The sequence below is a fragment of the Tasmannia lanceolata genome, unplaced genomic scaffold (assembly GCF_043159265.1).
Source record: "Tasmannia lanceolata isolate RefF3 unplaced genomic scaffold, GAP_Taslan_0.1 ptg000035l, whole genome shotgun sequence".
Taxonomy (NCBI): Eukaryota; Viridiplantae; Streptophyta; class Magnoliopsida; order Canellales; family Winteraceae; genus Tasmannia; species Tasmannia lanceolata.
This window is the reverse complement of record NW_027518712.1, coordinates 691,881-763,969: the sequence shown is the minus strand read 5'-3', so window position 1 is coordinate 763,969 and position 72,089 is coordinate 691,881. Positions and strand designations below refer to the sequence as shown.

The window sequence follows — 72,089 nt, the reverse complement described above, 5'->3', positions numbered from 1 at the left end:
TGCTTGTAGGGAAAGTAATGCCCACCTTATTAAATGTCCCAAGGATAAGGTGATTTTACCCTATTGCCACTATGCCCTATTTGATTTTCTTTTCATTAATGAGCACCCTCACTTGATTGTTTCACCCCCCTCTTCTGCAATAAAGAGAGATAGCATCAACACTACCCTGCTTTGATAGCTGCACTAACCTGTTTCATCTTCTTTACACTGAATGACCCGCGGGTCGACATGGGCAATCTCTAGCCTCTGTAATGCACCCCCTTTTTGTATTGAACGAGGAAAATGATATGAGCACAGCCAGCTTTGATAATGGCACCAACTCGGCTCGCCTTATTCTACATTTTTTGCCTGATTGCCATGAAATTTTACCGGGGTATTCCCGAGAACACTAAAAATCTTCTGGGGAATTTGTACCCGCAAATGCGCACAACAAGATGCCCAAAACTTGAGCCTTCTTCTCATTTGGGCCCAGTCCTTTAAGAATTTTTTAGATTAATTTCAGGATATTTTGGGACTCGGAATTTGGAAATTTTATTGGATTTACGAAGTTCTTATTCGATTTGGGGGACTTTAGGGTCTGGTCAAAATGGGGTGTCTACACTTCCCCTCTTCATTTTCCACCTCAAACCCACATCCCCTGTTTTTACCATTTTTCTATTTTTATAAAAACCCATTTCATTTCATCACAAACCCATTTTAGAAAACCCACCACCATTTTCTTCCTTTTCTACCTCCACCTCTGCAAATCCGGCCGGCTAAACCCATCCACCACCTCTGCTATTTCCGCCAAAACCCACTTCGGTTTTCTCCACCAAAATCCATCTTCGATCCTCTGCTGCTATCCCATTCAAACCCATCTTCTATCAAAACCCATTTCGAAACCCAAACCATTTTCTCGGCCATCCACCTCCAAATCCATCGATCCCTTCGCCCATTTAGTTTTTTTTGTCATTTTTTATTTTTTTTCTAACATACACAGAGAGAGAGAGGAGCAGAGAGAAGAAAATCCTTCTTCTCCGGTGAGTTTTGCCGGAATCCGGCACCCGTTCCATCTTCCCCGATCCAACCTCACGTCGGACTCATCTCTTCCCCACCCCCACAAGCCACCTCCACCACCACCATCTTCACAAAACCCACCTTCATTTCCCCACCACCATTGCTAGCCACCCTCTCCATCATCACTACCGAACCCCATTTTTATTCCTCTTCCATAATTTTCAATATATCCCCAACCCCAAATCAGTGATCTCCACTCATCCCAAAAACCAACTCTCCAATTTTGTACACAGATCAGTCCACTCAAGGTCTAATTCCAGCCACCGACCCCATATTTCCCTTTGGAATTGTTGAAAAAAAAGAAAAGAAAGGAGAAGGAGGTGATTTTGCGGACTTGCGATTCGGATCACGGAGAAATCATAGCAAGAGAAGAAGGACAAAGGCAAGAAGGTAAGACTCTCCTCATTTCTTGTTTATAGTGTTATCTAGAGCCCGTCTCTTGTTTGTGTTGTTTGGTTCTTTTCATTAGTGGCTAATTTTCTAAAAGAAAATTAGTCTGTGATAAACTGATTTCTTTTGGGTTCTTTAAAACTGTTGTTCCCAAAATATTTTAAAATTTGCAAAAACATGTCCATTTTAACTCTTTCAAGTGTTCTATGATTTTAGGGTTAGCTAGTCCTCCTTGAATTTTGTTGATTACTCTCCTTTTGGGTGTTTGTTTTAGACATCTCATTGCAGAAAAGGGGTGGGATGCAGATTCTTCCTTGGTTGTGATTTATGTTTGGTTTGTTAATCTGAAGTGTGTATCCGGATAGCCTGCAGTTTGATATGAGGTCCTCTCTATTTGGTCTTTTTCTTTCCCAAAGTAAAAAATCGGTTTCATCTCTTTTGTTCATCTACTGAGAGTTTCATTTTGTGACATGGGTGTATCTGTCTAAAGGATAATGAGTATGAATTACTTAGCAACCTTGCACCAAATTGAAATCATGTATTTCACATTTGAAGAAATGCTTCACGAGGCTTGCAGAATCTGAAATTTTGGAAATACCCCTAGTTTAGTGGTTGTAGGATTCATGCCCATTTGAAACTAAACAGGGAGCTTTTATATGATTGTTGCTATTATCGCTTAGACTGTTGTCTTGTACAAGTTGTCAGATAGATGGATGTTGGTCAGTTGTTACCCCTTCTTTTCATCTGATCTGAGGAATCAAAATGGAGCTACCATCATCCAGACAAGGCGCTGATGTTGACATTATCATGTCTTAATAATCGCACGAATCCAGCTTGTCTCCTCCATTAAAACGGCGACAATTTTTTATATTTGTGTTGGGTGAAGGAGGCAAGAAGGCATTAGTGCGAAGGTTAACACATAGTGGTGTGAATGTCGAGGGATCATATTCTGCGATTTTAAACAACAAGATGGTTTGTATCATTGTTTTCTGCTTGCTAAAATTCTGTCCACGAATAATTGTAGAACCCACTTTGGTTAACCTCATCGATTTTGGAAAATTACATAGGTGGAACCCTGTTTTAGAAACTTGTAAAGCTCTAAATTGCATAACCGCAGAACAATGTTAATTCAACCATGGTTCGATAGTTGTACATGCATCGTTTGAAAGCTCAATTCTCTTCTCTTGCCTCTGTTCCATGAGCAGTAGCACTTTATTTTGCTATAATGGTGTCATAATTTCAAACTTGTTTGCTCACAAGATTCCAAAGCCCCATATGGGTTTTAAGCATTCGGAAGGATCATGGTGGACAGTAGGCTTCTTCTAGTTCTCTTACTCGATTAAATAATGTTTCCCTGTTGGATAAAATTTGATACCAAGTTGTCTATTCGAAGTTAGTTTGGGGACAAAACTGCCAATGCCTTTGATATTTGCGATCCCCGTCTTGATGATTCATGATGGTTCGACACTTGATTTTCATTTTGAAATCCTCTTTCCCTCTCCTTCGAGATCATCATTTCCTACAGGGTTTAGGGGGTCTTCTTCAGGTTCACTCTCCTCACGTTCCTAGGGATCCTACTCAGGCTTCAGGATTCCATCGATTATAGGGACATTTCCTCAGGTTTATTCTCCATTAAGAGTCATTCTCCTGACGTTCCTTGGGATACTCTTTGTGTTTCGAGATTCCATCGATCATGGGAGCGCCTCGTCGGGTCAAGGCTATGACGGAATGTATCTTGAGCCACCCCCTTCCCTTCCTGCCTTAGAGTCTTTGCAGGTTAAGGGATTTCTTCCTCTTTAGAGTCAGTCATGGAGAGTTTAGGAGTCTGTCCTACCATCCTAGGGTTTAGGAGTCTGTCCTACCCTTGTAGAGTTTAGAATTTTGTCCCATCCCTTCATAAAGTTTAGGATTCTGTCCTTCCATCTTTCAGAGTCAGTCCTTTAGCATAGGAGTCTGTCCTTACTTAGAGAGTCAATCTTTCAGGAGTTGGTCCTATCATCATAAGGGTTAGGATTCTGTCCACCCTCTCATCAAGTCATGTGATTTTTATCCGCTCTTGCAGGGTATAGGATGCTGTCCAACCCTTGCAGAGTCGTGATTCTGTCCAATTCCCCCGCAAAGCATAGGATGCTGTCCAACCTTTGCGGGATATCAGGAGTCTATCCTACCCTTATGATGATAGGATTCTGTCCTCTTGTGTCAAAAATTCAAAAACACTTCAAAAACATCTAAAAAACCAAAAATCTCAAAAATCAAGTCATTAGGAGTAGTTAGGAAATTCTAGTTCGAACTACGGATGGCTTGATCCCTAGCTGAGGGGTACGTAGGCAGCTCAGGCTTGTAGCTGGCATCCTGAGTTCAGTAACAACTTTCACAACTTTCACAACTTTCACAACTTTCACAACTTCACAACTTTCATAACTTCAAAAAACTTTCATAGCTTCAAAACCTTTCAAACCTTCCAAAAATACAAAAATTCTTCAAAATAACCTTGCAAATCATTTTCAAAATATCTTCCCATAAAGTTAGGAATCTGTCCTAGACGTTTGGGGGTGTCATAAAGTTAGGAGTCTGTCCTGATTGTGTTGCTTTGCCAAGTCTTGTCGTGTGAGTGTCCTCAGAGTTAGGAGGCCTCGAGTCGTGGTCGGTTAGACATTTAGTCGATCTGATGGCTAGACTAGAACGCATTTAGATAGCCCATGATTTTTCTTAGAACGCACAGCCTAGTCACACATAGGGTGTAGGGTCCACTTGCATTAGTTAGGGCATATAGGGAGTTCTAAAAATTACAATTCACTGAACTTAAGTAATAGCAAGAAGCCTTAAAAACTAGTCAGGTCTAGTTGATCGAGTCTAGGATAGCGGTCCTAGAGGGTTAAGCATTGTAGTTTAGCATAGGTCGATGAACTACGTTAACTCTGATTCTTTCCGAGGCCGGGATACGTAGTGCAGCCAGGATGGATGGCCATCTTGGTCCGAGTCAAGTATCGCATTAGAGTCCAGGGTTTGTCATATTGTATGTTTTGCTGTGTTTTCTTACTTTCCTGTACAGACCTTATACCTTTAGCTGTAGCATGCATGTGTTTGTCCACCAGAACTTAGACACCAATCAGGCATGACGCTCATAACCTAGCTATTCTTAGGTGGCATGTCTTTCATTTCTTTTTGTGTGTGCTTATTATTCATCTCCGAGACATGCATGATTAGATAGACGTTATCTCGGGGATATTCGTTCCCATTTCGCATGATTTTCGCCCAAAACTCTTCAAAGTTAATAATAAATGGCATAAGAGACCAGGTGCTCGCACTTGGGCGAATTGGGGGCGCCTAACCCCTTCCCCATTCGTCATCAGGCACAGACCTTTTGTATCTCTGGTTATCTGTTGCGACAGAGCACAGCATGGGATCCATGGCCTACTTCCTTGGATGTCGACTCTTTCTTTGTTTAAGGTACGCCTCGAATCCGGGCTAGTCCCCGAATCAAGAGGTATCTCACTTTACATCGCCACTCATGTTGTGAGGGGCACTCTTTCGAGAGTTCCTTGGCGGAGCTCTCCTTCACGTGGATGGTCTAGAGATTTTCTGGGGGCTCGTCCCCCCGCCTCTCTCGGATCGAGGTCCACACCCCCTTCTTCAGGAGCGAGTCTTTGATTCCTTCATCTTTTTAGAAGTATTATTAGAGAGTCTTTGACTCATTTGTCCTTATTAGGGAGTCTTTGACTCAGTTGTATTCTTTAGCAGTATTATTAAAGAGTCTTTGACTCATTTGCCCTTATTAGGGAGTCTTTTACTCATTTGTCTTTCTTGGCGGTATTATTAGCGAGTCTTTGACTCACTCGTCCTTCATTTGGTATTATTAGAGAGTCTTTGACTCATTTGTCTTTTAGGTTATATCAGTATAGAGTCTTTGACTCATTCGTCCTTTTGATAGTGTCATTAGAGAGTCTTTGACTCATTTCCCCCTTTCTTTAGTTGTTTTTAGGAGCTTCTCCTTACTGTTGTCGTCGCTTTTCTTCTTTAAAGACTAGCAGTCTCATTAGAGCTCTGCCTTTTGGGATCTTAGATCATTTCTTTATCTTTGACTTTAGCTTACCTGGTTTAGGGGTTTCCCCTGTTAGCCCTAGGGTTTGGCCCTAAGGTGTTGCTTTGTGTTCCCTTAGGTCTTTGACCAAAAGGGTGAAAACATTTAAAAATTCAAAAAACACTTTAAACTCCAAAAACATTAGAAACTTTCGAAATCCAAAAATATTGGAAAAGCTTTAAAATCTAAAAAAATATTGGAATATTTGAAAACTCAAAAACATCAGAAATTTAAGACATCAAAAACATTTGAAAACATCAAAAACCTTAAAAAAGTGTAATGTGTTGTGTTTTGGAGTAGTTTAGGAAAGTTCGTTTCAAACTATGTTGGCTTGATCCTCTTCCACGAGGTACGTAGTGCAACTTGGGATCTTTATCCCAAGTCCAGCCAAACTTTTTAAATAAATCATTTGAATTCTTTAAAAAATGCACAAAAATCTTTTAAAAACCTTGTTTTCAATAAGATCTTCCTCTCTCACGAGGTACGTAGTGCAGCTTGGGATCTTTATCCCAAGTCCAGCCAAACCTTGTAAATAAACTTTGAAAATCTTTCAAAAACCGTTAAAACCTTGTTTTAAAAAGATCTTCCTCTAGAGTTAGGAGTTTCTCATAGATAGAGAGTTTTAGAGTTAGGAGTTTCTTCTTGATATGTTATTTGATTGTTTGTTTGTTGTGTGCTTGTTTTAGAGTTAGGGGTCTGTCCTAGAGTTATAGGAACGCCTCCGTTCGGTCAGTTGGCGATCCACATCGCCGACTGATGATTAGAGTAGGATACGTTAGTCCACCCTTTGTTTTCCTCAGGAAACACAGCCTAGTTACACATAGATTGTAGGAACCACCTGCTAATCTGCATTTAGTTAGGGCATATAGGGTGTCCTAAAATCTACAATTCACTGGAATTTAAATAATCGCTCAAGAAGCTTTAACAACTAATCCGGTCTTTTAGATCGAGTCTAGGATAGAGGTCTAGGTGTCTTAAGCATCATAGCTTAGAATAGGTGCGAAGAACTACGTTGCTTTGATTCTCGTGGAGGCGGGGGATACGTAGGCTTCTTTGGATGAACATCAGACCATCTAAGGACTCCGGCTAAATCGTTTAGAGTCTTAGGATTTGTTGTGTTGTTATATTGTATATTTTGTTGTGTTTTCTTACTTTCTTGTGCAGACCTATACCTTTAGCTGTAGCATGTATGTGTTTGTTCACTAGAACTTAGACACCAGTTAGGCATGTCACTCATAACCTAGTTGTCATTAGGTGACACATTTTTTATTTTATTTTGTGTGTGCTTATTATTTTATCCCCTGGTCATGCATGATTAGGTAGACGTCTTCCCGGGGATATTTTGTTCCCATTTCACATGATTTTGCCCAAAATTCTTTGTAGTTAATGAAAATGGCATAAGAGACCAAGTGCTTGCACTCAGATGAATTGGGGGTGCTCTTCGGACCTTCTCCATTCGTAATCAGGCACGAGCCCATATATATTTCTGGTTATCCATTGCACAGAAGATTTGATTTTGGGGTTCCATGGCCTATCCATGGGATGGCGACTCTGAGTTATTTTAGGTGCGTCTTGGTTTTGAGCCTTGGCTCCTGATCAAGAGGTATCTCTTTCTTTTTATATCGCCACTCGTGCTATGGTATGAAGGTGGCACCGTTTCGAGAGTTCATTGGCAGAGCTCTCCTTCATGTGGAGATCTTAGAGGATGTAGGGACTCGTTTCCTCACCATCCTCGGATCGGGGTCCACATCAAGCTTTTCTATTCTCAAGGGCCAAAGCGAAGCCCATCTGCACGAAGCCTTCGGCGTAAGGACAAACCCTCATGTTGTCTTCACCTTTCTTAATGGGCCGAAGAGAAGACCCTCAATGAAGATAAAGAAAAAGAAAAACACTCAATGCCTCTTAATAGGCGGATTACAACATTGTAAGCTCACAATCACTCCAAGAAAATACAAATGTAAAGCCCTACGGAGTGCCTCTTGACAAGATGTAGAAATACAAGTTCAAAGAGGTTTTTGCTTTTGATTTGAAAAGTTTAAGTCAAAGAAATGGGATTTGATCTTTCTCAAAATGTTCAAAAGCTTGTTTAGATAGGTTTTAATCATGTTTGTATTTGAAAATATGACCGTTTGGGGGTAAAACTTTAAAAAACAGGGTTGAAAAAGTCAACCTGCGAAAGCCCCAATTGCTAGTTTGCCCGACCGTCGCGGTTAACCGAGCCACCGCGGTTGCTCCCCCATATCGGGCGTCCTTTTTCATTTTCAAATTCCTTACCATCGCAGTCGACCGGCCCCATGACGGTCGCCCAGCGAGGGCTACCTGTTCGCTCAAATTTTAAGCTAAAAAACTATCCGCGGTCGACCGACTCACGACGTTCGCCCGCCCAAACCCATGACAGAATGTTCTGTTTGAAACAGACACATATCCATGGTAACCCGGCTTGACTCAGTCGATCGGCCCGATAATTTTCGAGATGCCCTGGAATTCCAGGTTCCATCCCGCGGTCGTCCGGCATAGCCTGGTCGACCGGCCCTGTGTGAAATTCCATTTTTAACTTTAAAATCCAGGGGCTTTTGGGCCATGGTCTTTGGGTTTTAGTCCTAGATTTTCAAAACACATTTTTGGGTGTGTGTACGGTTTTCAAAGATGTAAAAAGTTAAGTATGAAAACCATTTGAAAACCTTTTGAAAGTGCATTTAAACATAAAATCAATAGGACTCTAAATACATTCTAAAAATGATACCTTTGAATCTTCTTGGAATATATTCGCTCCTTTGCACTTCCTTGGACTTCTTTAGCTTGGGGTGAACATCTTCAACTTGTCTTGCTCTTATGACTTGTCCTCCAATCTTCAATGCATGTTGAGGTACATGAGGTGTCACCATGGCATGCTCAACTCCAAGCTCCTTCTTGACACTTGCTAGGAACTTGTGGAATCTTCATGATGAGCTTCTTGATTTGAACATCTTCAAATGAGGATGTCTTCACTGTAGGTGCAAGCTCTTGGTTCCTATCCACAAGCCATGTGTTGTGAAGAGTTGTGTAATGGCGATTATGACATGAAATTCATGTATACAACACTACACCTCAAAGCAACACATCAGTCCATAAATGCTAATCAATTTAGTTTGCTAACATCAAAACAAGAAGGTAAGGTGAATGATTAGACCCATGAGAACCCTTGGGCTTACAAGTGTGTTTCGAATTTTTCGATCATTTTGTTCATTTATGTGATGGTTTTTTAACATGATAAGAAGATTCAAAGTACATATTGATGTGTAATGAGAATCATATCATATAGAAGCATATGCACACTATTTTTTAAAGAAGAATAGCCAAGGAGGCTTGCACAAACAATCCACATGATGATCTGTCATGATATACAGCCGAACTAAACGTCAATAGTTTAAGTAATTTATTTTAGAATGAAAGTAAAACAAAGGCTTGCACAAACAATCCACAAGAGTTGAGCAAGATTTGGGTTCCTTTTTTTTTTCTTTTCAAATTCATCTTTATCACTTTCCATTTTAATCTCTAATGTACATTGCTAGAGTGCCCATGTTTCTTTTAGTGTTTTTAAGCCACCAATGACTAAAGGGGGGTGGTGTTACCAATACGTTTAAGTGATACAAAAGGGTGCCCTTATCAATATAGTTAATTAACTCAATTAGGGTGCTATTATTATTATAGTAAGGAAAAATATAACAGTGAAATTATAGTGGTCGTTACATCTCGCCTCAGTCTCTGTATGGATTCGGCTCTCAGGGCTCCACGCCTCCACGTAAAATTTTGGACGCTCAAAGCAAAAGCCCGATTGCAACAGAAAAAACTATTATAAATGGGCTCCCAAACAGACACAACCAGGGTTAGGATTCAAATAGAATGTGACATAGATATAGGTGGATCTAATTAAAATTGGGTCCCTTATGGTGGGGGACAGTATAAAAACAATTGATAACGTCATCTTAGTTTTTATATGGGACTCGATAATAAATAGAGGGAAATGATTCCACCACGAACATGTTTTGATACATGCGTTCATGTATTTTGTCTTTTATTATTTAAAGAGCTGTAAAAGGGTTATTACGGTTCCCAAAAAGCACTTAATGGCGCGTTTGGATTGCTGGAATAGGCAATCAGAATCGGTGTTTGATTCTGACTCTGTGAATTACAGTGTTTGGCTGACCTTAATCGGTGTAATGGGTATTGCCTAGCGGAATTTTTGGTGGAATATAGGCCGGATTATGTTACCCCCCAAGAGAGGTGGTATTCTGATTCCCTTTGCAAAAACATTCTCTTTTGGTGGAGAAAATTTCTCTCCTTTATTCTCTCCCATAGTAGTAGTTTTAGGCATTGGAATTTCACTCTCCCTCTCGTTATAATTCTTCTTCCATTCTCATTTGAGATATTTTTCATCTGCTTTTATGATCTTCCTAATCTTATTTTATTCCGCTAGTTTTTTGTTTTTCTTTAAAATTCTTTTCTGTATCTGAGATTCACTTTTCTCAGGCTCTGAGTTGCATCGAAATTAAAACTTTGAAGCTCTGGTTAAAAACACAACTAGAAATTCTATCATATGGTTCTTGGCAGCTCATAGACGATACTTGTTAAAAATAGTAAAAAAAATTAAATAGTATCATCAATTGGAAGATACAAGAATGAATTTAGTTAACCGTCTTATTACCCTTACAGAGGAAGTTAGGATGTTGAATTTATCATTTTTACCATTGTTATTCCAGAATTAAATGAAATATCAAATACAAATTAAAAAAATACAAACAGATGACCGGATCCTAATCTTTCTCTTGGTTGGGGTTTTTAATTTACCAAAAGGATTCCCAACAAAAGAGCTAAGGTGGGTTTGTGAGAAGCATGAGAAAACAGAAAACATTCAGGAGAGAGAAGAGGGTTTGGGAGAGAGGAGATGCCAATACCATTCCTGATCCTAAAAACCTATCCAAACATCATAATCGAAATTGACATTCCCTTTACCGAGGGAATTGGTATGGGAATGGAATTGGATGCCCATACCAATTCTTGATTCCTGTCATCCAAACACACCCTTATGAAACAATTAAATACTAAAAGACAAGATACATGCGCGCATGTATCAAAACATGGTTGTGCTGAAATCAATTCCCCAAATAGATTGTGCAGCCAAAAAACTTCTACATAGGATGATCTTAACCCTCCAATTTGTAGAGGTTTAAAATAGACATCACGGTATAAAATGTTGGGTATATAGTATAACCCTATGTATGTTCTAATATAAGCCCAATAGGATAATGGACCGGTGTAGTGGGCTTACATGGGCTAGAGCCCATTAACCTGTTATAACCTTAATGTATCTCTATATATAGGGGCCGGAGGCAACAGTCTAGGTATTCCAAACTAGATACCTAGGGTGTATTGCTTCAAGCAACCTTTGCTTAACCTAACATAAAACAACTACAGATCAGACCGTTAAGATCATTGCATATTCAGGGCACGGCCAATCTACGAGATGATCTAACAAATGAATGGCTTAGACCATCTAATTACATGGTCCCCTCAATATTTTATTTGTGAATGAAATTATTTACTATGGGATGAGAGATTAGATCCATATTTGTTACGGGTCCATCTAAGAGAAAAGATCTTTTCTTTTAACTTGCCATTAATTTAAGGGCTAAGATCCAAGTTTGCTGCGGGGCCATCTTAAAGGCAGGATCTTTTCTACTCACTCAACCATTAATTTATGGGCTAGGATCCATTGGGGGCATCTAAGAGGGTGGATCTTTTCTATTAAATCTGCCATTAATTTAAGGGTTAGGTAGGACCATTATCAATTTACCGTTGATACTTGAGCATGTGTATATCGATTCTTGGCTAAGGTGACACTAACGTTTACCATAAGAATGGTTCACTGCCAGAGGACAAAGTGGGGGGAGAAATGAGAATATCATTCCCCTTTTGAAATTGAAATTGAAATTGAAATTGAAATTCAATAGTTCTGCTCGTTTAGGAAATTTCACCGTTTTCTTTTTGTGAACGGTGTTGCTGAAAGCTATAAAACAAACTTTTTTTTTTGATGGGTAAGCTGGGGTTAGGCAGACCCCGACCAGATATATTGATAAAAAGGAGATTACAAAGATTGAGCAAGAGCAAACCCAAGCCACAAGCGACCGGGAAACAAAAACAAGCCAAGAGCATAGCAGCACGAACAAAAACAAATCAAGAACAATGGCAAAAAAACCAACAACACGAGAACAACAAAAGAAAACAGCAAAAAAATAGAAAACCCCACAAAAAAGCAATAGCAAGCAACAAGTAAGGGAAACAAAATTTCAAAGCCCAACAGCAACCAGATGGGGACAAGAACCCAAAATCACCCAAGAGAAGAGATCCAGACCCCACTTAGGACCTGTAAGATCCGGGGATGAGCCCTTTGAAGGGGGTTCTTTGGCCCGGCAGAGAAGGGGGGGATGGGAAAGCTTTTCCTTTCTTCTTTGAAATGGTTTGCCAAGATCCTCCCTCAGATGTGGAGGGAGAGGAGACAATGCCCTTACCTGGGTCTTCTTTTGAGAGACATGCCAAATAAATCCTTCCCATCGAAAACCTCTTCCGAATTGGCTAAGGAAGCAAAACTGTTAGCTTGGGCAAACTCATCATTTCAAACTGAAAGAATATTTTCTTTGAGAACTTTAGACCCAATCATAGGATCAGATTTAGGAAGATCTGGATTTATGGGACTACTACGAACACCCTCAGCAACTCTGGAAACAGGTCTCCATTCCTTCCTAGAATGGGATGGAATGGAAGCAGGGCAATCTTCCAAGCAATGACTAAAATCCCAACAATTTGTGCAAGCCTTCGGCCTCCAATCGTAAATTATGGGTTGGATAATCTCTTTGGAGGAGGTTTTGAGTGTGATGGAGGATGGGAGGACTTGTTTAGGACTGATTTGAATGCACATTCTGGCATAATTAAGCCGAGTAGCTTCTGCTGTTTGGGTATCCATGTACAGAGGTTTACCTATCAAACTAGCGATTCTACTTAGACCATGCTGGGACCAAAACTTTAGGTGAAGCCCCGGGAGCCTTACCCAAATGAGAATGTCAGGTAATTGCTTCTTTTGCAAAGAGGAATCCGGATCCCACCTTTGAAGGATCAAGGCTCTGCCTCCATAATGTTGCCCAGCTTCTTCAAGAATTCGGGTGCAATCGGCTGCAGAAGAGAATTTGAATATGATAAAACCATGATCAAGGTAGTACATTTGTAGATTTCCGGAGATCTGCCATCTTCGCAAGAGAGATTCGCAAAGGGAGATGAAGAAGGGTCTTCTGCCAATAAAATACCCAACCAGCTTCAGATTCCAGGGTCTCATCATCATTGAAATGAAGCTTCAAATTTTCTTGTTCTTCAGCAACAGGGGTGATGAGGTCTAACTTTGTAGGCACAATACCTTGGTCATGGTTTGAGAACAAATTTTTCCATAGTTTCCCCATCCCGTATTTCTCCTAAAGAAAATCCACTATCTGTAACAAGGGTCACAAACGAAACCCTTAGCTCAGCTCTTCTTCAATCTCCCCACAAATCCCGTATTTCTCCTTCCTTCAAAACCCTAACCCCACAAAAACCTTTTGATTCTCTATCTCTCTCTCTCTCTCTCCCTATTAGACCTGGCAAATGGGTGGGTCGGGCCGGGTCAACCCGCGGGTGATGCGGGTGCGGGTCCACGGGTCGGGTGAGAAAATGACCCGCATTTTGGCGGGTCAAAATTTACATGACCCGTGCGGCCCGCGGGTGGGCCGGGTCAACCTGCGGGTCACCCGCAAATATGGGATTGTAATAATTATTTTGATTTGACAGCCTCTATTTTCCCCATAATTGTCATAACCTCCGATATGTGATTTGGTATTTTTTTCGTAATTTTAAAATTTTATAACCCTTTCTAGATAATTTTTCATTCAAAACTTTATAATTTAGCTAATTTACTTTTTGTGGTGTAATGATTACTTTTTTACATTTTCTAGGAACATTTTAGCAACATTTGGATGCGCGCATCTTTGCATACGCAAAGGCCACTTGCCGAGAAATTGCCAAAGGAGAAGCTTGATAGCAAATTCTAATAAAATAAAAACCACATTTAAATGTTATCAACACTACTGGGCACTCTCACTTTATGTATGGCCCACACCATAGGATGATCCAAACCGTCCATTAGTTGGGCCATAGCCTAAATAGGTTATGCTCCAAAAATCATTTCCATAGGATGATCCTATCCCTCCAATCTGAATGTTAGAGGGTTGATCCTAACCCTTTATAGATCGGAGGGTTAGAATCAACCGATGGAAATAATTTTGGGGCATAACCTATTTAGGGTATGGCCCATCTAATGGACGGTTTGGAACTTTGGATAATCCTACGGTGCAGGACATACCGTACTTTTTATAAAGTGAGGAGTTACTCATAAAAAACAAACAGCAGTGATGATAACATTCTCAAAAAGATTAAAAAATACTGTAAAAATGCGGGTGCCCGCGGGTTGACCCGACCCGACCCGTGTTTTTGCGGGTTGGGTCACCCGCGGGTTGGTTTTTGACGGGTCACGGAAACTTAGACCCGTGCCCGCAAATTTGCGGGTGGGCCGGGTCGACCCGCGGGCACGGGTCACTTTTGCCAGGTCTACTCCCTATTGGAGAACCCATATCAGATTCTAGTTTCCCCATTTAGGGTTTTCGTTTTCATTGCCTTAGATGGAAATTTCTCTAGCTCAGCTCTTCTTCAATCTCCCCACAAATCCCCCATTTCCCCTTCCTTCAAAACCCTAACCCCACAAAAACCTTTAGATTCTGCCGTGAACTCTCTCTCTCTCTCTTTCTCTCTCCCATTGGAGAACCCATTTCAGATTCTAGTTTCCCCATCTAGGGTTTTCGTTTTCATTGGCTTAGATGGAAATTTCTCTCTGGATATCGGACAATAAATGGCCGAAGAAGAAATAGCAGCAGGATCTACAAACCCCGTTTCTTCGGATCACAAAACTTGGAGTCGGAGTATCCAAATCGGAGGTTTCTAGCCCTTTCTCTGGGTGACGAAACCCTACCCGAATCGAACACAAAAAACAGAATGCCCGAACCAGACACTGTCGAATCTGACGGGCAGGAAGCTAATCTTAGCGTCATCGTTGAAAAGAATCCGTCTGATTGACGCGTATCTGAATTGGGTATCAAATCATAGCCTAAGTAAGTTTTTCCTTGCTTTTCTCTTACTAGAAACCCACAAACATTCATCACAAGCCTCTTCTTGTTCAGGGTTCCTCTGAATGTGTGGAATTTTTGCTGGAGATCTCGTGATGTTCCCAAATTCCACACATTCAGACGAACCCTTATGACCATTGATAATCACTACAACTTCGATTGTTCCCTTTTTCCGAGTAACAGTTTTTCTTCTTCTCTTTCTTCTTCGTACAACTTTGAAAGTTCTTTTGTTATGGGTACAGATTAGAAGGCTGTGAATGTTTTGATTCGGGTAAAAAAAAAACGAGAAAAAAAAAATCAAAACCCACCAAGCAATGCACGTCCTATTCAAAGTAATCTTGTTTATTTTTTTTAAATGTACTTCGAATTCTCCTTTGAGTCTTTGACCAACTTGGGATAGCGTTTTTCTTCTTCTCATTAATCCCTCTTGTGAGTTGTGAAAATGTAAATGAATGATGGGCTTGTTTTTTTTTTTTTTTTTTCCCGTTAATCCCTCTTATGTGTGCTTTTCTAGGGCTTTCTCTCTATGAATGTCGTGCACCGTTGAGATTGGCATGGACGACATAGATTGGATGATTGGGTGCATATATATATATATATATGAGGAAAGTGTTGGTGAGCTTAAGCTCACCAAACTTATGGTGAGCTTAAGCGCCCCAATCACACACACACACACACATATATATATATACTTATTTCTGTTGTTTCCATGTGATCGCACAATCAATGACGAACACTAACATGAAGTTGGACAAGGTTCAGAACGCCATCCAGAAAGCGCAGGAGATTGCTTCTCAGTTCTGGTATCTATCTATCCATCCTTTATCTCTTCTTTGTTCCCTCTTTTCGATTTCTTTGCAGTATTTGGTTGCTTTTCTGGTGATATGTTTTTTTCTAATTATGACTGCAATCTTTGAGCTTTGATTTTCATTCTGATTGAGTTATACCTAAGGTTATGTCAATAACTACCTGAAACTGAAATTTGGCCAGAGTCCCAAATTTCTGCCGAAATCAGCAATTTCGGCCGAAATTACTGAAATTCTGGCCGAAATTTCGGCACAAGTTTGAAATTTGTTTTTTTTATCGAATTCGGCAGAAATTTTGGTTTTGGCTATGTCCGAAACCGAAACTGAAATTTTAAACCTTGCTTGTACCTTAGTACACCCCAGGGGTTTGATGCGTGTTCCTCAATGGACTATATGCGTCAAGGGTGCGCCTCAAACACTCCTTGTGCGTTTGATGTATTTGGTGGTCATTTAACACTTTGGTTTGGCTTCCTAGCTACAAGGTATACAATTAGTTTTACCCTATTCGGCAGAAATTTAGCTAGTCCAAACCTAGTTTAGATTCTCAGGGCATGTGCAAGATCTTGTTTTAGTTAGATATACCCGGTGTATGTAATCGTGACAGACTGACTGCCTGCGGAACTTTCCTAGGTGTACTGGGTGTCTGTAATCATGGCTAATTTTGTTAGATGCCTTTATGTACATACATAGGGTTCTAGGTTTTAGGACATGAGCTTAGATCGACTTAGTCACTCACTTCCGTTCATTTTATTGTTTGATGTTTATAAATCACACTGATCTGCTGGGTGTTGGGCCTCAAACAAATCTCCCTTACCAATTTTACATAGTGAGTATGACTACATATTCACTATCCAGCAACAATCCCGATACAAGAGCTTCTAGGTTTAGGACTTGAGCTTATAATGACTTGTCAATGTTCTTTCATTCATTTTATTGTTTAATGATTTATAAATCACGCTGAAACTTACCTGCTGGTGTTTGGGCCTAGAACAGAACACCCTTACCTATTTTACAAAGCGAGTACTATCCAGCCACTATCCCGGTAGATACTCATTGCCAGGGTTTTGATGAATGGATCTCAAAGGACTATATGCCTCAAGGGTAAACCTCAGACACTCGTTGTGTGTTTCATGTATTGGGAAATCACTCAATGTTTTGGTTTGGGTCACGGGGCCATTGTATCCAGCGTTGTTTGCATGGCCTATGGCCCGTGACTTAGTCTTTCAATTTATGTTTTGTAGTGGTAAGCTAGAAAAGCATTGACAGCTAGTTTTTGTGGGCGATATCTTGTCCAATGTGGAATCATGGCCCAGGCACGGACCTAGTCATCAAACTTGGGGCCCGTGACACTAGTCATCAGGTATATTATTAGCAATACCCATTCTGAAATAACTGTAGCTAGTTTACAACTTATTTTTATGCTTGGGCAAGCAGAAGGACGTGTTTTAGTTATCAGAATTCACACTACCTTGGGTACTACTAGAACGTCCTAGGTCTTAACTTTCTATAATGCATCTAAATGTGACCTGCTTTTGCAAGCTTAGACACGAGACACCTCTTACACTCATAATTTGGATTGAATACACCTCTTACACGCACTAATTGTAACTAGTTTACAACTTATTTTTATGCTTGGGCAAGCGGAAGGATGGGTTTAGTTATCAGAATTCACACGCGACCTTAGGACGTCCTAGTCTTAACTTTCTATAATGTATCCAAATGTGACCTGCTTTTGCAAGCTGAGACACGTAGGATCTTCCACCATAATTTGGATTGAATACACCTCTTACACGCATTAACTGACATTATTGACATGGCATACTGGTGGGCTGCCTGCGGTACTTTTCCTAGTGTTGTGTGTGTAATCTTCACTAATTTTGTTAGAAACATTTATGTACAGAGGTAGGCTTATAGGGTTAGGACATTAGCCAATAATGAGCTGTCACCCACTTTCATTCATTTTGTTGTTTGATGATTCAGAAGGGTCACTGATCTATTTGTTTCAAGAGGTAATGCGTTTGTACTGCAATGGTCATTGGATAATGACTATAGCTGTTTGTGGTTCTACTCCATAAAATTGGCATATGTGCTCTCCTCTAGGCCCAACATGACGTAGATCAACCCTCGCAGGGAAGCTCTGGACCCTGAGCTTCAACATGGCATCAAAGGTTTTTTAAGCTTGACTCATGTAGGCTCCGCCATTGGTCTTTACAAGCATCCAAATGCACATCAACATGAGTGCTAAGAGGCTGCAAGGTCTCATTCCAACACAGCATCGAACAGTAGTTGTGCAACGGGAGAGGGGGTTCGATTCTCAAACACAACTAGGTGAATTTTCTGGCAGCAAGATCCAATCTGCTATGAGGGAAAATGAAACGCTTTTTAAAAGTAATTGAGCTGCATCAAATTAACCAATTCAGATATGGACTTGGTGATATTGTTGCCAAGGAGAATTTAAACCCATATGACAATGGTTTGATTCTTAAACACAACTAGGTGAATTTTCTGGCAGCAAGATCCAATCTCCTATGAGGGAAAACAAAACACTTTTTAAAGGTAATTGAGCTGCATCAAATTAACCAATTCTGATATGCACTAGGTGATATTGTTGCCGAGCAGAATTTAAACCCCAATGACAATTCCCTGATGTTATCAAATGGTTGAATCACCAAATAATAGGGGTTTATATTTCTGGGTCAAGAAATATTTTGGAACCTTAGCTAGTCCACTCGGATCAAACCTGTAATAGAGGTTTCCTATTCGACCTATGGAATTCTTTACAGAACCAGAGATGCTCGATTGAATCTTGGATTCACAGAAAGAAATAACTCAATTCCTTCATAAACCAATTTAGGTATAAATTTACATAAAAGTCATCAAGTCTGGTATCTAATCTACTCCCAATGAATTAGAATGGTCAGAAAAGAAAAACACAACTGCCGACATCTCTGGATCTCATTAATGGCAATACAAATCAATGAAAAATTCTAATCATGGGATGAAAAGAAACCAACCGGATTCATTCAATGGATCTTGTTTGCAACAAGAGAAAAGGTAAGAGGAATCAGGGGAAGGAGGTACGCTCGATACCTGCTTCTGATCTCCTAAAGAGAGGGTCCTTATCACAGCAGTGAGCTCCTCCTCCCCCCCTTCCCCTCCAGGACCTCCCATCTTCCCCCCCTCCCCCTCCCCCCTTCTCCTCCCTCTCCTCCTCCTCCTCCCCTCCGCCTCCGCCTCCGCCTCCCCCTCTCCCCTCTCCCCTCCCTCGTCCTCATCCTCGTCCTCCTCCTCCTCCTCCTAAATTGCTTATTGATATTTATACTTACCTAAAGGCAACTGAAATCACTAACTTGCACTTCACTAACTTGTTGCTGAAATGACAAAGATGGCCCTGCTTTAGCTCACTGAGCAACCTGTCTCTGAGCTCCAAGTCTAGTAGCTCTGCGTCACAACAACAACGGATGTTGGTATTTATTTTGGTTGCTTCTTGTCATATTTGTTTTATTTAAACTGAAAAGATTGCTTAGTTCCCGATGAAAATATTGCATTGCATTTTGAACATAGCAACCATAATTTTGATAAATTTGGTGAATAAAAGGATCTTTCATTTAAATTTTAATTTTATAAGAAATTCCCAGGAATAAATTTTAACTTTCTGTGCGCGTGCTTGCGTGTGTGCATTTATTGAACGTGTTACATTAATATCCTTAGCTGTTAAAATTTCTAGCAGTTGTCTTTTGTTGCTTACTTTCTTCTTTCTGTTTTTGAGACTAACAGGTCTTGAATTTAATACATGAAAGGATTTAACTTTTCATCACAATGATTTGTTGGTTTGTGAACATTTTTTGGTCATTCTGTTTTTTCTGATTGATAGTGATTGTGGCGACCGCATCCATGAATTACTGGTTATATCAAAAGAGCTCATGAAAAATATTCTATTCAAACTGATGCTTGTAGGAATCATTTTAGCGAATCAAACTTTATTGAGTTTGCCGGTGTCAAGGAACTTCATTCAATTGGGATTTTTTATTCCGCTTGGTTTTGATTAAATTTTGAATTCTTTATTTCTAACAACTAGAAATTTGTTTCTATGTAGTTGCACCTGTAACAGGTAATGTATTGGTGAAAGATTTGACCCTTAAGGTTGACCCAAGATCTAATCTGTTCGTAACTGGTAATTTTTTGGTCAATAGTCATGATGCAGCCTCCATTCATTCCTTATTAATGTTTATTTAAGAGTTAAGCTGGCGGCTCTACTTTATATAGTTTTTGATAACTGCAGATTATGGTTTGAACAATAGAATAGGACCATCTTGAGATATGTTGTAAAGCAATTAGATTCACTCTCTGTTTCCTTATTCTATTTCAAGGTACAGTTCTCAGAAATTAGTCTTCATGAGAGAGTTCCTAAGATATTGGGGAAGTAGTGGGATTTCATTGGCATTTGGAGGCTTCCCATAACACTTAAAGATGAGAGCTTAGTTGTTCTTTGTATTTCTTGTTTTGTGATAGGCAAAATAGTCATCCCATGATCAATAGTAAAATATGCATGTCAACTATCCTTCTATATGAATATTTATATCCATGCCATTGTGCACTTCCCTAACTGTAGTTCTTAGATAATATAATATTTTATTGAATTCACAATATTAAATTGGGTAGCAAAAGTATCCCTTTTTCTAGTTGCATTTGTATAGCATTAATTCCATTTTATGGGCTAATGGTATCTGTATTCACTCCATGTTGAGTTGCTTGGAATTTTCACTTACCTAAGTGGTTATCTAGAAGCTTATGATTTGTGGACACGGACACGAGTGTCCTGTGTCGACACGGACAAGGAGTGTCGGACACGGTGAACTCTCAAAATTTAGAAACGGGGACACGCCTAAAATAGAAAGTACATATAATCATGATTTTTGGACACATTCGTGTGCCGAGTTTCGACACAGACATGAGGTATCGAACATGGCAACCACTAAAAATCTAGAAACAGTGTCACACATACACATACATATATATAAAGTGAATGACACTTCTAGCAGTACACTTAAAAGTGTCTAAAGGAGTGTCGACATGTGTGGACACGGGTGTCGTGTCGGACACGACATGACACGCGTGTCTGCAATAAATTCGAAGTGTCGGCCAAATCATAGTCTAGAAGTTATATGGAATTGAATCTGGTGTGGATATGGACTAATTGGAGAGATCATGATCTTATGACTATACAGGAAATATAAGTTGTCTCTTTGTTAAAGTAGTTCAGACATTTCACAGGACAAATTACTAGTTAGAAGAATTACTCTCCATATATTAGAATTGTTATCATATCATACTACATGGTTGTTCTTGTCATTTTACCTGTATAGTCATAAATCATGAGTTAGTATCTTGGATTATTTTTTTCAAGTTGAAAACCATTGTAACTTGGAACTTTGGTTGTGTGTGCTCTATTTTTGCGTCATTGAAAAACATGAAAGACATGATAGAAAAGGTGTCCAGCTAGGCCCCACCTCTTATATAGATGCAATTGTCCTGTACCTCACCAAAGTGTCCAGTTAGCCCCCTCCATGTAACTCAAACGTAATTTTCTCTCATAATGCTTTTGAAGAGATACCCATCCTTCACCAAATAGTTATTAACCGCTCCATGCTGACACTGTGCCCATATCGTAGAACAATCCGTGTCCTCTGCATAAAACTTTTAACATCATGTTAAACATGATAACTTTGGCAAACATACAGCTCAATAACTCAAAGCTTATGCTCAAAGAATCAACCAATCTATTGTGACATCATGACTTATGTTGATATCATGGTGTGAAATAACCAATTACTCCAAAAGCTTAAGATGTTAGAGTTGGTGTCTTTTAATTATTTATACTTCAACACCCCCCTCATGTGTGACCCCTCTTTTTTTTGTTTTGTCCTTACACGTGGACTTTTAGTATCGCGGAGTTGTGAGTATTGAACCGAGAACATATTGCAGTATTGAACCGAGAACATATTGCTTTGATACCATGAGAAACAACCGATTACTCCAAAAGCTTAAGCTGCTAGAGTTGGTGTTATTTAATCATTTATGGGTTCCTTCCATAAATGATTAAGCTGCTCTGATACCATGGTTTCCTGCCATGTCTAATGATGAAGGTGAACTCCTCCTACAGGTAAGCCACCCATCAAGCATGTCGGCTTCTCAATTTATGTTTTCCATTGATGCGCTTTAATTTCTCATGATCTGAAAAATAAAATGAACTCCTGTTGGCCTCCAATGACGAAGAGCCTGAAAAATGGCATAGAGAGTATCGAGTATTGACCCAAGTGTCATTCAACTTTTCACTGATGAAAGTTATAAGACAACCCTTCGGCTCAATATCGCTCCAATTCTCTTGTTAAATGCATCACAATCCGCCTCAGTGACCTTCTTGAAGACCGGTCAACACAAAACAAAAAAAAATTGTTTCCATCCCCTTCGAAACACATAAGAATCAATATGCATACTGAAACCAAAACCTAAGTGTAGATATTATAAAAATTATTGAAGTAACACAATTCATACTGTGTATAGTTACATACTATATTTATAATATTATAATTTTTGTATTTTTATTATAAAAATATTTTACTATTAAAAATATTTTACTATTAGGAAAACTTATTTATTGTTATACATAAAATTTTTGTTGCATTTTCTTACCATTTTATATCTTTATTTAGTGTTTTATTGTTATAATATACAAGCATGTGTTACATAATTATATTAATATAAATTACATGTAAAATGCGGTGTATACATTATGCATACATATACATATGAAATAATAGTATTACATATGAAATAATGGTATTGGTATGTAATTATTATACATGTGCGATAATGCATGTCACTCGGTGTTCAATGTTGTTAAACCATTATGGGTAATTTATTTGCTTTTGCGATGATTTTTCCATGTGTATTTATGCTTATTCTAGCACCTCCTAATGTTTCATCTTAAATGTCCATAATTTGCCTATGTTTCCATATTTTTCTCCGATCTTACAGGATTTTCACCAAAATTTTCATCTGAAACCGGCATGTTTCCATTTCCGTCATAGCTAAAACGCATACAAAAACCGAAACTGAAACCTTGTTGTCAGCTTTTCCTTCGTTAACTAAAACTTCTTTGCCTCTTTTGCCCACTAAAGTACCATCTCTTAGACAATCAGTGATCAATGCAATGATGGAATATAAATTTATGATGGTCTGCCTATAGAAAGTGGCTAAACCATGAAAGCAACAGATATGTTGAATGGTTGTAGGCATAGTTCATGTAAGGATACAAAAATCGAAACCTGAAACCTTGTTGTTAGCTTTTTCTTCGTTAACTAATTCTTTGCCTCTTTTGCCCACTAAAGTACCATCTCTTAGACAATCAGTGATCAATGCAATGATGGAATAGAAATTTATGATGGTCTGCCTATAGAAAGTGGCTAAACCATGAAAGCAACAGATATGTTGAATGGTTGTAGGTATAGTTCATGTAAGGATAGCCTCGACCTTCTCTTGATCTATCATGATGCCTGAAGTTGTACTACATATCCCAGAATGACTACATGTCAATAAGCTGCACTTCTTAAACTTCCTAATAAAGGGCATGTAGATCTGGTTCATCAATCTCATGAGCACACCAGGGGCTTTAGATAGCCCACCATACCGTCAAAGTACACCATATCATGGACGCTGGACAGTCCTATGATTGTATCGCCTAGGCGTCCAGAGGTGCTACATCACACCATTATGCGGTAACGTTTAGCAACTGTTGCCGTATTTCCCTTCTTGAACCATGCAACCTTGAATGGCCTAGGGTGCATCTCTATCTTTACTTGGAGCTTGGGTTTTCGGATACAATATTCTCACAATTCCTCCAATCAATAATCATGGACCCTGGACAGACCTATGATTGTATCGCCTAGGCGTCCAGAGGTGCTACATCACACTATTCTTCATCCTTGTAGTATCCACTAATAGAAATTGAAGCTAGAAACATTTAGCAACTGTTACCTTATTTCCTTTCTTGAACCATACAAGATTGTATGGCCTAGGGTGCATCTCTATCTTTACTTGGAGCTTGGGATTTCGGATACAATATTCTTCACAAATCCTCCAATCAATCTCCCTCTTTTGATAGTGAGAGTGAAAGATGTTCGTATGCAACCAATCTCCCTCTTTTGAGGCCTTACAAGAATCATACTCTTTCGGATGACCAATGTCTCACTATCCTCTTGCACTGTTTTCATTTTCCAATATTCTCATTCTTATGTATGATGCTTATTTTGGGTTTCCATTCTGCAGGTTCATCGATTAGCACTTTGTGTTTTTTGACAAAGAGAATGGGATTTTTGTAGCTGAAGCCAGCTTCCAGATCATAATCTTCTGACTGTGGTGTACCTTAAGGCCTCAAGCTATTTTGCCAATGGTTCTATAGATTTTTACAGCTATGTAATGGGACTATTCTCATTTTTTTTAAATCGAATTTGGTTTTGATGTTTCTTTCATTTATTTAGGTGTCAAGCTTTGATTGAGGTATGATATGCGTAAGAAATAGAACGGGTTTGTTGCACTGGATAAAGCTTTAAGCCTGAATCTAAAGTGAAGGACCTGGTTGGTAAACTCTTTGCACTTTCTCCTTTCAGATTATCAAATGTTCAACAGGATTTTGATCAAAATATTATCGCTTTTGATTAGAAATCTATTAAATCGCCAATCTTTCTCTTCTTTTTTAGAAACGTTCAGACAATGGAAATGGGTTTCTGATGGACACATGGAAGATACTAGATAAGAAGATGATGGATGTTATAGACTCCAAATCAAATTGAGATCACCTTTTGATCAGACAATCCTAAGAGGGCCTTGATCCACCAAACCACCATTTACATTCTCTTAAAAATCTCTTTCCGCAATCTGCTCATCCTTCAGCATTGATTTTTACATTATGGACTCTGTGATGGTGCGTAATTTATATTGTTTGACGCGTCCTATGAAAATGACAGCTTTTCCACCAGGTAGAGAATTGCAAATACAGAACATCGAACTACTTTTAAAGATATTTGGGTTACAATCTCTTACTATCATTACATTCTTTAAACCAAATAGAATTATTGTCAAGTGCTGCGTGTGTGTGTGTGTGTGTGACATTTCCCTATCTAAAATTTTCATTCAGCCAATCCTAGCATCCATAAAGCTCATCACAACTCACAGCCATTCCACCAGCTTTTATTTGTTTTATTCATGAAACATTGAGATTTGAGAATGGGTTTGTTATGCAATGCATCTATTGATTGAAAAGTTTCCTTTTCACCATTTTTTGTTTGTTTATTCATTGAATATTGAGAATGGGTTTGATATGCAGATAAGCAAGAGGTGGCGGTCCCAAGTTCAAAAAAAAATGGGGCAGATAAATCCCCAAAATCCTGTCGTGATTTTAGGAAAGTGATCTGAGTCATTTTTTTGGGGCGGAAATCATGTCCAAATAAAAACGAAAAAAACGGTAAGAACCTAGGAACTTTTCCAAAAACCCATGTATTGCACTATCCTCTTGCTTTGTTTTCATTTTCCAATATTCTCATTCTTATTTCTGATTCTTATCTTGGGTTTCCATTCTGCAGGTTCATCGATTGGCATTGTGTGTTTTTTGACAAAGAGAATGGGGTTTTTGTAGCTGAAGTCAGCTTCCAGATCATAATATTTCAACTGTATATCTTAAGGCCTGGAGGTATTTTGCCTATGGTTCCATAGATTTTTACAGCTATGTAATGGGATTATTATCATTTTTTTGAATCGAATTTGGTTTTCTTGTTTCTTTCATTTATTTAGGTGTCAAGCTTTGATTGAGGTATGATATGGGTAAGAAAAAGAACGGGTTTGTTGCACTGGATAAAGCTTTAAGCCCTGAATCTAAAGTGAAGGACCTGGTTGGTAAACTCTTTGTACTTTCTCCTTTCAAATTATCAAATGTTCAACATGATTATGATCAAAATATTATCGCTTTTAATTAGAAATCCATTAAATCGCCAATCTTTCTCTTCTTTTTTAGAAACGTTCAGACAATAGAGATGGGTTTCTGATGGACACAAAGAAGATGATGGATACGAAGATGATGGATGTTTGGCTCCAAATCCAATTGAGATGACCTTTTGATCAGACAATCCTAGCAGGGCCTTGATCCACCGAACCACCATTTACATTCACCCAAGATCAGCTAAAAATCTCTTTCTGCAAACTGCCCATCCTTTAGCCTTGATTTGGACATTATGGATTTTGTGATGGTGCGTAATTTATATTGTTTGATGCATCCTATGAAAATGAGAGCTTTTCCACCAGGTAGAACTATAAATACAGAACAACGAGCTATTTTTAAAGGTATTTGGGTGACAATCTCTTATTATCATTACATTCTTTAAACCAAATAGAATTATTGTCAAGTGCTAATTTGATGGATATATATAAGAAATGACATTTCCCTATCCAAAATTTTCATTCAGCCTATCCTAGAATCAATAAAGTTCATCACAACTCACAGCCTTTCCACCAACTTTTGTTTGTTTATTCATGAAATATTGAGAATGGGTTTGTTTTGCAATGCATCTGTTGATTGAAAACTTTCCTTTCCACCATCTTTTGTTTGTTTATTCATTGAATATTGAGAATGGGTTTGATATGCGGATATAAGGGTGTCAATTTTGTCTCGGGCTCGGAAGCTCACTCGAGCTCGGCTCGAATCCTTAACGAGCCGAGCCGAGCCGGCTCTCCAGGCTCGTTAAGCTTAACGAGCCGAGCCCGATTTAGGCCAGGCTCGGCTCGGGTCGGGTCGGGTCGTTAAGGCTCGTTAAGAATTTAATATATTTAAATATATATATTATATATTAATATATACACTAAAAGGGTTGTCTAGGGAGTAAAAGGGGGAGGCAAAATATGCCACTTCATTTTAGGAACCCCATTTGTTACTTGGACCACCCCCATAGTGTAAAAAAAGTAGTGAAATTACACTATATAGGGCTGTCCAGGGAAGATGAGGGGTGTAAAGCTCGGTAAGGCTCGCGAGCCTGACCGAGCCTGACCGAGCCGAGCCGAGCCGAGCCTGATTCGAGCCCGAGCTGAGCCCGAGCCGAGCTTTTGAGCTTAACGAGCCGAGCCGAGCCTGGCCAAGCTCGGCTCGGCTCGGCTCGTTTACACCCCTATGCGGATACACAAGAGGTGGCGGTCCCAAGTTAAAAAAAGGGGGCTGATAAGTCCCCAAAATCCTGTCGTGATTTTAAGTGATCTGGGTCAGTTTTTTTGGCGGATATCACGTCCCAATAAAAATGCAGAAAACGGTAAGAACCTATAAACTTTTCCTCAAATTCCATGTATTGCAGTATCCTCTTACGTTGTTTTCATTTTCCAACATTCTTATTCTTATTTCTGATGCTTATTTTGGGTTTCCATTCATTGTTTTTTTTTTTGACAATGAGAATGAGATTTTTGTAGATGAAGCCAGCTTCTAGATCATAATCTTCGAACTGTGTACCTTAAGGCCTGAAGGTATTTTGCCTATGGTTCCTTTGATTTTTACAGATATGTAATGGGATTATTTGCGTGTTTTTAAAATCGAATTTGGTTTCGATGTTTCTTTCATTTATTTAGGTGTCAAGCTTTGATTAAGGTATGATATGGGTTAGAAATAGAACGGGTTTGTTGCACTAGATAAAGCTTTAAGCCCTGAATCTAAAGTGAAGGACCTGGTTGGTAAATTCTTTGTTCTTTCTCCTTTCAAATTATCAAATGTTCAAAAGGATTTTGATAAAAAATTATCGCTTTTGATTAGAAATCCATTAAATCGTCAATTTCTCTCTTATTTTTTAGAAACGTTCAGACAATGGAGATGGGTTTCTGATGGACTAAAACAAGATGATGGATGTTAGGCTCCAAATCCAATTGAGGTCACCTTTTGATTAGACAATCCTAGGAGGGCCTTGATCCACCAAACCACCATTTACATTCTCCGAAGAAAAGGTAAAAATCTCTTTCAGCAATCTGCTCATCCTTCTGCCTTGATTTGGACATTATGGATTCTGTGATGGTGCGTAATATATATTGTTTGATGTGTCCTATGAAAATGACAGCTTTTCCACCAGGTAGCTTTTCCACCGGGTCGAGAACTGCAAATACAGAACAATGAACTGTTTTTATAGGTATTTGGGTTACAATCTCTTACTATCATTACATTCTTTAAACCAAATAGAATTATTGTCAAGTGCTAATTTGATATATATATATATATATATATATATAAGAAAATGACATTTCCCTATCTAAAATTTTCATTCAGCCTATCCTAGAATCAATAAAGCTCATCACAACTCACCTTTACACTAGCTTTCGTTTGTTTATTCATAAAATATTGAGAGTTTGTTATGCAATGCATCTGTTCATTGAAAAGTTTCCTTTCCACCATCTTTTGTTTATTTATTCATTATATATTGAGAATGGGTTTGATATGTGGATACACAAGAGGTGGCAGTCCCAAGTTAAAAAGAAGGGGGCAGATAAATCCCAAAAATCCCGTCGTGATTTTAAAAAAGTGATCTGAGTCAATTTTTTGGTTGGAAATCACGTCCCATTAAAAACGCGGAAAACGGTAAGAACCTAGAAACTTTCCCAAAAACCCATGTATTGTTGTACTATCCTCTTGCACTGTTTTCTTTTTTCAATATTCTCTTTCTTATTTCTGATGCTTATTTTGGGTTTCCATTCTGCATGTTCATCGATTGGCATTGTCTGTTTTTTGACAAAGAGAATGCGATTTTTGTAGCTGAAGCCAGCTTTCAGATCATAATCTCCCGACTGTGTACCTTAAGGCCTGGAGTTATTTTGCCTATGGTTCCATAGCTTAGTTATAAATTCCGTTCCGGTCGCCGTTCCGTTTTGGCTACTGGAACGGAACGCTCCGGTGTTTCGGCTGTTTCGTTCGGCGTTCCGGTCGAAACTTTCCGTTCCGGTCGAAAAAATAGTTAAAAATATGAAAAAAATCCAAAAAAATTAGAAATTGTTAGAAAAATATAACAAACACTTAAATGAACTAAAAGACATATTTATTACTTAAAAACCAAAGTTTAATACAACTAAGACATAAAAAAGTAGAACATAGAAGAACAAAAGCCAAATACATAGTGCCAGCCACATCTCATATCATCTCTAAATCTAAATCAAAATGGTGGTGAATCTGGTTGAGGATCATCATACTCAACCGACTGGTAGCCCTCATCATCGCCGTCACCACCACCTCTTGGAGGAGTGTCCTCAAGGTTTGCGTCCTCGTCCTCGTCCTCGTCATTGACCGCATCAACTCTAGAAGGCGCTTCAATATTTTCCCATCCAATGTCGTCTGGTGTCAGAATGACATCTTCATCTTCCGCAACCCAATCCATCATAACATCTAGGTGATCTATACTCAGTGGGTCGCTAGTGGTAAAAGATCTTCTGTTTAAGTCCCTGAAAAGAATGTCCAACATAAATTAATAAGTAATACTTAAAATTTAAAGGCACGTGGTGAAATATGAGAAAATTAATTCCAATTCAATTAAGTAGTATACCTTTCTCGAAACTTGAGGTTGTAATGGACAAATACCAAGTCATTCAACCTCTGGTGCTCCAACCTGTTTCTTTTTGCCGAGTGGATGTGCTCGAAAGTGCTCAAGTTCCTTTCACATCCAGTAGCACTGCAGGTTTGGCTAAGAATTCTGACGACGAAACTTTGTAAGTCCGGGACGTCATTTCCAAACTGGTTCCACCATGCAACTGTAAAGGAAACAATAATAGTTAAGCATTTACTTGTGGAAATTTTAAATAAAATATACTTAATTAAATGAACAAACCAATATACCTGGTCCCAATCCGCCTCGGTTGCGGATTGCCATCTTCATTGCAAACATGCCAGTGGACTCCCGATAGTTCTCAATCTTACTGGTGATGGTGTCCTGTGTAACTTCATCAGGTACTAGTCGATTAATACATTCAATCAAACCTCGGGTGACTTCATGATGCTTGGAGAATGTAGGACTGAAAAAGAGAGCAGGGTTAAGAAAGTATCCTACTGCATGGAGGGGACTGTGAAGCTGTTTGTCCCATCTTTGGTCAATAATCCTCCAGATGGGAGCATAATCTGACTTCTTGTTCTTTAGCCTAGCCTTGATGTTTTCTTTGGCCCTATCTATGGCCTCATATATGTAACCCATTGCTGGTTTGTCTTGCCGGTCTACCAAACGCAGCACCCTCACCAATGGCTCGCTGATGTTTAGAATATGCTTGCAGTTGTCCCAAAATTGTTTATCCAACACTGTACTCACGATCTCTTCACTCAATCCATGTCGAATGTACCTACTAGCAGCATACTCATCAGACACGAACATCTGTTGTAGGGCTTTCCTATGAAGCACCAGACTTTGTATACTAATGGAATTTGTAGCAAATCTAGTCCACGCAAGACGACACAAGTCCCTCCCACCCGTGAATTTCTGTCTCATCAAGTTCAATAGAGCTGCGTGGTTGTAGATAAACCTTGTAATCTTCCGAGCCCTGTCAATTGTGCTTCCTATGAGAGGAAAAACATCTGGTTTGCCCAAGTGCTCTAAAATCAAGTCTAAACAATGGGCTGCACACGGAGTCCAGAAGAATGTGGTATATTTGATTTCTAACTTCTTCCCAGCAGCTTTATAACTTGGCTCACTATCAGTTATAAACTGCACCACATTTTTCGGACCTACCTCCAAAACAATCTCATCAAAAATTGCAAACAATGCCTCAGCATTCTTCACTACGCCAGATGCATTAACAGATTTAAGGAAAACTACTCCTTTAGGACAGTACACCAAAAAGTTAATTAAGGCACGTTGTTTGGTGTTTGTCCATCCATCGGCCATAATGGTAGGCCACTAGTTTTCCATGAATTCTTAACTTCTCCCAAGTAGTTGTTTACATCTTCTACAGTTTTTTTCAATATCCCCTCCCCTGTAAATCGTGAAAAGAAGGCGCCTTATAACCTGAGCCTACTGCATTTATGGCAGCAGCATCAAACATTGGCTGCCAATATGGTGAATTAGCAACATTGAAAGACAGGTTGGCATCATAGCAAAGCATGCCAACTGCCATATTTGCCCGATCAAGTGTTTCTTTTGTTGTCAAAGCACTCTTAATGCTTGGCTGGGATCCAGGGGTTGTTCGTGGTGCAAAGAAATCTCTTAACCCCCCTACAAGACCCTTCTTTTACCTCTTTGCCCCACTCGGTTCTACAACAACTGCTTTCTCCTTATTCCTAGGCTGAGGTGGTCCCATCGGTTCGTCGTCTTCATCCCCCTTCCCCTCCTCCACATCTTCTTCTGGTGCGGCATAAAAACTACCCACCTTTGCCCTTGATACACTTTTCGTAGCCCTTTCTTTTCTCATTTCGCCTAACATTTGTGTCATTCTCCATTTTACATCAGCATTGATTTTTTACATTGCGCTACATCAACAGGAACATCCGCTAGATGTTCTTTAAACCTGGTTATACCTCCACCCTTTATGATTTTTTCACAAAAGGTGCATTTAACACAGTTTTTTTGACCTGGAATTACTAGGCCATAAGCCCATGCCGGGTTATCCGATCTAGTGGGTGCGGAACCAACCAATAGATGAGGCTCCTCCAGAAGAACTCATTTTTTAAGTTGAAATGGAGAGAGAGAATAAGGAATGAAAGAAAATTAAATCAAATAAAGCTTTAACTTTTCTTACGCCTTTTGGATGAGGGAATAAGTGAAGTAGATATAGTTGTATGTAGTGTAGTGTAGGAGATAAAAGAGTTGTAGTTGTAGGAGAAGATTTGAAGAGGAAATGAGTTGTGAAAAAACAATGGTTAGAGGGCTATTTATAGCTTTTGGGGTGAAAAATGACGCAAAATGCCCTCCTAACAGCTATAAAACGGTCATAAAATAACGGTAGAAGTGTAAAAAACAGTCCCCAACAGCTATAATGGCATTTCTGTAATTTTTGAGATTTTTATTTTATTTTTTTCAATTTGTTTTGCAAAAAGACGAAAAATGGCCTCCTAACAACTATAAAACGGTCACAAAATGAGGGCAAATGTGTAAAATACACTCCCCAACAGCCATAAATGAATTTATGTAATTTTTTGGATTTTTTTTCGAATTTTTTTGGAAAAAGATGAAAAATGTCCTCCCAACAACTATAAAACGGTAATAAAACGAGGGCAAATCTGTAAAATACACTCCCCAACGGCTTAATGGCATTTTAGTAATTTGTTTATTCATTGAATATTGAGAATGGGTTCGATATGCAGATGCACAAGAAGTGACGGTCCCAACTTAAAAAAAAAGGGGGCAGATAAATCCTCAACATCCCGTCTTGATTTTTGGAAAGTGATCTGGGTCAATTTTTTGGTTGGAAATCACGTCCCAATAAAAACGCAGAAAACGGTAAGAACCTAGAAACTTTCCCAAAAACCCATGTATTGCACTATCCTCTTGCACTGTTTTCATTTTCCAATATTCTCATTCTTATTTATGATGCTTAGTTTGGGTTTCCATTCTGCAGGTTCATCGATTAGCACTTTGTGTTTTTTGACAAAGAGAATGGGATTTTTGTAGCTGAAGTCAGCTTCCAGATCATAATCTTCTGACTGTGGTGTACCTTAAGGCCTCAAGCTATTTTGCCAAAGGCTCTATAGATTTTTACAGCTATGTAATAGGATTATTCTCAATTATTAAAAATCGAATTTGGTTTTGATGTTTCTTTCATTTATTTAGGTGTCAAGCTTTGATTGAGGTATGATATGGGTAAGAAATAGAATGGGTTTGTTGAACTAGATAAAGCTTTAAGCCTGAATCTAAAGTGAAGGACCTGGTTGGTAAACTCTTTGCACTTTCTCTTTTCAAATTATCAAATGTTCAACAGGATTTTGATCAAAATATTATCGCTTTTGATTAGAAATCTATTAAATCGCCAATCTTTCTCTTCTTTTTTAGAAACGTTCAGACAATGGAAATGGGTTTCTGATGGACACAAGGAAGATACTAGATAAGAAGATGATGGATGTTAGACTCCAAATCAAATTGAGATCACCTTTTGATCAGACAATCCTAAGCGGGCCTTAATCCACCAAACCACCATTTACATTCTCTTAAAAAGAGGTAAAAATCTCTTTCCGCAATCTGCTCATCCTTCAGCCTCGATTTTTACATTATGGACTCTGTGATGGTGCGTAATTTATATTGTTTGATGCGTCCTATGAAAATGACAGCTTTTCCACCAGGTAGAGAATTGCAAATACAGAACATCGAACTGCTTTTAAAGATATTTGGGTTACAATCTCTTATTATCATTACATTATTTAAACCAAATAGAATTATTGTCAAGTGCTGTGTGTGTGACATTTCCCTATCTAAAATTTTCATTCAGCCAATCCTAGCATCCATAAAGCTCATCACAACTCACTTCCATTCCACCAGCTTTTATTTGTTTATTCATGAAACATTGAGATTTGAGAATGGGTTTGTTATGCAATGCATCTGTTGATTGAAAAGTTTCCTTTTCACCATCTTTTGTTTGTTTATTCATTTAATATTGAGAATGGGTTTGATATGCAGATACACAAGAGGTGGCGGTCCCAAGTTAAAAAAAAATAGGGCAGATAAATTCCTAAAATCCCGTCGTGATTTTAGGAAAGTGATCTGAGTCATTTTTTTGGGGCGGAAATCACGTCCCAATAAAAACGCCGAAAATGGTAAGACCCTAGAAACTTTCCCAAAAAACCATGTATTGCACTATCCTCTTGCTTTGTTTTCATTTTCCAATATTCTCATTCTTATTTCTGATGCTTATTTTGGGTTTCCATTCTGCAGGTTCATCGTTTGGCATTGGGTGTTTTTTGACAAAGTGAATGGGGTTTTTGTAGCTGAAGTCAGCTTCCAGATCATAATCTTTCAACTGTATATCTTAAGGCCTGGAGGTATTTTGCCTATGGTTCCATAGATTTTTACAGCTATGTAATGTGATTGTTCTCATTTTTTAAATCGAATTTGGTTTTCTTTTTTCTTTCATTTATTTAGGTGTCAAGCTTTGATTCAGGTATGATATGGGTAAGAATTAGAACGGGTTTGTTGCACTGGATAAAGCTTTAAGCCCTGAATCTAAAGTGAAGGACCTGGTTGGTAAACTCTTTGTACTTTCTCCTTTCAAATTATCAAATGTTCAACATGATTTTGATCAAAATATTATCGCTTTTGATTAGAAATCCATTAAATCGCCAATCTTTCTCTACTTTTTTAGAAACGTTCAGACAATAGAGATGGGTTTATGATGGACACAAAGAAGATGATGGATACGAAGATGATGGATGTTTGGCTCCAAATCCAATTGAGATGACCTTTTGATCAGACAATCCCAGCAGGGCCTTGATCCACCAAACCACCATTTACATTCACCCAAGATCAGGTAAAAATCTCTTTCTGCAATCTGCCCATCCTTTAGCCTTGATTTGGACATTATGGATTTTGTGATGGTGCGTAATTTATATTGTTTGATGCATCCTATAAAAATGAGAGGTTTTCCACCAGGTAGAGAGCTGTAAATACAGAACAACGAGCTATTTTTAAAGGTATTTGGGTGACAATCTCTTATTATCATTACATTCTTTAAACCAAATAGAATTATTGTCAAGTGCTAATTTGATGGATATATATAAGAAATGACATTTCCCTATCTAAAATTTTCATTCAACCTATCCTAGAATCCATAAAGTTCATCACAACTCATAGCCTTTCCACCAACTTTTGTTTGTTTATTCATGAAATATTGAGAATGGGTTTGTTTTGCAATGCATCTCTTTATTGAAAACTTTCCTTTCCACCATCTTTTGTTTGTTTATTCATTGAATATTTAGAATGGGTTTGATATGCAGATACTCAAGAGGTGGCAGTCCCAAGTTAAAAAAAGGGGGCCGATGAATCCCCAAAATCCTGTCGTGATTTTAAGTGATCTGGGTCAATTTTTTGGGCGGATATCACGTCCCAATAAAAATGCAGAAAACGGTAAGAACCTAGAAACTTTTCCTAAAAACCCATGTATTGCAGTATCCTCTTGCACTGTTTTCATTTTCCAACATTCTTATTCTTATTTCTGATGCTTATTTTGGGTTTCCATTCATTGTGTGTTTTTTGACAAAGAGAATGGGATTTTTGTAGATGAAGCCAGGTTCTAGATCATAATCTTCCAACTGTGTACCTTAAGGCCTGAAGGTATTTTGCCTATGGTACCATAGATTTTTACACCTATGTAATGGGATTATTCAAATGTCTTTAAAATCGAATTTGGTTTCGATGTTTCTTTCATTTATTTAGGTGTCAAGCTTTGATTAAGGTATGATATGGGTTAGAAATAGAACGGGTTTGTTGCACTAGATAAAGCTTTAAGCCCTGAATCTAAAGTGAAGGACTTGGTTGGTAAATTCTTTGTTCTTTCTCCTTTCAAATTATCAAATGTTCAAAAGGATTTTGATAAAAAATTATCGCTTTTGATTAGAAATCCATTAAATCGCCAATTTCTCTCTTATTTTTTAGAAACGTTCAGACAAAGGAGATGGGTTTCTGATGGACAAAAACAAGATGATGGATACGAAGATGATGGATGTTAGGCTCCAAATCCAATTGAGGTCATCTTTTGATCAGACAATCTTAGGAGGGCCTTGATGCACCAAACCACCATTTACATTCTCCCAAGAACAGGTAAAAATCTCTTTTAGCAATCTGCTCATCCTTCTGCCTTGATTTGGACATTATGGATTCTGTGATGGTGCGTAATATATATTGTTTGATGTGTCCTATGAAAATGACAGCTTTTCCACCAGGTAGCTTTTCCACCAGGTCGAGAACTGCAAATACAGAACAATGAACTGTTTTTGTAGGTATTTGGGTTACAATCTCTTACTATCATTACATTCTTTAAACCAAATAGAATTATTGTCAAATGCTAATTTGGTTGATATATATATATATAAATATATATATAAGAAAATGACATTTCCCTATCTAAAATTTTCATTCAGCCTATCTTAGAATCCATAAAGCTCATCACAACTCACACCTTTACACTAGCTTTCGTTTGTTTGTTCATAAAATATTGAGAGTTTGTTATGCAATGCATCTGTTCATTGAAAAGTTTCCTTTCCACCATCTTTTGTTTATTTATTCATTGAATATTGAGAATGGGTTTGATATGTGTGTAAGCCCAAGGGTCTATCCTCATACCTTGTTTTGATGATTCTAAACTAAATTGATTATGTTTTTGAATACTAATCAATTTGCCTTGAAGTGTTGTGTTAAGATAGGTTAATCATGGAAGGAACCAACACACCACTTGGTCATGCTTGATGATGAACGAAACAAAGGACAAAGGAGCTAGAGCATACTTGGAAGAACCACATCGTGAAGGATCAACCAAGGTGAAGCTCAACACCATCATCTCAAGCAAGCACACAAATGGAAGATCTATGAAGACCAAGACCAAAGAGAAGTGTAGCTATACTAAAACTTGTTGTACATCATTTCTCTTTGGATTTCAAAGTCAAGGCAAGCTTTTTTAAGAAAATGTTTTTAAAAAGATTAACACTCTCATGATTAGAACTTAAATGGTTAAGTGAATGTTTTTGTGTGATGGACCAACATGTTGGGACCCTCATAACATTCCAAATTATAATAAGAATAGAGTTCCAAAACTCAAAAAATAAATCAGCAACAAAAACAGGAAAAATTGCTGAATATAGGCTTCTCTGAACTCCGAGACATCTCACGGAGCTCCGAGAAATATTCCAGGGAGTATTTTTCAAAACTCTGTTTGATTTCTCAGAACTCCGAGAAACATTCTAGAAAGTGTTCTGGTTGTTTTCTCGAAACTCCGAGAATTTCTCGGAGCTCCGAGAACGTCGCGACAGCAAAAAAATATAGCCGTTTGAACTCAAACGGCTAGTTGTTTTTGGGGTCTTTTTGATACATCCACCCTCAAACGATCATATCATTTTAAGGGCTTATAAATACACGTTCAAGAGGTTCATCTACTTCTCTTGAATGATTTGAAAAATATCCTTAAGCATTCAAAACATTTAAAACCCTTTTGGCTTAAGCTTTTATTTTCTTCTCCACCAAACTTGCCTTGCACTTGCAAATCATTAGAGTTTGGATTTAAGGGCTTTTATTTGCAATCCTTTTGTGGAGAATATTCAAGGAGCAATCATTGTGCATCAAGCCTTCAAGAGAGGCCAAGCAATCTTCTTTTCATTCATTGTAAAGGTGGCTAGAGCATCCTATTCTTAATACCCTAGGGAGTAGCGCCTAAAACTTGGCGAAGAAGGAGAGTCGGTGTAAAGGTGGCAAGGGCATCCTTATTTAATACCCTTGAGAGTGTAATCGCCTCAGAGCCGGGCATCGTGGAGGTCTCAAATAGTGGAAATCTTTGAGGACGATCTCAAGAAGAGTGGAGTAGGGCTTTGCCCGAACAACTATACATTGGTGTGTTCTTCTTTTATTCTTGCACTCTCATTTTTGTTTTTGGTTTGACATTTTCTTTTTACTGTGATATTATGTGAACTAACCAAAACTAAGCAAGAAAAGAAAAATTGAAGTAGGTTAGAACTTTTAATTTAAAAAGGGATAAATTTATTGATAAAACCAATTCACCCCCCTTTTGGTTCCATAAACCTTAATTTCAATATGCATACACAAGAGGTGGCGGTCCCAAGTTAAAAAGAAGGGGGCAGATAAATCCCCAAAATCCCGTCGTGCTTTTAAAAGAGTGATCTGAGTCAATTTTTTGGTTGGAAATCATGTCCCATTAAAAATGCGGAAAACGGTAAGAACCTAGAAACTTTCCCAAAAAACCCATGTATTGTTGCACTTTCCTCTTGCACTGTTTTCATTTTTCATTCTCATTCTTATTGCTGATGCTTATTTTGGGTTTCCATTCTGCAGGTTCATCGATTGGCATTGTGTGTTTTTTGACAAAGAGAATGGGGTTTTTTTAGCTGAGGCCTGCTTCCAAATCATAATCTTCCGACTGTGTAGCTTAAGGCCTGAAGGTATTTTGCCCATGGTTCCATAGATTTTTACTGCTATGTAATGGGATTATTCTCATTTTTTTAAAATTGGGTATGGTTTTGATGTTTCATTCATTTATTTAGGTGTCAAGATTTGATTGAGGTATGATATGGGTAAGAAATAGAATGAGTTTGTTGCACTGGACAAAGCTTTGAGCCCTGAATCGAAGGTGAAGGACCTAGTTGGTATACTCTTTGTACTTTCTCCTTTGAAATTATCAAATGTTAAACATGATTTTGATAAAAAATTATCGCTTTTGATTAGAAATCCATTAAATTGCCAATCTTTCTCTTCTTTTTTAGAAACGTTCAGGCAATGGAGAAGGGTTTCTGATGGACACAAAGAAGATGATGGATGTTAGGCTCCAAATCCAATTGAGATCACCTTTTGATTAGACAATCCTAGGAGGACCTGGATCCACCAAACCACCATTTACATTCTCCCAAGAACATGTAAAAATCTCTGTCCGCAATCTGCTCATCCTTCAGCCTTGGTTTGGACATTATTGATTCTGTGATGGTGCGTAATTTATATTGTTTGATTTGTCCTACGAAAATGAAAGCTTTTCCACCAGATAGGGAACTGCAAATATTGTTTGATAGATTTTACAGCTATGTAAAGGGATTATTCTCATTTTTTAAAATCGAATTTGTTTTTGTTGTTTCTTTCATTTATTTTGGGGTCAAGCTTTGGTTGAGGTATGATATGGGCAAGAAATAGAACGGGTTTGTTGCACTGGATAAAGCTTTAATCCCTAAATCTAAAGTGAAGGTCCTGGTTGGTAAAGTCTTTGTACTTTCTCCTTTCAGATTAACAAATGTTGAACAGGATTTTGAGAAAAAAAATTCGCTTTTGATTAGAAATCTATGATACAATGTCGCCTCGGATATATAAGTCGCCTAAAATACAAAGTCGCCTCGATTACAATGTCGCCTTGGATACAATGTCGCCTTTGGATACCACTTTGCCTTCTGATATAATGTAGCCTCGGATACAATGTCCCCTCGAATATAACGTCACCTCGATAATATTGTGCCTTCAATGTCGCCTCAAATACAATGTTGCCTCGGATATAATGTCGCCTTGGATATAACAATTCCTCGGGTACAATATAGCCTCGGATACAATGTCGCCTTCGGATACCACGATGTCTGCGGATATAACGTCGCCTCGGATACAATATCACCTCAGATATAATGTCGCATCGATAATATGCTGCCTTCAATGTCGCCTCAAATACAATCGTGACTCGAATACAATGTTGCCTCAGATACAATGTCGCCTCGGATACAATGTCACCTCGGATATAAAAATTCCTCGGATACAATAAAGCTTCGGATACAATGTTGCCTTGGATACAATATTGCCTTCGGATAATATGTCTCCTTTGATAAAATTATGCCTTCGGATATAACATCGCCTCGATAATATGTTGCCTTCAATGTCCCCTCAAATACAATGTTGCCTCGAATACACTGTTGCCTCCTATAGAATGTCGCCTCAGATAGAACAATTCTTCGGATACAATATAGCCTCGGATACAATGTTGCCTCGGAAACAATGTTGCCTTCCGATACCACGATGCCATCGGATATAGCGTCGCCCTTCGGATATGGCGTCGCCTTGGATACAATGTTCCATCACTGATACAATGTCGCCTTGATAATATGTTGCCTTCAATGTCGCCTCAAATACAATGTCGCCCTCGTATATAACAATTCGTCGGATACAATATAGCCTAGGATACATTGTTGCTCAGATATAACATTTCCTGGGATATAACAATTCCTTCGATACCACGATGCCTTCGGATATAGCGTCGCCTTGGATTCAATGTCGCCTCGGATATAACACTTCCTCTGATACAGTATAGCCTCAGATACAATGTTGCCTCGGATACAATGTCGCCTCGATAATATGTTGCTTTCAATGTTGCCTTGGATACAATGTTGCCTCGGATATAACAATTCCTCGAATACTATATATCCTCGGATACAATGTTACCTCAGATACAATGTCGCCTTCAGATACCACGATGCCTTCAGATACCACGATGCCTTCGGATATAATGTCGCCTCGGATACAATGTCGCCTCGGATATTACGTCGCCTTAATAGTATGTTGCTTTCAATGTTGCCTCAGATATAACTATTCCTCGGATACTATATAGCCTCGGATACAATGTTACCTCAGATACAATGTCGCCTTCGGATACCAGGATGCCTTCGGATATAATGTCGCCTCGGATACAATGTCGCCTCGGATATTACGTCGCCTCGATAATATGTTGCTTTCAATGTTGCCTCGGATAAAATGTTGCCTCGAGTATAACAATTCCTCGGACACTATAGCCTCGGATACAATGTTACCTCAGATAGAATGTCGCCTCGAATATAACACCGTGTCGATAATATGTTGCCTTCAGTGTCGCCTCAAATACAATGTTTCCTCGAATATAATGTCTCATCGGATACAATGTCGCCTCGGATATAACAATTCCTCGGATACTATATAGCCTCAGATACAATGTCGCCTTGGATAGAATGTCGCCTCAAATATAACATCGCGTCGATAATATATTGCCTTCAGTGTCGCCTCAAATACAATGTTTCCTCGAATACAATGTCTCCTCAGATACAATGTGATGGGGTGTAAAAACTCAAGCCTATAGCAGGCCGCCACCTGTCCTAGAGTAGGTGAACTCCAGCCTCTAGCAGGCCACCACCTGTCCTGGAGTAGGTGAACTCCAGCCTCTAGCAGGCCACCACCTGTCCTGGAGTAGGTGAACTCCAGCCTATGGCAGGCCGCCACCTGTCTCGGAGTAGGTGAACTCCAGCCTCTAACAGGCCACCACCTGTCCTGGAGTAGGTGAACTCCAGCCTATAGCAGGCTGCCATCTGCCCTTGGGTGGGCAACCCCACGCCATCAACTTTCTCTCTATAAAAGGAGGTTAAAAGCTAAAACCAAGGGTAATGAAAAAACAACCTTCCTCCTAAAAAAAAACTCTTAAACTAGCTCTGCACTCCTGCTCATATACTGACTTGAGTGTCGAAGGGCCTGTCCGGAGTAACACCCGGGTTGGTCTTCTGACCTCGTTTGCTTCTGTGCAGAACACAGCCACTTCATTTCAATCCCGCCGAACTCGACTCTTTCACTTCGGTTCCTCTGGTCATCCGGCTTAGCCCTTACGTCACTGCCGTACCTGTTACCGATTTTCGGTCTAACAGATTGGCGCCATCCGTGGGACCGCGAACTAAAAGCTGTTCAAATCCCTTTACAAAATGGCAGGACGGAGGAATGCTCGGATACCAACTGCACGGACTACCCGCGCCGTGCTACCACACAGGACTCGTAGTGAGTGAATCACCTCGCAGGTGGTGGCTACTTCTGCTACAGCTGGACAGAGCCCGGCTCGTTCAGAGCATCTCAATCCTACTCCTACTCCGGATCAAGTCCAAACCCTCTTTCAACCAATGACGGCTCTTGTTGGCCAGTACCAACAACTTATCCAGGCGCCTCCCCAAAATCCCCCAGAAGCTTCACGACCTGTACAGGAAAGGTCGCGCCCTCACGGAGAAGGGTCGGCGCGCTGCGATGAAGACCGGACTCGCCACTCAAGGCAAGTCCATCACTCATGGGCCAGGCATGCGCATACGGAGCCTCACCGCCGCCGAAGGTCGCGGTCCCACTCTCTGCGAAAGCTCCGAGCTCATGAAAACCGCACACAGCAAGAGAAGTTCCTGCCTCGTCAAAAGAGTCCGGAAAGTCAGTCCGGCTCTGCGGCGAGCCAGTCGGTGGAAAGAAACAGATCACCGGACCAGCCGGACCGCAGAGCTGATCCAATGCTTCAAAGGATGGAAGAAATGGACCACCGTATAGAAGAGCTGGCGAAAGATCATAGCCGACCTATTGTACGGGCGTTCTCAAGTAGAACTCCATTCACCGACGATGTCATGAGTGCCCTAGCAGCTAGAGGGTTAAAAATGCCAACCGTCCCGCAATATGACGGGACAACCGACCCAGTAGACCACTTGGAGACGTTCAGAGCGATGATGTTCCTCCACGGCGCATCCGATGGCTTCCTCTGCAGAGCATTCCCGACAACACTGACCGGTGCGGCCCGGGACTGGTACTCCAGAATTAAACCGAACTCCATCAGCAACTTTGAAGATTTTGGGGACGATCTGGTCCGCCATTTCATGAGCAGCCGCAGGCCAAGGAAAACAACATCCCTGATGGCCTTGCGGCAGGAGGATCACGAACCTCTCAAGGCGTTCGTTCGCCGCTTTAACAGGGAGGCACTCCAACCCTTAGGAAACAAAATCAAAATCACTTGAAAATTTTACAGCAGCAAGAAATATGAAATATAAGACTACTGTAAAAATTTTGAGAATTTTAATTGTGACCTGATGTCAGTAACAATTCTCACAAAATCTGATAATTTTCAAAGAAAACATTAAATAATATATCAAACAAAATCCAAAACTTCTCAAAACTTCATGGTAGAATGTATCAGTATCATATTAGTTTTCCACGAAATTTCATTAATTTTGGAATCTGTTTAGTATATATTTTATTTTTCTTCGTCAAAAAGATGTTTTTGAAGAGTTTTCTATTTTTAAAACACGATTTTCGAGATAATTACGACTTCGGAAAATGTCCTTTAACCTTGTTCTGATGTGATGAACACAAAAAAATTTTGAAATTCCACAAAACAAATCATCCTGAGATAGCTATTTTTCAACTTTTGTAATTTCTCAGCCATTATTTTAAATGAAATTCCACTCTTCACTCAAATTTTCAAAATCCTTCGATTCAATGTCCGATCCGATCCGATGGTTATTTTAGTCTATTTAAATAGATCAGTGTATTAAATTTTGGGACGAATCGGAATTGAAACACTCATGTAGATCATGATTTTGAGCACACACATATAATATCAAATTAAATTCAATTAAATGCTAAAAACCACACAAAAATATATAAAGAATACCAAATAATCCTGAAAAAATCTGAGAATAGTGCACCTACATGTGATGGAGATCCTCGCCGAATCTAAAAGCCGAAAATTCTGAAAAATCTCGCCGACGCTCGATCCTGCGTCCTTTCTTTCCTTTCTTTCTTTGCTTTTTTTTTATTTCCACCACGTTGATCTCGCTCCTTGTCTCTAGGGAGCGTAGATCCGAGGTATACGCTTTGTCGCACCCTTTTTTATGATGAAGAAGACCCAAAGAACACTCCAATAATTCTTGATTTCCAAATTGGATTTGATTCCAATCTTAATTTCTTGTCAATCAAGACATGTTATTCTCATTCCACATTGCTTCTTTGGAAGAAAACATTTTTAAGCAATCATTCCTCTTTTCCTTCTTTCCTTCTTTTCATTTTTTATTCTTTTTATTTTTCTTTTAACAAATATGATGTCACCATTGTGACATCATCAAGGTGGGTGCTCAGAAACGAGTTGAGCAAAGGTAATCGAGATTTGTTTGGCTTTGCAGACTACATACCCACTGTACCGGTGAGAGCTTTCCCCGGTGAGAGCTTTCCCCTAGATAAACCAATCTGCTTCCTCCGGTGAGAGCTTTCCCCTTCTCCTCCGGTCCCTCCGCCTGGTAGGCAAGGGCCCACGCCCTTCTCGTCCCTCTTTTCTCCGGTTAAACTTGCTTTTTATCCTTAATGGACCGCTTACCCCCTGACCCTGGAAAGAGGGTCTCTGCTCCGGGAGAATCTGATGAAAGATGCCGGCCAAATCATCCGAACCCAGATCCGGTGTTCTTCCAGCACTTTGAAGCTCAGAAAAAAGCCATTGAGTGCGAGATAGAATATTGGCCTGAGTCCACCATATCCTCAAGCCGCTCAATCGGTGGAAAATCCCCTTCCCTTATTCCAGAGAACTCCTTTGAATCCAGGATCTCTGGCATTCCAGAGCCAACCCATTTCAAAAAAGGCACTCGTCTGCATAAAATATTCCCTAAACCATCCCTAGCCAAGCATCAATCCAAAAGGATTTCAAAATCTGCTCCTACCTCTTCTCGGCCTGCTTCTTCAAACCCCCATCAACCGCTTAAACCTGCCCCTCCTCCTCCATCCTTTGATCTCTTCCTCCCAGCTAGATCGATGGCTGGAGATGGAATCCCAGAGGGCTCCCCTGTTTTAGATACTCCTCTTAACTCAGTTTCCAGAATTGGGAGTCCATCCCTGGTTGATTATTCTTCCCTAGATCCTATTCTTGATCCATCTATTGATGCTCCATCTATCGGCAGATCTTCCCCTCTCCCTTCCCCCAGCCCCACGCCCACCCTAAATCAAAAACTCATAGAGGCGGCAAAAATTGAAAAGCTCAAAAAATGTGCCGGAAATTCAGATGCCCTTGGCCCATCGAGAAACTTGAATACCTTCTCTTCCCCTGGTATCTATTCCCGCCCTTTGGTAAATTCAAAATCTGACTTCCCGCCAATACTATTGGACCATGAAGAAGGCTCTGGTAATCCCACAAATCAACCTTGGAAAAATCTCTTCTCCAGACAAAACCAACCTGAGAATGAAAATCCTACCCAATCAAAACTGAAATTTGTTACCCCTATAAAAGATGAGGCCGGTAAGATAAAGATTTCATTTGATATGGAGGAAGTAAACAAAGGTAGCAACAAATGGGATCATTCCCTTGTAGGTTTCTTCATGGGAAAAAGACCTTACTTCTTGACTCTCAGAGCAAATCTGGAAAGAAAATGGCGACTAAAGGGAAGTCTCCAAGTCTTTGGTCTTCGAAATAGCTTCTATCTCTTCAGCTTTAGCTGTGAGGAGGATTGCACCCACATTCTTGAAACTGAAGGTCATACTTATGCCGGAAGGCCCTTGATTCTTAGAAGATGGTCCCCCGGTATCCCTCTTGAAAAACCAGAATTATCCACTGTCCCAGTCTGGATTAAACTTCCGGGTCTCCCCCTTGAATTTTGGAACTCGGATGGCATCAGTAAAATTGGTAGTGCGATTGGCACCCCTCTTTATATGGACTCAAAAACTGCAGAATCCTCACGCCTGAGCTTTGCCCGACTCTGCGTAGAAGTAGAAGCTGGAGAGCCATTGATAGATCTTATTCCCATCCATACTCCATTTGGAATTGTTGATCAATCTGTGGAATATGAGTGGAAACCAAGTTCTTGTATCAACTGCAAATCTTTCAGCCATTCTTTGCAGAGATGCCCCAAAAATCAATCCCTTCAGCTGTCGAAACCCAATCAGATGGAATGGAAACCCGTAGGAAAGAAAGTCATTGGAGAGGCCACAGAAGAGCAAGACTTAACCCCCTGTTCTACCTCTCCTCCCCATGGATCCCCCCCGAATCAAATTTGTCAGGAAGGTAAAAAATCAACCATTCAGCTCAAAAATTCCTTTGAATCCCTCTCTGACCAGGATAGTTTGAAAGAAGCTGCCGAGCAATCTGGAGACATATTGGTTAATCCAATGGAGGAATCTCATATTTTCATCCAAGAAGCGAATGACCCCTCAGTCAAGATGATAAGCCAATCTGAAGAGACCCAAGTTATTGTCTCACCAACTCTGATCCTTCTTGAAACCGAGACATTGAACCTCAAGCCTCCCTTCGATAACTCCATTGCGAATTCATCTACTGAAATTCCTTCTCCCCATGCTAGCCCGCCGAGGATTGCCCATCCCCACCCTCAAAATCCTTCCCAATGATCAAGCTCGGTATGTGGAACATCAGGGGACTGGGAACAAAAAATAAAAGAAAAGAGGTTAAAGATTTAATCCAGAAAGAGAATCTGCCTTTCATTAGCCTCATTGAAACGCATGTTCCCCATCAGAAAATGCCTCAGTATATAGGTGAAATTTGTGGATCATGGAATCACTTTGCAAACTATAACTCCTCATCTCGAGGTAGAATCTGGATTCTGTGGAATCCTCAGAGGGTTCAAGTGAATATCATCTCTGAAAATGAACAATTTGTACATAGCCATATCAGATTCCTTCAAACAAACATTCAGTGTTATGTAACTGTTGTATATGCTCATAACAAATCCATCGACAGAAGACCCCTCTGGAGACATCTATCCCAAATTGCTACAGGTATGCATCTGCCCTGGCTCATCTTCGGAGATTTTAACATCATCAGATTTAATGATGAAAAATTGGGGGGTGTGGGTCCATCCAGAAGCGATATGGATGAGTTCAACTGTTGGATTGATAATAACTCCCTATCTGATATGAGATCCTTTGGCCAATCTCTTTCATGGAACAATCGATCCAATAATGGGAATATCAAGCTAAGACGGCTTGACAGGGCCTTGATAAACGAAGAATGGCTTTTTCTATATCCCTCCTCCTTTGCTTCATATCACCTCCCTGGTTTATCAGACCACTCCCCTATGATCACTCAAATTTCCAACCCATCCTTGAACTTGAAAAAACCTTTTAAGTTTTTCTCCATGTGGCTGAATGATCTCTCAATCTTTCCAATTGTTGAAAGAGCCTGGAACAAGGAAATAAAAGGAACCTCCCTTTTCAGAGTCTACCAAAAACTCCGTGAAGTGAAAGCTGCCCTCAGAATCTGGAATCATGAGGTTTTTGGAAGAATAGATGTCCTAGCCCCATCTCTCCGCCATCAACTTACTTCTTTACAAGCTCAAATTGCGGATTCTCCTCTGAACCAAGAGCTGAGACAGGAAGAAAGATCCCTTAAAGATGCTTATATCAAAGTGGCCACCATGGAGGAAAAGTTTTATAGGCAAAAGTCGAGGATAAATTGGCTCAACCTTGGGGATTCTAACTCATCTTATTTTCATTCAGCTGTCAGAGCCAGATCAAATCAAAATGGCATCCAAGGCACATCCACAGATGGGGGTAACATCTCTACTGACCCGGGGGAAATTGCAAAATCTATGTCCTCATACTTTGAGGATCTCCTTAATAGAGTGGATAATTCATCTAGCAGAGATCCTGATCTGACCCCCGATCCTATAAGGAAGCTTTCATCTACTGAGGCCTCATTGTTGACTAAAGACTTCTCCTCGGAAGAAATCTGGCAAGTCATCAAGGATTCTGACGGGAATAAAGCCCCTGGCCCAGACGGATACAATGGAGATTTCTTCAAATCATTTTGGTACCTTATTGGCAGTGATATAACATTAGCAATTCAATCCTTTTTTCTAAAAGGCAAAATTCTCCCTCAGCTCAATACCACTTTCATCTCCTTGATTCCTAAACATCCAGATGCTTGCTCTCCTGAGAACTATAGGCCAATCTCCCTTTGCAACTTCCTGTATAAAGTTATTTCTAAGCTGTTGGCTAACAGGCTCAAACCTCTTATGAATCAGCTCATTTCTCCCTTTCAATCTTCATTCATTTCTGGTAGATCCATTCAGGATAACATCCTGATTGCTCATGATCTTTGTCATAATTTCCATCGGAAAAACTCCAAAAAAGCTATGTGTCTAAAGATGGATTTGAAAAAAGCTTTTGATAGTGTTAATCACTCTACCCTCCTCTGTTTTTTATCAAAAATAGGGTTCCCTCCTAGATGGTGCAATTGGATACAACAGTGCATTTCCACTGCATCCTTTTCTGTTCTCATTAATGGAGCCCCTCATGGATTCTTCAGATCTTCCAATGGTTTAAGACAAGGAGATCCCCTTTCCCCCTTGTTGTTCTGTTTTGTTATGGAGATGTTATCTTGTATCCTTCATACAAGCCTTGTCCAAGGAACCATCTCCTCCCCGTTCTCTAAAGGAGATCTCACTATTTCTCATACTTTTTTTGCAGACGATGTAATGATCTATGCAGACCCGAATCCTCCAAATGCTTCAGGAATCTTACTTTGCCTTCACACCTTCAAGCTTTGCTCGGGTCTGGAATTTAATCCTACCAAGAGTGAAATCTTTTTTGCTAGTGTGGAGAATTGTATCAAAAGAACAATCTGCAACATTCTTCATATCAGAGAAGGTCATCTGCCGATTAAATATTTGGGATTACCTCTGGTATCATCAAGACTAAATTCCAGGGACTGCCAGCCAATCATTGATAAGGTGAGGAAAAAAATTTCAACCTGGACCAACCGGCACTTATCTAGATCAGGAAGAATTGAGCTGGTAAGATCTATCCTTAGCACTTATCAGATATATTGGTCAGGATCATTCCATATTCCTGCAGAAGTGCTTTTAGATATTGAAAAGATTATCCGGAACTTTATTTGGTCAGGCCCCTCTCTTGAAAAGAGATATCATCCTATCTCTTGGGATATCATTTGCATGCCAAAAAAGGAAGGAGGGCTTGGGATTCGATGTCTTAAGGATCTTAACATCGCCGGTCAAATCAAGCAACTTTGGAAAGTCATTTCTGGGGACAAATCTCCATGGGTTCAATGGTTCCACAGAAAATATATCAGAAATAGAAGCTTTTGGAATATCTCTATGCCTGGAAATCCCTCTTGGGCGGTTAGAGGCATTTTCAGGGTCAGAGCCATAGCAAGAAACCATATTTGCTATATTATTGGGCCAAATTCCAACCTTCTCTTTTGGAAAGACCCTTGGCATCCAAACGGCCCATTGGAAAATCAATCTTCTTTGAGTTCCATTTCCATTCCTGAATCTGCCACCATCTCAGATACGATATCTAATGGTTGGTGGAGCTTGATCCATCAACACCCTTATTTATCGGATCTGAAAGCCATCCTAGTCACTAGCCTATTCTCTTCTTCCACTCCATCATTTCCAGTCTGGATGCCTGAAGCTAATGGTACCTTCTCCACCAAAAGTGCATGGAACTCGATTCGATCCTCTCACCTCCCTCCAGATTGGGTTTCATCTTTGTGGTTCCCTAGTCATATTCCGAAGTTCAGCTTCACTGCTTGGCAAGCAATTCAAGATCGTCTTCCAACCAAAGATAGACTCACCTTTCTTCCTATCAATGCTGATAAGAGATGCCTGCTTTGTAATAGTGTAACAGAATCTGTTAACCACTTATTTTTTTCTTGTTCCTATTCAGCCTGGATATGGCGAATAATTCTCAAGAAAATATCCCTCCGGAAAAATCAGAGAAAATCGTTTGGCGAAGAGGAGAGTTGGATCCGGAAAAAATTCAAATTCAGAGGTCAGAGTGGTTGTCTTGCTAGAATCCTCTTCACTGCTTCTGTTTATTACATCTGGTTAGAAAGAAATTGCAGGCTTCATGATAAGATAAAAACTCACAAGAGCATTATCTTAGATAGAATCTGCCGTGCTGCAAGGAGCCGCGTTCTCTTCCTTAAACTGAATGACGAATTGAATGAAGTAAACAGTCGTATAGCCCAGATTTGGAATCTCCCCCTCTTTCATTCTCACTCAGAAGCTAGATTTTGCCAATGGGTGCTTCCTTCTCAAACTGAGTTAAAGATAAATACAGATGCTTCGATCAGTTCTGATATGATTTCTTTGGGAGGTATCCTCAGAGACAGTAATGGTAAGATCATTTCTCTCTTCTCTGTTGCCTATGACTCTGTCCCCATTCAAGAGGCCGAATTAGAAGCAATCATCAGGGGCGTTCAGTTAGCCAGAAACAATCAGGTGGAAAATTTATGGATAGAATCAGATTCTCTCAACGCAGTTCAGATTATTAGAAAGCAATGGCCTTGCCCATGGAGAAAACTCCCTGCCCTTGAAAAGCTCCATCGAGATCTAATCTCCCTAAATTCTTGGAAAATCAGCCACATTTGGAGAGAAGGTAACAGGACTGCTGATTTCCTATCTAAAAGCAATTGCATTTGTAAAGGGGATCCCATTCCCCTATCTTGTATTCCATCTGATCTTTTTGTAATTGCATTAGAGGATTCCTCTGGGACCCTCTACCCTAGATTGTAATTCCTTTTCTATTTAATATATTCTAGTCGGGGTCTGCTTAACCCCAATTTACCGAGCAAAAAAAAAAGGTGGGTGCTCAACTCATGTGGGTCAACCATGTGGGCCTCCCACCATGGTGGTTGACCCATATGGGTGAACCCACATGAGCTCCATCTTTGCGGGCTTTAGCCCAATGGGCCATTTCACACGGGTTTCGGGTTTTTCCGTAAAAAATCAATAAAATCTTTCTAAATTCAACATTCTATATATGGACACAACCCATTTGACATTTTATGGTGCATCCCCTCATACATGATCGGACCATGTTTTTTGGGAAATAACTTTCGGACCAAAATGCCCCTACTTGACTGTTAGACATCCAAATGCGACCAAAATACCCTCAGATTGGTTCACCCCTAAAGGGAAAAATTAAAAATGGAAAGTCTTTGTGATCAAACTTCAAAAATATAAACTTTTAAAATTGGGTCCTTTCGGTGAGCAATATTAAACAGAATCATTTGGTATCCCCTGAAAATACCTAAAATGCCCTCAACACTTAAAATTTCCAAATTAAGTAAAATTCTTGAGAAATTCTAAATTTAGCAGGTTTTCCAAAATTCAGGAAATCATTCATAATCTCTCAGACATATTTCGGGGATCAAAAGAATTACACAGGAAAAGACCAAATTACCCCAAGGTGCTAGAATTTGGCGAGACTAGGGAAAACCCTGAGAAATTCTAAAAATAGCAGATTTTCGAAAATTTATGAACGGACTCAAGATTTCTTAGACACAACTTAGGGACCAAATATGATATGTTTGGGAATGTCTAAAATACCCCCGAAGTGCAAGACTAAGAGAAAATCTTGAGAGATCTAAATTTAGCAGGTTTCCCAAAACTTACGAAATTACTCATAATCCATCAGCCGTACCCTCAAGATGGTTTTGGACATATGAGAAATGATTGAAATATCGATAAGATGATGAAAATGTGGAAGCCCCATGAGTTTCTAAAAATAGCAGCTTTTTCAAAATTTGTAAAATCACTCAAGATTTCTCAAATATAACTCGGGGGTCAAATGAGACACATCGGGAATGACCAAAATACCCCTGCAGTGTAAAATAGGCAAAAATGAGGGAAACCCTGAAAATTCTAAAAATAGCAGGTTTTTTTATTTGCTTGAAAACTTGAACTTTCATCTTTCAGAGGCCAAAGGAACCCCCTAGAGACCTTCAGGATTGCGAATCAACTTCAAAACTCTCATAATGAAATAAAATCTACCCTAAAATGCATGGATGCCTAATCTAATGCTGAGTACGGATATAAAAATTGATGATACTATCGAATCTTTTGCTTTTTAAAGCCTAGCAAAATGGGGGTGTCTACAGATGCCCCTCTTTGGTAGAGATGACGTAGTCATCGAATACCAAAGCAAAAGTGACAGTGCCATTCTGCGTAGCTTTGATCGACAAAGGACTCTCTAGACATAATGCAACCTAACATAATGCAAGACCCTAGATGAAATCCTAGAATTTGAACATATATCAAAATCATTTCTCTAAACACCATGAGATGGCAGTTTAGAATAACAGAGAATCGGATTTATTCTGGGTGCAAAAATCTTGCAATCCAGAACAAAAGATGATTATGATGCGGCGCCGTTTTCGAATGGGCAATGAAGGAATGGGATACCATTTTCAAACGGATTTTTGGAGGAAAAAAGGAATACCGTTTTTGAACGGTTTCCGAGGAAATGAGACGCCATTCTCAAATGGTCTTAGAGAGAATAATGGATCACTTTCGAAAGATTTTTAATGAAGACGAAGCATCATTTTTTATCGAGCTCAGACATATTTATATGGATTCAAAGGACACTAGATATCATTTCGAATGGATTCAACAAGAATGAGGCCTCGTATTTGTACAGGCCCACAAGGAATGAGATATCAGAATGAGACCCCGACTTTGTATGGTTTCCCAAAGAATGAACAACCATATTTTTATGGATCCCAAAGAAGAATAAGAGACTATTTTTTAATAGACTAAGGAAAATGAGATATCGTATTTGTACGGTGCTCAAGAGAGTAAGAGACCATTTTCGAATGGACCTGGAGAGAATGAATCAACGCATTTATACGAATTCCACGGAAATGAGACATCACATTTATATGATGTCCAAAGATAACTCAGAGATAATGGAACATCTATTTATACGAATGCCAAGGAAAATGAGACACCATATTCATATGATACTCAAAGATAACTCAGAGATAATGGAATATCGTATTTATACGAATTCCAAGGAAAAGAGACATCATATTCGTATGATGTTTAAAGAGAAAAGACCACTTTCAAATGGACTCATGGAGAATGAAATGACGTATTTATACAGATTTCCAGAAAACGAGACATCATATTCATATGATGCTCAAAGATAACTCAGGAACAATGGAATATCGTATTTATACGAATTCCAAGGAATGAGACATCACATTTATATGATGTTCAAAGAGAAAAGATCACTTTCAAATGGACTCATGGAGAATGAAATGACGTATTTATACGGATTTCCAGAAAACGAGACACCATATTCATATGATGCTCAAAGATAACTCAGGGACAATGGAATATCGTATTTATACGAATTCCAAGGAATGAGACATCACATTTATATGATGTTCAAAGAGAAAAGACCATTTTTAAATGGACTCAGGGAGAATGAAATGACGTATTTATACGGATTTCCAGAAAACGAGACACCATATTCATATGATGCTCAAGGATAACTCAGGGACAATGGAATATCGCATTTATACGAATTCCAAGGAATGAGACATCACATTTATATGATGCTCAAAGAGAAAAGACCATTTTCAAATGGACTCAGGGAGAATGAAATGACGTACTTATACGGATTTCCAGAAAACGAGACACCATATTCATATGATGCTCAAGGATAACTCAGGGACAATGGAATATCGTATTTATACGAATTCCAAGGAATAACACATCACATTTATATGATGTTCAAAGAGGAAAGACCATTTTCAAATGGACTCAGACAATGAGGCACCGTTCACAAACGGCCTCAAGGAGGATATGAGACCATTCACAAATGGACTCGAGAAATGAGGCACCGTTCACAAACGGGCTCAAGGAGGACATGAGACCATTCACAAATGGACTCGAGGAAAAGAGACACCGTTCACAAACGGGTTCAAGGAGAAGACGAGACCATTCACAAATGGACTCGAGAAAAGAGGCATCGTTCCCAAACGGGCTCAAAGAAACGAGATAGCTTTGATTGATGAATTTAACAACGAAGAATTTAGAGATTTTTCATGAACTTGAATTTGACGTAAGATTGGATTTGATGAATTTTTGATTTTTTGAACTCAATGAAATCGGGGATACCCGACAAAGATATTGGAAACTAGGAATTTGACGAATGATGAAACGGCAAACCTTAGTAACGAAGAACCGTTACTAACAAGAATGGATTAGGAACACTTTTATGAAACTTCAACAAGATTTTTCTCAAAGAGACTGCTGGTCTTGTCTTTTGGGGATTTTGATAACTGAAACCTTGAACAAGATACTTGAAATTGGTAATCTAGAACAACGGCTCTCTTGGATATAATCATGGAAAAGTGGGATTTGCCTCTTGACAGGTGTTTAGATAAATATTTCTTGACCAGGATAGTATTTAACTAACTGGAAGGAGATTCTGAATTTTAATGGTTCATCTTTTTGAGAAATTGGCTCAACCACCATTGCATCTGAGGCTCTTCCAAGCTTAAGGTGCCTTCCTAGGGTATGATCTTTTTACGGACGCTGGGCTTTCTGATGTTTCTACTTCTGAATTTTTCTGAGTTGATCTTCTTTGAAATGAGGCTGCTTGACTAGATTACCGAGCTCTTTCATACGATCGCAGGGAGCTGCCGAGGCCGGGCCTCTTTCACCAAGACAGTTGCATCATTTGGACATAAGAACGACGATTGACTCTTTCTAAAGAGAAAACTTAGATAAAAGGCACTACTCAAAGGATTGAGCAGCCCTGAAGGAGTGAACATAGAATGACAAAGATTGACTAACTACACTGACAGACACAGTAATGCTTCTGACTTAGTTAACGTTTTATTTGGTAAGTCTATCCTTTCAAGGAATGTTTTTTTCAATTGGTACACATTGGACTTTTTCCTTAAAAAAGTAATGCCTCAAGGATTTAATTACGATCCCTAAGATTGCTTAGCTTCAATGCCCCCAGTTTTGAGGATACCACTTGAATTTGCCTGAACTCCAGTTGATCTTCAGTCTTGATACCGGCTGTAGCCTTCTTATAATGATTCTCTTACCGCAAGCAAGTCACCTCCTCGGGGTTTTTAACTTAGCGGACCGTGTTAGCCTTAACTTTTGCCTGAACCACCTTTCTAGGTTTTTGATCCAGTAGGTCATCCCCTTAGCTTTTGCCTAAGCCTGCCCTTTCGGGTTTTCAACTTAGCAGGGGAATGATCTTAAATTTTGCCTAGACCGCCCTTTCAGGTTTTCAGTCTAGCAGATCTTCAAACTCCGTTCTTTTCTTATTCATCATCATTTTTTTTTTACTTATTATGTCTCGGGACCTAGGTCATTAGTTCTGAACACCGGAAGGACTTTATAGGTAAGATAGGGCTTTTCAAAGAATGGCTTAAAGCTCGACAAAGATTTCGATCGAACCTGTGAACAGGTTGCCTACGTATCCTAGGGTAGGAATCAGGTCGTGCGTAGTTCAGGGCGAATGCCCCTAGTTTGAAGATAGATTGTTTGAAGGTTAATTGATTTTTCTTTTTTTTTCTCTTTCTGGAATAATTGACTTCTCTTCTTTTGGAACTTGTCCCCTTTTTCTTTTTTTTCTTGCAACGTTTGAATTTTTTATTTTTTTATTTTTTTCACGGAATTTGACGGCATTTCCCGGTAAGAGATAATGACTCTTCTTCTTTCAAGATTCTAATATATGCTTTCGACTTTCATAGAGCGAAACTTGTTATTTGACATCCTCCATCTATGAATTTGTAACTCTTGATATCTGATGATCACTTTTCAATGCTTGCTCTTGAACTTCTTATCTTGAATTTGTTGGCTTTATGTTATGAATTTGAGAACCAAGGTCATTGATTGAAAATATGAAAGTTGTTTCCGCTCTATGCCTCTTGTATAGCATATGTCTCTCACTTTCTTCATTCTCTTGAGCTTCCTATCTATGTCTTGCCCCTGGTATCGGTTGTAGCTTTTCTAGACAATCTTCTTATTCTTGAAATAAGTTTATCAATTCTTCACACTCTTCAGAGGGTAATGTACTTTTAATCGGCATTCACTGAATCAAAGTTTCAGTGCCAATGTTTACCACTTCAATTTCATCTTTGAAAGGCTGGGACTGGCGCTCCTCCTCTTGTTCAAGTAATCACTGTAACTCAAGTGGAGTTTCGTCATTTTTGTCTTCATTTGAGGAGGGAGTCTTATTTTAAGATCAGAAGCATACTTAAGAAACAGACACCAGTGAACTTTTGGAACTGAAATTTTATTTAAAGAAAAGGCTATTACATCTGACGACCTATCCTGAACATTCTCAGGATTCACAACTCTAAATAAAAGGAAAGCAAAAGATAACTTGCCATGAACTAGGCATTGACCTTGAACCGTAAGACCGGACTCAACAATTGTACTGACCATGATGACCGACTCAACATAAAATAGTAAATGACTAAAACTTTAACTGCTGCAACTGTCTAGCTTCGGAGGCTCGGCGAAAACTGAATCATCATCATAACAAGTGCCTTTTAACTTCTGGTTCTTCTCATTCACTGCAACTGAACCTGAGCTTCTCAAACCCCAAGTGTCTAAACATCATACAGCGGCGGTACAACATGGTTTTGCATAGGATTATCAACAATATTTGGCACTTGCTGAAATGGTAGCTTGCGCTCATTGAGCAACTTCTGGATCACATGCCTCAGAGTTATACACTGATCAGTACTATGCCCCGATCCTCGATGAAAATCGCAGTGCTCTTCCGCCCTCCATGTCCTGGGGAGCGGATTAGGAGGTTCCTTAATGCGAGGTAAATAGATATCGTCGGATTCCAATCATTGCTGTAGTATGACAGATGGTGGAAACAAGAGAGGGGTGAATTCTCTATTGGGCTTTTGCTGAGCTGCAATCCCTGATTGATTATATTTGAATACCATAGGGTTCTGTAGCTCGTTGATATTTTTTGAAGTACAATTGCCTCCGCTATAAGCCCCACGTCTTGTGGCCACTTTAATTTCCTGACCTATGGAGACCGGGCTTAATGTATTTCGACCCATCATTGTGCATTGCTGGTTGCGATTATCGTGTGACTTTCTCTTCATTTGCTCAACCCACGGTTTGCGGTCATCAGGAAAGGATGGAGCTTCGCCGCTTGACAAAAGGTTTTGAGGGTCGAGGAGCCCCATGTCTATAAGGTCTTGAATATCATATTTCAAGCTGAGGCATTCATCAGTTGCATGACCATGACGTAAATGATAATCACAAAATTCTTTCATTTGGAAGGTCCCGGGACTGGGAAGAGGATTAGGAACAGGCTCTGATCCCAATAGTGTTATCATTCTTTCCTTGAGCAACCATTTCAAAGCATCAGGTCGCGAGATCGGCAAGTCAGTGAATTCTCTTTTAGGAGTTTCAGATGGCGGCTCTTGGTCATATTCAAGAATTAAGGGCCCAACAGAATCCTGCTGGTGCTGAGAGAGAGTTTCTGGTAACAACATCCTGGACTTTGGTATTTTTGTCAGCGAAGTGCTCCGAACTTTAGGACTGACAATACCAGGTTTGCATTTGTTGCTTCATCTAATGAACTTCTTCTGTTAGCGCAGCCATTTGTCTAGAGAGATTCACAATTAGCTCTTCCGAACCCATAACCATGGAGAGGCCCGTATTTTTGCCCTTAGAAACAACAGTGGTTGGACCAAATTTCTCAGTAAGTTGAGCTTTGATGAATTGATTTTCTTCCTTCAATTCCTTCACCTGTTGGACGAGCTGGGTCAAGGCTTCCATGATGTAAGAGAGTTGTGAATTTTTCATAGAGACTGCCATGAGTATGGAATGAGAGGATTGGAGACGCTTCTAAAGAAAATGGGGAATTAGCTTCTTCACTGACCACGAATAGATTCAAACCCAAGAAGCTTTCCTGGATTTTCAGCTGTGAACAGTCCTGACATGGAAACAATAAGAACGGTATATGAGCTTGACATTCAAGGAGTGTCCATTCTCAATGACTGAAAAGAAGATTACACATTTAAGCAAGTAATTGGGACAATAGAATGAATCCTAAAGGACCAAGACATGACAATGATGACAGATTCGTATAGGGGAATGCCCCTAGTTCAAGGATTATGAGAGTGAACTCTGAAGGACTTAGCAAAATATTCTTGAAAAAGGTTACCCTTAGAGTAAGAAAAGACTAAAGGTACAAGTACGATCAGATCATCAAGATTGCACAATCAAATGATTGAGACACAATTCCTGCCAATTGAGAAAGGGAATGAAGACATAATCGAATCCCACAAGAGGCGAATGATAGACACATGATCAAAAGATGAGATTGCATAGGATTACTTTCAACGGATAGATCAGGAATGACTAATCCTAGGAGATCTTTGGAAATGATGGGATTTATATCCTAACCCCAAAGGGAAAGTTTTTAATCTTCGTACATTTTAACAATGTTACCTGACGGCATCAAACCCTAATCCTAATCTAGCGGAGTGGAGAGAGGATCTCGACTCATGACTTTGTTTGTGCACCTAGGGACCGATCGTAGCCATTGGAAGATGGACCACGGCCTAATCTAGACACAAATGGGTAGGATATCCTAATCTAGGCTCACACACGTGATGCACATGTGTTCGTATACTACATGCATGTGTGGGTTAATCTAGGGGTAAGGCCAAGAGTTCCCTTAGCGCGAATCCATGTTCGATATACTGTACTAGTGTCCGGCGTATCAGTACGTGAACAAGAGATCCATTTACGTACCATAAAGGTACTAGGCTAAGAGTGGAATGCTTCTCTAGCACAGAGGCACCAGGTGATGAAATCCCAGTCAACCATGCTAGATAACACTCCGGGTTCCTAAAATAGGATTTGTGTTCATGTGAGATGCAAGGGTTTAGATGCAAGTGATGTAAGTGTGTGCAATATGTTTGCGCAATCTATGATGCCTTCAGGTTTTGCTAGATTAAGTTTGAGTATGATGCGATGAGAAAACAAAGCATATAAACTAATCTAAACAGTATATAAGAGATAGAGTTTTCATGAGCCAGTTAAAATAGATTCAAATGAGTTATCCTTTGGAATTGTAATGAAGTTAGGTGGTCCCCAGCAGAGTCGCCAAACTGTGAGACCCGATCCCGCGAGAGGGGTGGGGCGCGAGCCGCCACGCTCTCTCTTGATCTCTCGTACCCACGCGATTGGCGTGTGCATTTTTATTATTGATTTTAACTCATCTTTTATGTGAACTTGGGATCACTAAGGTAATCCGAATTCCACACAAAAGAGACTGACAGAGTCGCCACCTAGATGTGGGATCTAGGACCCATAATTAACCAGAAATCTAGACTCGTTATCTGGTTACAAGAATGGAAGGTATGGGGAATTATCCACCACATGCACCATTCCTGCCCGATAATTAGTCTTCATTTCCAAAAGTTAACTCTTTTAAATTTATTTTAAATGGCTCATTCAACTCTTTGTTAGTGTGCTAACTATGTGACATGCATCCTATGATCTAATTTCAATGTAGATTCTAAATGTGTATCTTGATTTCTTAATTTGTTTGAATTCAATCTAAGTGAAAGTTCTCCTAAAATTCTAATTTCATGGAAAGTCCTAAGTGATTTAATTAAAAATTTACAAGAAAATTAATATACAAAACCCCACAATTTGTTGTGGAGCCGACTCGCGGTTGGTATGCCATCAGACATCCAAGCTGCCTACGTACCCAAGCCTCACTGGGATCAGAGTCGACGTAGTTCGGTGCACCTAAGCTAAGCTACTTATGCCTAACTCAACTAAGACACCGATCTAGACTGGATTGACTGTTTCAACAGTTTTAAGAGAAGTTATTTAATTCAAGTTGAAGATTTTATTATCCTAGGATTTCATCTAAGACGCTATATGATCCTATCTAAGTGCAAGTTGTCCCTTCGACTAATGCAGGTTAACCTACATCCTAGGTAACTAGGCTTGTCCTAGGAAAAATTTGGGTGACTAGTGTAACTAGACCTATGGTACGGTTGCTATCCATAGCAAACGCCCATGATGAGGCTGGACTCCTAACTCTAGGACTCTCTAAAACCTAAGACTCCCTAAGACCTAGGACACGACCTGACATAAGTGTTCCTAAGTTGGGCTCTAATGGTTCTTATATCGGAAACCATAATCCAATGGTTCCGAAAGACTCGAGACAAATCGATTCATGTTCTTGAAGTTAATTAATTTCAGATTTCAAGGATTTTCGGTTTCTGGACATTTAAGGAATACCAAAGGTTCTAGGGTTCTCCAATTTCGGCCTCGAATGGCATCCAAGGAAGGGAATCGTGCGCTCTTTCCTTGTGCAATTTAATACTTAGGTTATAGCACCTTATTGCCTGGCATATCTCAGGATTTCCGTAGACAGTAACCTCGGAGCCAATAACATGCTATAGCTTAAATATTCAAATTGTCAAAGATCGGTTGCAATTGGAATACGATTATGGATGCACTGGCCATTTTACCAGAAAAATCTAAAGATCCTAAAATTTCTGTTTCAATGGATTAAAGAATTAATATGTAACAAAAATTTAAGGTTCTTTAGAAATTTTGATAATGATTTTTAATTAATTTCAATTTTGAGTGGATTTTATCAATTTTAAACCGCATGAGTGATTTTACAAGTGAATTTATTGCAAACGAATTCGAAATGGATTGAAATTTCTACAGAAACAAGATGGGAATGTATGTAGCTTACTGGAAAAGTTTTGCAGATTTTTACATTAAGCTCCTATTTAATTTTGATTTAACAATAATATGACCAGATTGTTAAAATAAGATAGAAACTACTATAAATAGAAATCTAAATACATTGAAATTTCTACAGAAATAAGATATGAGTAAACATAGCATGCTAGAAGATTTTCATGAATTTTAAAAACCATTTACTACCAATTTCGGATTTTTCAATTTTAAGACCAGATTATGGATTTACACTACAAACCTTAGGAAAAAAATTCCAAATCACTTGAAAATTTTACAGCAGCAAGAAATATGAAATGTAAGACTACTGTAAAAATTTTGAGAATTTTAATTGTGACCTGATGTCAGTAACAATTCTCACAAAATCTAAAAAGTTTCAAAGAAAATATTAAATAATATATCAAACAAAATCCAAAACTGCTCAAAACTTCATGGTAGAATGTATTAGTATCATATTATTTTTCCACGAAATTTCATTAATTTTGGAATCTGTTTAGTATATATTTTATTTTTCTTCGTCAAAAAGATATTTTTGAAGAGTTTTCTATTTTTAAAACATGATTTTCGAGAAAATTACGACTTCGAAAAATGTCCTTTAACCTTGTTCTGATGTGATGAACACAAGAAAATTTTGAAATTCCACAAAACAAATCATCCTGAGATAGCTATTTTTTCAACTTTTGTAATTTCTCAGCCATTATTTTAAATAAAATTCCACTCTTCACTCAAATTTTCAAAATCCTTTGATTCAATGTCCGATCCGATCCGATTGTTATTTTAGTCTATTTAAATAGATCAGTGTATTAAATTTCGGGACGAATCTGAATTGAAACACTCATGTAGATCATGATTTTGAGCACACACATATAATATCAAATTAAATTCAATTAAGTGCTAAAAACCATGCAAAAATATATAAAGAATACCAAATAATCCTGGAAAAATCTGAGAATAGTGCACCTACCTGTGATGGAGATCCTCGCTGAATCCAAAAGCCAAAAATTCCGAAAAATCTCGCCGACGCTCGATCCTGCGTCCTTTCTTCCCTTTCTTTCTTTGTTTTTTTTTTATTTCCACCACGTTGATCGCGCTCCTTGTCTCTAGGGTGCGTAGATCCGAGGTATACGCTTTGTCGCACCCTTTTTTATGAGGAAGAAGACCCAAAGAACACTCCAATAATTCTTGATTGTATGATGCCTTGGAGAAAAAGAAGGAATTCAAGAATTCCTTTTGTCAAGAACACTTGAGAGAGAGATCACACTTCAAGGGAGAAAAGAAAAAAAATTTCTTGGGAGGAGAGAGAAAATTGACGAATTTGGATTTTTTTTTTCTTTTTCTTCGATTGTTTGCTTTGATTTTTATATAAAAAAGTTAGGGTTAAGAGAGAAATAGCAATTTCCAATGTGAGAGCTCCCTTTTTGGCTTGTTTCCAATTTTCCCCTCTTGCTTTCTTTCTTTCTTGTTTCCAAATTGGATTTGATTCCAATCTTAATTTCTTGTCAATCAAGACATGTTATTCTCATTCCACATTGCTTCTTTGGAAGAAAACATTTTTAAGCAATCATTCCTCTTTTCCTTCTTTCCTTCTTTTCATTTTTTATTCTTTTTATTTTCTTTTAACAAATATGATGTCACCATTGTGACATCATCAAGGTGGGTGCTCAACTCATGTGGGTCAACCATGTGGGCCACCCACCATGGTGGTTGACCCATATGGGTGAACCCACATGAGCTCCATCTTTACGGGCTTTAGCCCAATGGGCATTTCACACGGGTTTCGGGTTTTTCCGTAAAAAATCAATAAAATCTTTCTAAATTCAACATTCTATATATGGACCCAATCCATTTAACATTTTATGGTGCATCCCTCATACATGATCGGACCATCTTTTTTGGAAAATAACTTTTCGGACCAAAATGCCCCTACTTGACTGTTAGACATCCAAATGCGACCAAAATACCCTCAGATTGGTTCACCCCTAAAGGAAAAAAATTAAAAATGGAAAGTCTTTATGGTCAAACTTCAAAAATAGAAACTTTTAAAATTGGGTCCTTTCGGTGAGCAATATTAAACAGAATCATTTGGTATCCCCTGAAAATACCTAAAATGCCCTCAACACTTAAAATTTCCAAATTAAGCGAAATTCCTGAGAAATTCTAAATTTAGCAGGTTTTCCAAAATTCAGGAAATCTTTCATAATCTCTCAGACATATTTCGGGGATCAAAAGAATTACACAGGAAAAGACCAAATTACCCCAATGTGCTAGAATTTGGCGAGACTAGGGAAAACCCTGAGAAATTCTAAAAATAGCAGATTTTCGAAAATTTATGAACGGACTCAAGATTTCTTAGACACAACTTAGGGACCAAATATGATATGTTTGGGAATGTCTAAAATACCCCCGAAGTGCAAGACTAAGAGAAAATCTTGAGAGATCTAAATTTAGCAGGTTTCCCAAAACTTACGAAATTACTCATAATCCATCCGCCGTACCCTCAAGATGGTTTTGGACATATGAGAAATGATTGAAATATCGATAAGATGATGAAAATGTGGAAGCCCCATGAGTTTCTAAAAATAGCAGCTTTTTCAAAATTTGTAAAATCACTCAAGATTTCTCAAATATAAGTCGGGGGTCAAACGAGACACATCGGGAATGACCAAAATACCCCTGCAGTGCAAAATAGGCAAAAATGAGGGAAACCCTGAAAATTCTAAAAATAGCAGGTTTTTTCATTTGCTTGGAAACTTGAACTTTCATCTTTCAGAGGCCAAAGGAACCCCCTAGAGACCTTCAGGATTGCGAATCAACTTCAAAACTCTAATAATGAAATGAAATCTACCCTAAAATGCATGGATGCCTAATCTAATGCTGAATACAAATATAAAAATTGATGATACTATCGAATCTTTTGCTTTTTAAAGCCTAGCAAAATGGGGGTGTCTACAGTTATGATCCATTACAATATCCATTATTATTCCCACATGGAGAAACTGGTTGGCATAAAGGCATAAGAAGATCAGGTCAACAAAATATCAACAATCACACATTCATTGTCCCTTGTGACAATTTTACTGAGTTCGAAACACTATTATGCCGTGAAAGTGGTAAGCAAATATGTTTTAGTATCTTTTCAATTTTACGATAATAATTATTTACAAAATTATGCATTATAATAATGTGACAAATTTTTACACAGCGATAATCAGCAAAAGAGACAACACAAAAGATGTTTCTTGCCGGGAATATTATGCTTTTATGTTCCAGATGAGAGATATTTATAAATGGGATATTATCCACAGTGGCCGATTATTTCAACAATATGTCGTTGACATGTATGTGAAAGTTGAAACGGGTCGATTAAATTATTTCTATGAGCATCAGAGTACCATCCGTGCAGATTTATATCAAGGTATTGTAGACAGTGTTGTTGCTGAGGAGACACATGGGTGCAAAATATGTAAAAGAATAGTGTTGCCAGCATCGTTTATTGGAGGTCCTCGAGATATGCGGCGTAGATATTTAGATTCAATGGCTTTGGTTCAACATTATGGTAAACCGGATCTTTTTTTAACAATGACGTGTAATCCAGAGTGGGAAGAGATAGTGCTACAATTAAAACCAGGAGAAAAAACATACAACAGGCCTGATTTAATAGCAAGAGTATTCAAAGGAAAATTCGATGATCTGAAGAAACAATTGTTTGAAAAGCATGTTCTTGGTCATATAATAGCTCATACACATGTTATTGAATTCCAAAAAGGAGGATTACCACATGCTAACTTGCTACTTATAATGGAAAAAGAAAGCAAGATGTTAAATCCTGATGAATACAATCACATTGTCAGTGCTGAACTCCCCGATGAAAATAATGAACCTCTATTGTTTGAAAGAGTTGTAAAACACATGATGCATGGTCCATGTGGTAACATGAGAACATCTTCACCATGTACGGTTGATGGAAACTATAAATCTCATTACGCAAGGGCATTTCGTGAAACAACAAAACAAGAGAAAGACGGCTACGTTACTTATCGTAGAAGATGCAATGGCCGACAAGTATATGTGCGGAATCAAAATTTGGATAATAGATGGGTTGTTCCATACAATCCATATCTACTTAGGCGATATAATTGTCATATAAAGGTTGAAATTTGTTCCAGCATCAAAGCAGTTAAGTATTTGTATAAATACATATACAAAGGGCACGATACGGTGGCAGTGCAGATTATACAAGGTGAAGCAAAAACTGTGATTGATGAAATACAATCTTTTCAAAATGCCAGATGGGTATCTCCGCCTGAAGCTATCTGGAGAATATATGCCTTTGATTTATGCAAGATCTTCCCGTCAGTTGTAACTTTACAGCTTCATTTACCTAATCAACAATTGGTTACATATTGGAAAAATTAGAGGCTGCCACAACTTCTAGAACAAGAACATATTACTCGTACTATGTTGACAGAATATTTCAATATGAATATTCTCGATGTAGATGCAAGAAAGTACCTCTATCGAGAATTTCCTCAGCATTATGTTTGGGATGGAAGCAGTCATCTCTGGACCAAAAGGAAGAAACAAAAAGCCATTGGAAGAATAAGATCGGTAAATCCATCCAAAGGGGATCGATATTACTTAAGATTGCTACTAAATCACATTCATGGGGCTACATCATTTACTGATTTATTAACTGTAGATGAACATTTATGCTCAACATTTAGGGAGGCAGCGCAAAAAAGAGGACTTCTTGAAAATGATAATGACAACTTTTGCTGTTTAGAAGAGGCAACAACCTTTGCAATGCCATCATCTCTGCGAAGATTGTTTGCTACAATTTTAGTTTTCTGTGAACCAAATAATGTCAGATTATTATGGAATGCAATGCTACCTCATATGGCTGAAGATCTGCGAACCACTCCAGAAACTGATGTTAACGTCAAAGCTAATTATGTGTTAAAAGAAGTTGGTAACCTCCTCAAAAGTATGGGAAAGTAACTATCAGAATATGATTTGCCGAAATTGTCAAAAGAATGTAAATCCGATGCTATGCTGGTAAAAGAAATCCTTGAAGAGCAATCTATTGTGACTCCTGCTGAAGATCTTGAAGCAATTTCACAGTTAAATATCGATCAGAATCATGCTTTTCAAATAATAAAACGTATCCGTGATCGTAAACATGGAACTTTTTTCATTGATGGACCTGGTGGAACTGGAAAACATTTTTATATAAAGCATTGCTTGCAAAAATTAGAGCGTCAAATAATATTGCTATTGCTACAGCTACCTCTGGTATTGCAGCTGCTATCATTCCAGGTGGTCGTACTGCACATTCACGATTCAAGATACCAATTGATATCAAAATGAATGATGTATGTAAAATAACCAAGCAGAGTAGTACGACAAGATTATTAACAAAAGATGCATTGATTATATGGGATGAAGCATCAATGTCTAAAAAATATGCAATAGAAGCATTAGATCGTACATTTCAAGATATTATGGATTCATCTTTACCATTTGGTCGTAAAGTTATTGTTTTTGGAGGCGATTTCAGACAAGTTCTTCCAGTTGTACCGCGAGCTACAAGAGAAGAAACAATCGATGCAAGTTTGATAAGATCATATTTATGGAGCAACATGGAAATTTTGACGCTAAAAAGAAATATGTGAGCAAAAAATGATGATGAGTTCAGCGAATACTTATTACGAATAGGTAATGGCACTGAAGAAACAATTTCTGGTGATCTTGTTCAGATCCCAACTGATATGTTGATTGAATACGAAGATGGTAAAGATAATAAAAAGAAATTGATTGATGTCATTTTCCCAAACTTGGATAAACAAATGTTGAGTAGTGATTTCCTCGCAGAAAGAGGGATATTAACTACAAAAAATGAATATGTTGATGATTTAAATAAATGTATCATTAACAACTGTAAAGGAGATGAAGTTACGTACTACAGTTATGACAATGCTACAGATGATACTAATGGTTATTACCCAGAAGAATTTCTTAATTCACTTACTCCAAATGGATTGCCTCCACACAAATTAGAGTTGAAAACATGTTGTCCCATTATATTACTTCGGAACTTAGATCCAATAAATGGACTATGTAATGGGACAAAATTAACTTGCTTAAGTTTCAAACCCAACATTATACTTGCTGAAATTTCTTTCGGGCAGCACAAAGGAAGAAAGATTTTAATACCGAGAATACCTCTTTGTCCAGCTGAAAATGAAGCATATCCATTTCGTTTGAAGCGAAAACAATTTCCAATACGGCTTGCATTTGCAATGACAATCAATAAAGCTCAGGGCCAAACAATTCCGTATGTTGGGATATATTTACCAGAACCGGTGTTTTCTCATGGCCAACTTTACGTAGCTTTGTCGAGAGGTGTATCAAGACATACTACAAAAGTACTTATCAAGCCAATAAGCATGTCGAGGCAATCAACATATACGAAAAATATTGTCTACAAAGAAATTTTCTGTACATGATATGCAAATCAAAAATATGCAATCATTCCTTATTGTCATTGGTAATTTTCTACTCGAAACAAATGATTCATATATTTCATACATATTGTGAATTATTTTTATACTAAATAAAAATTATTTATATTGTGCAGGTAAACATTGAAGATGGATAAAGGAAAAGAAATTTCTCAATCAACTTATCAACTTATAAATATGCTAAATCTAGGTGATTTGTATTGGACGATAAAATGTTCTGTGCTCCTCAAAGGAAAAAATAGATCCTACAACAATGAAAAAGGATCTGGTTCAATATCGAACATCACTTTAATGGATGAGAAAGTAAGCATCGTACACTCAATACTATGTATGTGTATATGCATTCCTTGAATGTTACTCGCAAAGTTCTTATATATTTCACGAATAATGCTCTCTTACTCATATACAGACTATCAATAGTAGTTCACTCTAGAATACATAAAGAATGTTTGTTAGAGTTTTTTTTCAAATGCAAAACTTCTATTTGTAAGTCTTCACTCTAGAATATATAAGGTACAACAATTTAGATCGATGTTCCAACTAATAAAAAGAAGCGCATTTATCATCTCCTTAAAAAAACATATTAATCTATCTTCTATATTATTATATTATCATTGAATAAAAAAATGATGTTGACATTTAATAAACATGGTCAAAAAACATGCCAATCTATGTTCCCTTTATTCCTATATTGTAATTAAATAAAAAATCTATTAACATTTACTCTCTTCATTTTTTCAGCATACTCAGATACGAGCAGTCTTATTTGCTGAAGCAATGAACCTATTTGGCGAAAAGTTACAGCAAGGCCAAACATATTATATATCAAATGGTGCTGTAAAGAAATCAGATTACCCATACAGTAGTGAACGTTCAATCGAAATTATCCTCAACAAATATACTACAGTAACAGAGGCAACCATTGAGGAACAGATTCCCGGAGGAATTCCATTCATTCCATTATGTGACATTGCTCAATACCTTCAACCCAACAGTTTTATAGGTGTAGACACCCCATTTTGACAAGGCCCTAAAATCCCCAAAGTCGAATAAAAAACTCATGAAGTTGAATAAAATTTTGAGAAAGTGGGTCCAAATGAGGAGAGAACCTGAATTTTTACCAATCCATTGTATTCATTAGTTGGTACAAAACTCCCAAAAGATTGTCATAACCCCAAGGAATGTGCCTACAAAATTTCGCGGAAGTCGAGTGAGAAATGGCAGACAAGACGAGCTAAATTGGTGTGAATATCAAAATCTGGTGTGTTGATATCATGTTCTTTCTTCAGGGCGAAAAGGGGATTTGCTATCTTTACAAGGGTAAGTTTGTAAGTCTGGTATTACTTTGGTTGTAAGCAACCCTTAGTGGCCATTGGATCGAATTAGAGGGTTAGGATCATTTAAAGAGAAGAAAATTTCCACCCTATTTTCTACCCGGACCACCCCCCTTTTTTGTTAAAAAGAGTAGTCAAATATATAAGAGGGGCTGTTCCAGGGCAGAGATGGGGGTGAAATATATCACCTCTCTTTCGAATATAAGGCTCGGCTAGGGTTTTTCACCAGAGGAGGGATTTTTTGCAAAAAAAGAAAGAAAGGGGGAAGTAGAGAAAACCGAGAGGGAGAGGGAGAGAGAAGGAGCCGGAGCTCCATCTTCGTCCCCCATTCACCATTTTTCCCTTTTTCCATCTCCCACCCCATCTCTACAACATATCCATCTCCAACCGCCGGCCACCACCTTCCCGCCGGCCACCCAAGCATCCATGGCCGCCACTACCTCCCCCTCCCTCCTCATTTTCATCCCATTCCACCGCCACCAGCCGCCCATCTTCTCCACCCTACATAACCCCCATCTCCGGCCAGCCATCCCTCTTGCCGTCGGCAAAAACCCGACAACCGCCACCACCCACCACCACTATCAGCCACCGAAACCCACCGAAACCCTCTCCTCCACCTCATTGCTTTTCCCCAACCCCCATTAAACCCCCTCAGCCATCCTCTCTCAAAACCCATTTTTGAAAACCCAAGCCACCCTCACCACCACCACAGACCATCGACCATCTCCTTCCTAGCCATGTCTACGACTTCCCACAGCCACCCCACCTCCGATCCAACCCTCCACCACCGCAGACCACCACCTCTGCAGATTTTCTCCACCACCCATACCTTCACCACCACTAATCTCCACGCATCAGCCAACACAAAACCCATTTTAAAAAAAAAGGGATCGAGAGAGCAGAGGAGAGAAAAGAAAAGAAAATAGAAGAAGAAGAAGCTCCGGCCTCCTTCTCCGGCCGGTAGCCCACCGGAATCCGAGCCACCATCTCCCCCCATTCTATCCCCTTTATTTTCACCTCCAAACCCCTCTCTACCCCCATCCCTACCCAAAACCCATTTTAAAACCCACGTCTGTGGAACCCTTTTTATAAATAAATAAAAAACCTCCGGCCGCCTCTCCCAACTCCGGTCGGCCACCTTCTTCCACCTCCGCAACTACTCCACCGAACCTCCTCCACAGCCACCCATCTCCTTCATCAACCTCCTCTGCTGCTATCCCATTGAAACCCATTTCAAACCCTCATGGAATCCGACCCAGCTAACCCACTTTGAAAACCCAAAATCCACCACCCCATCACCAACCACCACCTCCACTCCCACCTTGAATCTTCATCTCCACCACCCAATCACCAGCCCAGCTCCCATATTCCAAACATGCTTTGAACCCTTATACCAAAACCCTTTGTGAAATTCTACTCAGGTGACCTCGGCAACTCTACTCAATCGAGATGAAGAAGGGGGTCTGATCTATATCTCTCTCCTTCTCCCTCTCTCTCTCCCTCTCTCTCTCTCTCACACACACACACACAGTTTTAAGAAAAGAAGAAAGAAGAACCGTGAGTTGAGGTTTGAAGAAGAAATGACAAAAAGAAGGGAAGAAGTGAAGGGTTCGGCCGGGATTCCTAAATCTGATCATTTATCCTTAAATCCAGCGGTTGCGATTGCATCTCCGGTTGCCACTCTCGAAGCCCCGATCGTCATCGCTAGCTCTGGCAATAATTTCCATCAGGTAATATGTGTGGCTTTGGGGTATACTTCCTTCTTCACTACTTTCAAGTGGTATGAATTCCATTCCCATTTTATTCTATTTTTCCTCTTCTTCTTAGTATTTGGATCACTGAGATTTAAAAATAAAAATAAAAAAAATAAAAAATAGTCAGATTGGTTACATCAGTTGTAACCATGGGAGTTGTTTCTTATGATCAACAAGGAACCAGAGAAAAGTCCCTTTCTCCCCTGATTTCCTGTACACTTTGCTATGGGTGTCGTGTATCAAAAGCATAAAGTACATAGTGTTGGCCTTGTGTTTAGTTTTCCATTTACATTTGTGATTGCTTTGTCTAAGATTAAAGGTTACAAGTCATACATAGCAGATAATCATGGTTTAGGCAGCACCCAACTTTTTTTCCTCAAATGATTCAAATGGCTAGTTGGTAATTTGAGTTGGAATGGTTTCACTGTTTTGTTGAAGATTAGCCTAAAACATTTGGGGTAACACCAGGCTATGACGGAATGTATCTTGAGCCAACCCCTTCCCTTCCTGCCTTAGAGTCTTCGCAGGTTAAAGGATTTCTTCCTCTATAGAGTCAGTCGTAGAGAGTTTAGGGGTCTGTCCTACCGTCCTAGGGTTTGGGAGTCTGTCCTACCCTTGTAGAGTTTAGGATTCTGTCCTATCCCTTCATAAAGTTTGGGATTCCGCCTTTCCATCTTCCAGAGTCCGTCTTCAGCATAGGAGTTAGTCCTTCAGTCCTTCAGGAGTCTGTCCTATCATCATAGGGGTTAGGATTCTGTCCATCCTCTCATTAAGTCGCGTGATTTTTATCCGCTCTTGCAAGGTATAGGATGCTGTCCAACCCTTGCAGAGTCGTGATTCTGTCCAATTCCCCCGCAAAGCATAGGATGTTGTCCAACCTTTGCGGGACATCAGGAGTCTATCCTACCCTTATGATGATAGGATTTTGTCCTCTTGTGTCAAAAATTCAAAAACACTTCAAAAACATCTAAAAATCAAAAATCTCAAAAATCTCGAGTCATTAGGAGTAGTCAGGTCCGAACTACGGATGGCTTGATCCCTAGCTGAGGGGTACGTAGGCAGCTCAGGCGTGCTACTGGCATCCTGAGTCCAGTCACCTTTTTTTTCATCACCCTTTTTTCATCACCATTTTTAAATCACCATTTTTTTAAATCACCATTTTTTTAAATCATCTTTTTTACACACCTTTTTTTTCATCACCCTTTTTTTCATCACCATTTTTACATCACCATTTTTTTAAATCACCATTTTACAAATATTTCTCACCTTTTCGTCCACCCAAGTTCAGTCAAACCTTTTTAATAAATATTTTCAAACATTTCAAAACAAAAGCAAAAATGGGCAAGGATGGTGATTGCCAGGTCACTCGGAGCCCTGTCAATCACCATTTTTTTAAATCACCATTTTACAAATATTTCTCACCTTTTCGTCCACCCAGTTCAGTCAAACCTTTTTAATAAATATTTTCAAACATTTCAAAACAAAAGCAAAAATGGGCAAGGATCGTGATTTTTCCGGTTTCCATCGGTTTTCTGACGTTTTATCGGGTTTTGGGACGGACGATGACGTAGCGTGGCCCCTTTACAGGAATTGCCCTCGCTGAGCCCAACGATAGGTTATGACGATCACGAGACTTGTCCGATCTTCAGCAGATTAGGATCACTGGGCTTGATTGCTTTTGAATCGCCCTCTGAGCCTATCGTGTGTTCCATCTTCTTTCCCCTAGCATTTTTGGTTCTCACGTGCCGTTGATTTTCCAATTCATTTCTTTTCTTACACCTTTTAGCTTACTGCGTGCTTATCTTAGATTTCTTATGCATTCTAGTTTGTTTGTTCTTCTAGCGTGCGATCGATTGCCATTTTCTTAGTCTTATCTCTTGCATAGGCTCGCATGCTAGTGTGTTTACCTTACTGCTTTGATTGCTTAGCTATAGCGTTTATCCATTCGTCTTAGCTTGATTATCTGTCTAAACTTAGATATTTGCTTTCCTTATCTCATTATATATGTCATTATCTGCTTAGCTGTAGCTATGCATGCGATTGTTTATTGCTTTCTTAGATGTGATGAGTTAGGATTAGATGCGATGAGTTAGGATTTGGATGTTCACTTTCTTTGCCCATCCCCGGGTCATGCATGCTTAGATAAACGTTATCTCGGGGATATTCGTTCCCATTTCGCATGATTTTCGCCCAAAACTCTTCAAAGTTAATAATAAATGGCATAAGAGACCAGGTGCTTGCACTTGGGCGAATTGGGGGCGCCTAACCCCTTCCCCATTCGTCATCAGGCACGGACCCTTTATATCTCTGGTTATCTGTTGCGACAGAGCACAGCATGGGATCCAGGGCCCACTTCCTTGGATGGCGACTCTTTCTTTGTTTAAGGTGCGTCTCGAATCTGGGCTAGTCCCCGAATCGAGAGGTATCTCACTTCACATCGCCGCTCATGCTGTGAGGGGCACTCTTTCGAGAGTTCCTTGGTGGGGCTCTCCTTCACGTGGATGATCCTGAGACTCGCGTGGGGGCTCGTCCCCCCGCCTCTCTCGGATCGGGGTCCACAATAGGTAACCATACTATATATATATATATATATATATATATATATATATATATTTTTTTTTTTAAAAAAAAAAAAAACTAACATATCCTTCAACATTTTTAAGATATCATTGCAATTGTAATCGAAGTGGGTGAAGCGTTACATACTACACGGAAAAGAGATGGAACAACTACGCGCAGAGAACTTCAAATCATTGATTCAGAGTATGTAACGATCTCTCATCGCTCTTCCTAACATTATACCCTGCGACAAATCTACATTTTTAAACACTTATTTACTTTCATATAATAAAAGCTTATAGAGAATTTTAATTATATCATATATATAT

At 39.1% G+C, this 72,089-nt stretch overlaps 3 protein-coding genes and 1 long non-coding RNA gene across 4 annotated transcripts; 3 read left to right on the top strand and 1 right to left on the bottom strand.

The window, feature by feature from the left end:
- Positions 1-24,957: 24,957 nt before the first annotated feature.
- LOC143859626 (uncharacterized) lies at positions 24,958-26,213 on the top strand. The gene is made up of 4 exons (XR_013239310.1): positions 24,958-25,095; positions 25,214-25,320; positions 25,422-25,523; positions 25,642-26,213. It is a non-coding gene; the product is annotated as an uncharacterized LOC143859626 (long non-coding RNA).
- Positions 26,214-28,795: 2,582 nt separating this feature from the next.
- On the bottom strand, positions 28,796-30,737 carry LOC143859603 (uncharacterized). Its single transcript, XM_077370263.1, has 4 exons — positions 30,629-30,737; positions 29,473-30,441; positions 29,183-29,387; positions 28,796-29,081 (listed from the first exon to the last, which is right to left on the bottom strand). Exons 1-4 carry the CDS (start codon positions 30,735-30,737, stop codon positions 28,796-28,798), a joined length of 1,569 nt encoding a protein of 522 aa, XP_077226378.1.
- Positions 30,738-62,928: 32,191 nt separating this feature from the next.
- LOC143859602 (uncharacterized) lies at positions 62,929-64,008 on the top strand. Its single transcript, XM_077370261.1, has one exon. It carries the CDS (start codon positions 62,929-62,931, stop codon positions 64,006-64,008), a length of 1,080 nt encoding a protein of 359 aa, XP_077226376.1.
- Positions 64,009-64,050: 42 nt separating this feature from the next.
- LOC143859601 (uncharacterized) lies at positions 64,051-67,136 on the top strand. The gene is made up of 5 exons (XM_077370260.1): positions 64,051-64,576; positions 64,894-65,202; positions 65,308-65,586; positions 66,304-66,416; positions 66,855-67,136. The coding sequence occupies exons 1-5, from the start codon at positions 64,051-64,053 to the stop codon at positions 67,134-67,136; spliced, it is 1,509 nt and encodes a 502-aa protein (XP_077226375.1).
- The last annotated feature ends 4,953 nt before the right edge of the window (positions 67,137-72,089 follow it).

Coding starts and splice junctions, on each gene's coding strand:
- LOC143859603 (XM_077370263.1), bottom strand. CDS start 30,737: ATGGCAGTTGGCATGCTTTGCTATGATGCCAACCTGTCTTTCAATGTT. Junction 29,388..29,472: donor CCGAGGCGGATTGGGACCAG/GTATATTGGTTT, acceptor TTTCCTTTACAG/TTGCATGGTGGAACCAGTTT. Junction 29,082..29,182: donor AACCTCAAGTTTCGAGAAAG/GTATACTACTTA, acceptor CATTCTTTTCAG/GGACTTAAACAGAAGATCTT.
- LOC143859602 (XM_077370261.1), top strand. CDS start 62,929: ATGTATGTGAAAGTTGAAACGGGTCGATTAAATTATTTCTATGAGCAT.
- LOC143859601 (XM_077370260.1), top strand. CDS start 64,051: ATGTTGACAGAATATTTCAATATGAATATTCTCGATGTAGATGCAAGA. Junction 65,203..65,307: donor AGAAGAAACAATCGATGCAA/GTTTGATAAGAT, acceptor TATTACGAATAG/GTAATGGCACTGAAGAAACA. Junction 66,417..66,854: donor TCACTTTAATGGATGAGAAA/GTAAGCATCGTA, acceptor TCATTTTTTCAG/CATACTCAGATACGAGCAGT.